Below are 72,089 nucleotides of genomic sequence, written 5' to 3' on the forward strand. Positions count from 1 at the left end.
TGTTGTTCAAGAGCAGCCCACAGCGATGGAGTGGAGTAATGGAACCAGCCTTTCAGCTGGGCTAAGATTAAGGCTGTATAATAGTCCTTGATATGGGTGTGGCCTATACCTCCAACCCTCCTATGCTTAATAATTTTGCTGAATGCACATCGCGCCCATCAACCTCCCCAGAGAAATTTGTTGAGAGTAGATTGTGCTGAGAGGAAGAGGGAGGTAGGGACCGGAATGGGCAAAGTTCTAAATATATATAGTAGTTGAAGGAGGATTTGCATTTTGAAGGCGGCCAGACGTCCTGACCAGGATAGTTCGAATTTTGCCAGAGCATCCAATTTGGTACGTAGCAATTGCAAAAATGGAGTGTAGTTCTCTTTCACCAACTCAGGGGTCATGGAGGTAAGAGATATACCTTTCTCATTCCATGTAAAGGGAAACCTTGTGCTGAGGGCATGTTTAATTTGGGCAGGAATTCCCAATCCCAAAATATGCGACTTGGTTTCATTGACTTTAAAGTATGATACTGTCGTAAAAAATTGCAACACCTGGTGAACCAAAGCCAGAGAGGACTCAACATTGGTGAGCATCAAGATCATGTCATCCGCAAAGAGGCTTATGGTATGCTGTACGCCTCCATCCATGAAGCCACTTATCTGGGGGTGAGATCGTATATAAGTTGCCAAGGGTTCCATAAGGAGATTAAATATAAGAGGGGACAATGGGCACCCCTGGCGGGTTCTATTGGAAATATTGAATGACTTGGAGAGCATCCCCAATATATAAACCTGGGCTGAGGGGGTCGTGTAAAGTGCCATAATAGCCGAATATATTCTGCCCTCAAACCCAAATTTGGAAAGCACTTTGGCCAAGTATTCCCAATGGATTCTGTCAAACGCCTTCTCTGCATCCAAAGCAAGGAGCAGAGAAGGCGTCTTTGTTTGATTGGCTAGATGTACGATGTTGATTAGGCGCCTGGTAGCATCGGCTGTCTGTCGGCCCCTTGTGAACCCCGATTGGTCCAGGTGTATCAGTGACGGCAAAAGGTCCACCAATCTGTTGGCAAGGAGCTTGGCATATAACTTCAAATCATTGTTATGAAATGGGCCTAAAATTTTGGGGTGACTCAGGGTCCTTCCCAGGCTTCGGCAACGCCACAGTCATAGCCCTGAGCATCTCCGATGGGAAAAAGGACAAGGAGGCAGCTTGATTAAAAATACTTGCTAAATAGGGGACTAGTTCCAGTTTGAATGCCTTATAATACTCTCCGGTGAAGCCATCAGGCCCGGGAGCTTTGTTATTAGGAAGGGAGTCTATGGCTTTAGCGATTTCAGCTTCTGAAAAGGGAGAATTTAAGTCCTCCAATTGAGTAGATGATATTTGGGGGAGTTCAATTTTGTCCAGAAAGTCTAAGATTATGCGTGGAATTCCTTATATTACAGCGTCGCGCACGTCGCGCCGCGTCATCATCGCGGCGACGGCGTGACACGTCACCGCGGAGGGAATTCCGCTGGGATTTTGATCTCATGGTTAGTACAACCATGAGATCAAAATCCGCCAGAGGATTTATCCACGGAAACGGTTCTCCGGACCGTTGCCGCGGATCGATCCTGTCGTGTGTACTAGGCCTTAGATTCGGGAATTCGCAAACAACACAGAGGTGCACTTGATATCCGTGGGAACCACCACCACATGGAGAGCAGCTTACCAGATAATGGATAAACAACAGCAGTGTATAGTAATCAACGGCAGGATGGAACCAAGGTGAATAAAACCACGAGAGGGTTTGAATCCTCAGGTTACAGAGACATCAGATCCGTGTTAGACAATCAATCCATGGGTCATGCATAACAAAGGAAACCGGACCATAGCGTGATATCGTTTGAACTCAGGTTTAATAAAACCCATATGTAAAAAAATATGTAAAAACAGATGCCGGCTGGCATACCAGGAGCCCTTCCACCTAGCGTAGAACAGTGACGTCACCGCGTTCTACGCTGGGAGGAAGGGCTCCTGTTATGCCAGCCGGCATCTGTTTTTACACGCCTAATTTACATGGATGTTTGTAAGTAGGATTTTACATTTTTTATTAAACATGAGTTCAAACGATATCACACTATGGTCCGGTTTCCTTTGTTATGCATGACCCATGGATTGATTGTCTAACACAGTCTCTGTAACCTGAGGATTCAAACCCCCTCGTGGTTTAAAAAAAAAAAAAGGTGATGAAGTAAAAGACTGTATTATCTCCCCCACCCCACCCCCCCTAATGACCTAGAGTGTTAATAAAGGTTTCTGTTTTCCTAAACTCTCTCCAGGTCTCCTCATATGTGCTCTACATTCATTCATCTCCCATCCTACCCACCTCCCTGATCCAATCCCCCACTGATGGGGCATTTTCTTCCTTCCAATTCTTTGGTATTACTGCCTTTGCTCCATTCAGTAAGTAAGAGACCAGGGACATTCTATATTTTTTCCTTGGGGTCATCATGCAGTGGAACAAACAGGCCCAAAGGTCGCTTTTCACCTCTATCCCACTAATCTTTTTTATCAGACCTAAGACCTCTTTCCAGAATATCTGTATCCGAGGACACTGCCACCAGATGTAGGTGTGAGTTCCCTCCTGCCCACATCCTCGCCAGCATAAGGATGACGTTTCTCCTTCTATTCTGTGAAGTCTCAGTGGGACAAAATACCATCTAGTCAAAAGCTTGTAGTTCATCTCTTTTGTTTTAGTATCTATAGAAGAAGAGTGAACGTAGTCCAGAACCTGTCTCTTCTTGTCCTCCGGTAGGTTTAGTTTTAGTTCTACTTCCCAAGCCCTTACAAACTTCGGCATCTCTGATCCTCTCGCCGAAAGCAGTATACTATATATTTTTGATATCCCTTGTCTACCCAAGCCCCTCCGTTCTATGAGCTTCTCCCATATGTTCGGCTCATCCGATGCCCGTAAGGGCTTTGGTAGAGATTGGACAAAGTGCTGGACTTGTCTGTACCTCCAGTCGTCGCCTTCCATGGCTCCAAACCTTTCTTGTAGATCCATCAGGGGGCTCAGAGTATCTCCTTTCATTACAACTTTTAATTTCAGTATGTCCGTCGTTGCCCATCTCAGAAACCGGCCACCCTCTCTCCCTGGCGGAAAGTAGTACGTTCCTGTGAGGGGCAAATGAGGGCTATTGTAGAGCCATCTTTTAATTTTACATATTCTGTCCCATATCCTAAAGGTTTCTTTAGTTATTAATGGAGTATCCCCTGAGAGACCTCTGTATTGTTTTGGTATCCATATTTTTATTTCCAGATTTTTCCTGCACAAGTTCTCCTCTATACCGACCCATTTTTTCCTTTGTCCCTCCTCCTGGAACCAATCAGTTATCCTTTTCAATACCGCTGCCTCGTAGTATCTATTAAAATCTGGTAGTTGTATTTCGCCCTCGCTTCTGGGTCTGGACAGAATCTCCGCAGAGATACAGGATTTCTTATTTTTCCATATGTATCCCCTTATTATTTTCCCTAGTATTTTGAAATACACTTCTGGGATTTTAATTGGGAGTACTTGGAATATGTACAGGACTTTAGGTAATATCATCATTTTGATATTTATTCTACCGAACCAAGATATTACATCTGTCCGATAGCTTTTGAGTTCCCCTTTGATTTTAATTAATAATGAGATATAGTTGTCAACATATAGGTCCCTTTCTGAATTTGACAGAAGTATCCCTAGGTATTTCATAACCTTCCGTTTCTATGTAAAGGGATAGAGGGTCCCAAGATCTCTGCGTTCTTTTGAGCCCATCGATATAATCAGAGTCTCCGTTTTATCCCTATTTATTTTTAGATTTGAGATTTCTCCATATTTTCCATATTCCTCCATAATTTTTGGTAGTGTCTGTATTGGATTTGATACATAGAGCATCATATCATCCGCAAACACAGAGATCTTGTGTTCCCTCCCATCTACCTTCACCCCCTTTATCTCCTCATTAGATCTAACTGTGGCCAATAAGGGTTCCAGTGAGAGGACAAATAATAGGGGAGAGAGCGGACAGCCCTGGTGGGTCCCATTAAAAAGTGGAAAACTCTCCGACATGGTACCATTCACTTGGAGCTGTGCCGAGGGTTTAGAATATAATGCTTCTATCAACCTGAGGATTCTGGGACCCATTCCTATATATCTAAGTGTTGCTGTCATAAATTTCCAATCAAGTCTGTCGAACGCTTTTTCGGCGTCAAGAGACATAAACATTACCAGTGTTTTACTCTTCCTGGCTTTTTGTATCAGGAAGAGTCCTCTCAGCACATTGTCCCGTGTTTCCCTCCCAGGAACAAAACCCGCCTGATCTTTGTCTATCAGCCCCACCATCAGTGGTCTTATTCTCTCGGCCAAGATCTTCGCGTATATCTTTATATCGACATTTATCAAAGAGGTGAGCCTATAACTTGTACAGATCGTAGGATCTTTCCCACCCTTTCCTATAAGGGTTATGTGGGCTCCCAGGGACTCCTCACGAATTGCCAGGCCTCTACCAATTGAGTTCATATAATCCTGAAAGTAAGGTATAAGGCCCCATACACACGGGAGGATTTATCCGCGGATACGGTCCAGCGGACCGTTTCCACGGATAAATCCTCTTGAGGATTTCCGCGGATTTCTATGCGATGGCGCGTACACACCATCGCATTGAAATCCGCGCCAAAATCCTCTGGCGATGACGTGTCGCGCCGTCGCCGCGATTATGACGCGGCGATGTGCGCGACGCTGTCATATAAGGAATTCCACGCATGCGTCGAATCATTACGACGCATGCGGGGGATCCCTTCGGACGGATGGATCCGGTGAGTCTATACAGACCAGCGGATCCATCCGTTGGGATGGATTCCAGCAGATGGATTTGTTTGGCATGTCAGCAAATATTCGATCTGCTGGAATCCATCCCAGGGGATAAATATCCGCGGAAACAGATCCGCTGGAGTGTACACACCATAGGATCTATCCGCTGAAACCCATTTGCTGGGATTTTTCAGCAGATGGATTCTATCGTGTGTACGGGGCCTTAGAGTCTCTCCATATCTCTTATAGTAAAGAGACGTATACCCATCAGGACCCGGACTCTTTCCCATTTTAATATTTTTGATTGTTTGACTTATTTCTTCTCTAGTTATATCTTTCTCTAGATTAATAGCATCTTCTACTGCCATTCGCAGAGTCTTAGAGCCCTCAAGATATTGTCCCATTTTCCTTTCCCTGTTCTGCATTTCTGTTATGTCTAGATCTTTATTAACTTTATACAGGTTTTGGAAATACTCTATTAGGGTTTCTGTTATATCTTTGGTCGAATGCTTCATATCTCCTTTCTTATCCTTGATTTTTAAGATGTAATGTTGTGCATTTTTAGGCTTAATTATCCTTGCTATGAGTTTCCCTGATTTATTACCCATAGCATAAAATCTCTTGCACGTATTATGAAATACCCACTTACGCTCCCTTCCCCCTGATGGGGGAGCAATCCTCCCATCACGGGTCTTGCTTGAATACTCACTTGGTATGCTGATGCTTAAAGATTTAACACCTAGTAATGTCTCATTTTCTTTTTAAGGTTTTTTTCTCTCAATCCTTCCCTAATCCTCCTCCCCATCTGTCTGCGTGGAGTGGGCCGGGAGAACGCTGCTCATGGAATTACGGTAAGAATTGCATGTTGGTTTGGCTGCCATGGCTCCGCTGAATATACTGTCACTTAACGTGCAAAGCCTAAACACACCACAAAAGCGCACAAAGGCATTCAGATACTTCCAGGCCAAGAAAGCGCACGTAATTTGCCTACAAGAAACTCACTTCACTCCTACTGCTACCCCTAAATATTATAACGCATCCTATCCACAAGTATACACAGCATCCGCCTCTGTTAAAAAGAGAGGTACCTTAATAGCATTCCACAAGACTACACCATTCACTTTGAAAACAGAAATCAAAGATCCAGAAGGCCGTTACATAATCCTAACTGGGTATATCATGGACACGGCAGTGACTATAATGTCTTATTACGCTCCTAACATTAACCATTTGTCATTCATGTCACATCTCTTCCAAACTATTGATGCACATAAAGTGGGATCCCTATTCGTATGCAGAGACTCAAACCAGGTCCTCCTCCCTTTCCTGGACAAAACGCCCTATTCCCCTCCGAAAAACCAAGCTAAATGGAATTTTGCTAATCTTCTAGCCAAATACAAATTAGTAGACACATGGAGAGAAACTAACCCAACGAAACGTAACTACACGTATTTCTCTAATCCTAATCAATCATCTAGTCGCATAGACCACATATTTTTAACAACTGGAATGCTGCTGGAGGTACTAGCCTCCAGCATTATTCCCATTCCCTGGTCAGATCACAATGCGGTACTCACCACAATAGCATCAGCGATCCCTAAAAATCACGACCCAACTTGGTATCTCCCTGAAATACTGCTCAAACATCCAACTTACTGCTTAGTAATTGAACAGAGCTTAAAAGAGTATCTAGAACTAAATGCGACCCCAGAAATCTCCCCGCTAACACTCTGGGAAGCTCACAAGCCAGTGTTGAGAGGGACCTTCCAACGGCAACTGGGAATCCTTAAGTGTGAACGTAAACAATTAGCAAAAAATCTAGAAACAGAACACAATTTAGCATTCTTGGCCTTCCAACAGAATCACACCCCCAATACTAAAGCGCGTCTCGATAAAGCATACGATCTATTCCTCACTGACTCAGCAGACAAAACAATACTTAGGTCCAAACACGCGTTTTATAAAAATGCCAACAAACCAGGAACATACTTAGCAAGAGCACTAAACTCTATCAATAAAACCTACAATCCAATAAGATTAAAAATTGCAAATAAAAATATCTCCAGCAATCCAATCAAGATAGTGCATAAATTCAGCTCCCACCTAAAGAAACTATACTCGGAAACAAACTCGTTCAACAAAACAGAGGCTAACTCATTTTATTCCTAAATCAAATTACCGCAATTAAATGAAGCCCAAAAATCACAGCTAGACGAGACAATAACTCAAGAGGATGTAGCAACAGCTATCAAAGATCTTAAATTAAACAAACGACCTGGACCAGATGGGTTCTCAGCTAGATATTACAAAACCTTTATAGATCTAGTCTCCCCAAGGTTGGCAGATGCTTTCAATGACCTGTTAAAACAAAAATCCTTCAGGCAAGAATCGCTAATGGCCACAATTAAACCGCTTACTGACACTGCTCTCAGCGAAAACTACCGCCCAATATCTATGCTGAACACAGACATTAAATTGCTAGGCAAAATACTAGCACAACGTCTAAACAAATTCATTGGATCCCTGATCCATCGAGATCAAGTGGGGTTTATGCCCAAGAGACAGGCGGGGGATAATATACGGAGGGCAAACTTAATAGCATACATCGCTAAAAAGAGAGGAATCCCTGCGTGTTTTGTCTCCTTAGATATAAAGCAAGCTTTCGATTCAGTTTCTTGGTCATATTTAGAATATAATCTGCAGAAATGGGGATTTGGTCCCAATTATATAAGGTGGGTCCTGGAGCTTTATAAAAACCCTAAAGCTTACGTAAAATACGCGGGGTACAAATCGGATACTTTCAACGTACAAAGAGGTACGAGACAGGGATGCCCATTATCTCCATTATTGTTTGCCCTCCTTGTAGAACCCCTCGCCCAAAAGATCAGATCCAATCCTACAGTCCTAGGCATAGATTTGGGTGGTATCAAACACAAGATATGTTTATACGCAGACGACATTCTTCTATTTCTCTCATCGCCCCAGGTTTCAGGCCCCAATCTAATCCCAATTCTGAACCACTTTGCGTCTTTTACGGGTCTCGCAATAAACCCCAAAAAATGCCGGGCCTTAAATATCTCGCTCTCATCCACAGAATTAAGTGCCGCAAAACCTTTTGAATGGCCAATAAAAAGCATTCCATATTTAGGAATTTACCTGACGGCAGATATATCTGACTTATTCTCACATAATTATCCTTCTCTCCTAAAACAAATAACAAGCCTCTTGAAATCTTGGATCCAACTCCCGCTGTCCTGGTTTGGGAAAATAAATGCCATCAAAATGACAATCCTTCCAAAATTTCTTTATCTCTTCAGAGTTTTTCCCATCCCAATACCGGCTTACTATCTTAGAATAGTTCAAAGAAGAATTTCTTCCTTCATCTGGGGCGCCTCTAAACCTAGAATTAAACCCCACACCCTTCACCTTCCCAAAGTCAATGGAGGACTTGGGTATCCCAACTTTTTGCTTTATTATCAAGCTGCACAATTAGCAAATCTAACAAAATACCTCAGCTCTTTGGGTAGCTATAGAAGCGCTAGAAAGTGACCCCATACCAATATCTAACATACTTTGGATCACTCCAAAACTACGTAAACATATAAGCAATCCCATCATTAAACACTCGCTATCCTTATGGGACAAAGTCAAAAATAAAAACCGCCTGCAATCCCCACTAACACCATTACTTTCATTCTTCAAGAATCCGGCATTTTACCCAGCATGGGTCTATCCAGGCACATTCAAAGAATGGGTGAAAAAAGACTGCATTCAAAAATACAAATTTCTAGATTCTTCATCCATCATTCCCTTTCCAACTTTATGCAAAACATACGGTATCCCACAAAGTAAGCTATTTAGGTACCTGCAAATAAAATAAAAATTCCAACCCCCGGCAGATGCTTCTACTTCATCTACTCAATTATCGGTCTTTGAATCCATATGTAAAAAAGATCCACATGCAAGAAGCTTGATATCTACCCTCTATTCCCAACTAGTAACACAACCCAACACTGGGAAACTTTTATATGTCCGCAGATGGGAGGAGGACTTGGGAGCGGAATTGAGTGACTTGGATTGGAGCCAAATATGGTATAGCACCAAAACTGCATCCCCAAACGTGTTAGCGTCAGAAACAAACTACAAGGTGCTTTCTAGATGGTACTTTGTGCCAGCTAGAGTGGCTAAATATACTCAGAATTACTCAGAACTATGCTTTAGGGGATGCTCTAACACAGGCACATACTATCACACCTGGTGGTCGTGTCCGAAAGCGCAAAAATTTTGGTCAGAAATGTTTCAATTGGCAAACATACTGACAAACAAGAATATCTCTTTAGACCCCAAATCGGCTTTACTCAACTTAAAACCTGCCAATTTAACGCATACACAATTTAAACTCATAAGGCAGCTCTTTACAGCTGCCAAGCAAACTCTTGCAAAGGCTTGGAAATCCCCAAACCTGTCAGTAAATGAAGTCTTATCCAGAACAAATAAAGCAATGACACATGCCAAAATGTCGGCCATGGACTCGGATACAATCACCAAGTTTGAAAAAGAGTGGATGCCTTGGATTACTTATACTACATCTAATACTTTTAATAATGATGTGTTGTTGCCATGGTAGCCCAGCCATCGTGGCAGTAGCTACATTTCTTGCTCAAGTGGAGGCGTCTCCCGGCCTAGTCCTGCAGACTCCCTTACCTTATCCTCCCCCTCCTCCCCCCCCCCTTTTTATTTTTTGTTCTGACGTTTTGATGTTTGCTGTACATATTCCACTTAAGTTATCTTAGGTCAGTAATATAAGATTGAAGCTTCAACTGTTTATATAATAAGTAGACTTACTTAACGGATATATAAGTATGGTATTTTAGGCTTCAAATTTTGTTTCAAGTTTTTCTACCTCTTGATTAATCGGTATAAGATTGTTGCAAATTATCCACCAAGGTTATAACGTGCTCATTATACGAAATTTTCAAGATGACGTACTTACGAAAGAACTTATTCCTTAATTGTAATGTATCTGTGTTATACTGTTTGTTCAATTCTTTGACATTTACAAATAAAGATATTTGACAAGGAAATACCCACTTAGTTTCCTATTCCAGTAGTTCCCGTAAACTTTCTCTCTTCCTAGTTAATATGGTCAGGGTTTGCTCTTCCAGATTGTTTTTATGTTTCTGCTCCAGAGCCTGTATTTCTTCTAACAAGGTTCTTTTCTGAGCCTGCCAAATTGTATTCTTCTTAACCTTTTCTGATATCATCTTCCCTCTCATATATACTTTATGGTTTCCCATAGAACCGATCTATCTATATTATCCTTATCATTTTCTTTAAAGAATAGACACATGTCCTTCTCCATCTCGTCAGCTATACTGGTGTCTCTCAAGAGAGATTCGTCCATTCTCCAAACTCTCTGTCCCGGAGGGCGCCCCCCATGTCTAAGGACATCTCCACTGGAGCGTGGTCCGAGAGTGTTATTGACTTGATTTCAATCTCTCTCAGGCCCTCCAGCAGCTGGTGGTCAAGAAGAACATGGTCTATTCTAGAGTAGGACCCATGTACGGAAGAGTAAAATGAGAAGTCTTTATCTCTTGGATGAAATATTCTCCAGGCCTCCACCAAGTGCATTTGATGTAGTTTGTGTTTAATTGCCTGTAGATGTTTGCCCTCTGATCTTAAAGATACCGGTTGAGTGTCTAGAGCCGGGTCAAAGACAAAGTTCAGGTCACCTGCCAGAACCAACCTACCCTCTCTGAACCCCTCAAATTTGTTCAGAATCTTCCTCAGGTACCTGACTGGACGGGAATTGGGACAGTAAACATTAACAAAAGTAAACCTCATATTAAATAGGGAACCCTTAATAAATATATAACTTCCGTCCGGGTCAATTTCCATGGCATCCAGAGTAAACTGTGTGTTTTTATCAAAGCCTATCGTGGTTCCCTCTGATCTGTTGTTAGAAGAATAGCTATGAAACCACAAAGGAAAGTCCTTTGAATTCAGTCTTGACCTTGCTGTCTCCTTAAAATGGGTTTCCTGGAGGAATACCATATTGGCTGACATACTCTTCATCTCCTGCAACACCTGGTATCGCTTATTGGGGCTATTGAGTCCCCGTACATTATAAGTTATTTTTAATCTAGATCTTTTCTTTTGAAATTTTTGATTGTCCGGCCTATACCATACAATTTCCTTAGACAACTAGGGGAGGTAATCCCCATTTTACTTCTTCCCCCCAATTGACATTCCCTTTCTACTAGCTTCAGGGCTTCCCCTAAGACATTTTTTATTACCAGTTGGAATAATGACCTCCGATTTTACCCACGGCCCGAGTACCTCTAAAACTGCTTACAGAAACCTTTATACAGAACACATTGAGACCCCCCCCCACCCCAAACATATTGTACATCAATATTTGAGCTCTCTCGGTCCGCGCTCATCCTGGCGACCTGCCGAGCTGGCCCTCCCATGGAGAGCCCAGCCTGTCCTCCCCTTCCCCGAGGCCAAATTCCTCAATCTGGGAATGGTCTCGGGAGGATAGGCTAGTACCTACTCCATATCGCCCCCCCCCCCCCCCAGGTGATCAATTCCTTGTTATTCAAGTCTCAAAGAAAAAAAAATGGATGACTAAAGAGTCCTAATTGACATTCTTGGTTTGAGACTCATCAGCTACGCTCTTTCCCAGTCCTGTTCTTTCCATCTTTTCCATGCTGCCGGTCTTTTTTCCCAGTTTTCTACTTGAACCATTTGTAAGTTCAGTCTATTACAGAATTCCCTTACATCTTCTGGAAATCGGACATAAGCAGATGTTCCCTGATACTTTACAGACAGGCAGGCTGGGAATCCCCACCTGTATGGGATCTCCTTTGTTTACAGAAGACTTGTCAGGGGTTTAAAAGCCCTTTTATGGGCCAGTGTCTCTGGTGACAGATCAGAAAAAAATTAAGATTTTACTTCCCTTATATTCCATAGGGATGGAGTTTCTGGTACTTTGGGAAACTTGATCCTTTAGGCCATAGTCCTGAAATCTTGCAACTATGTCCCTTGGGACATCCCTATGGACAGTATAGGACCTCTGAATCCTATGGACTCTTTCAAACTGCATAGGCATAGACAAGTCCCGTTTCAAAGCAACTTTAAACAGTTCACAAAGTACGTCACCCAATTCTTCATCTTTAACTTCCTCAGGGAGCCCTTTTATCTGGAGGTTTCTCCTCCTGCTGCGATTTTCTTGGTCCTCGAGTTTATAACGGGCATTTCTTATCTCTATCCAGTCCATATCAGCTCTCTCTCTTAGTTCTGATATTGCATTTTTATGTTCTTCTAGTTGTTCTTCTATCCCTTCAACTCTTTGTAGGACATTGTGTATATCTTTCCTTGTTGCTCCCATCTCACCTTTAATAGTCCGCTTCAGTCAGCAGATCATATCAATCATATCAGCCATATCTTGCTCGTGGGGGGAGTTGTAGATCTTCAGGGGGTGTTTTCCTTTGTTGTTGTCTCTCGGGGGTACTCATTATTTTTTCTTTACTTCTTGCGTTTTATCTTTTGGGATTTTGCTTTTATCTTTCCCCGGCGTCAGTTTTCCAGGGGACACTTCAGCTATCATTCCCCCCCCCCCTTCCCCCCCCTATCCTTCTAGGGGGAAGGCTTCTCCTTCATCGGGGTCGGTGGGGCAGAAGTTATCCCTGTTGCACTGGAGGACCCCAGTTGAGCCTCCCCTTCAGCTATAAGGTAAGCTTTAATTGTTTTTTACTGAGTACTTCCCCCTGCTTTTTAGGAGCTTTCTTTACCATATTTCCTTATTTTTTTAAAGACAGTTTAAAGCGGTCATTTCCCTTTCAGAAAAAAAAATGGTGTGTCAGGGCGGAGCTAACAACATGGCAGCATAGTGCTGTGTCGGCTCCGAGCTTTATGAACCCCTCCAGGTGACTACTATAAGGCTATAAGCAGAAGGATGTTCATTACCTGAAAGGAAAAGGAAAAAATACGGCTGATTTCTTTGATGGAGTATGCTGGTGATTGTCGGTGTATGTCCCGGCGTGAGAGGCTGGTGTCTGCAGATCCTGTGCGAAGAGGACGGAGTGGCGGCCAGCCCTCAGCATTTAACTGTCTGACATGTGAGCGGTGATCAGATCAGTGTACAGCGTACGGAGCCGCCGAGTAGAGTCGAAGGAATCCGAAGCGCTCGCAGATTGTGAGCCGGAAGAGTGGTGGAGCGGAGCGGCTTGGAGCAGAGGTCTGAGGACGAGAGGAGCGGCTACATTTGCAGGCTCCCGTGAAAAGGTGTGGAGCACCCACTCTGCAGCCCCCCCCCTGGAAAGGTCGGAGGGACTGGCTGCCACCACCATTTTTTTTTTTTTTTACCTGCTGGCTGGGGACGAATTTCGTGGACTGTAGGACCAGGCTGAGAGGACGGGTCTGGAGGAGCCTTTGGTGGACAGCAGGCTGCAGGAAGCAGGTGGGTCAGACTTTCTTCTTACAAACTGTAACCGCTCCTATGAAACTAAATGAAGGACTAAAGTGGGCTGCTTTTCTTTGTGGACTCTGTACCTCAACATACTGGAGAGACTGTTTATTCTTGTCCACTAGAGGGCCCAGAAGGCCTTAGTCAATTGGCTTCTAAAGGCAGGAATGAATACAACAAAGGTACTGCGACCTAATAACTATTGACCTGAGCCATCTGTGCTGCCCAGCCTAGCCTAGCCGGTAGTCTTTGAATACAAACAGAAAAAGGGGAGGAAAGAGAAAGGATTTTTTTTTTTTTTTTTTTTTTAAATTGGCTCATAACTGGCTTCCTAAGGACTGTAGGAGCAAGCTAAGCGGTTGGGTCTAGAGGAACCTTAAGTAGGCAGCAGGTGGGGTAGACTGTTTTTTTTTTCTTGGTCCCTTTCTTTTTTTTCTTTCTAAAAAGTGAAAGAACTTCCAGAAATGAAGGACTAATGAGATTTGCCCAAAGACCCAGTATTTAAATAAATGTCGCAAGAACTGTATATGAAGAATAAAAGTGTTTTGGAATTATAATATACCCACTTTTCTTAAAACTTACTGCACCCTGCTGTATTACATAAATACATTATTATAACGGATAGACTGTACCTCTTTTTTTTTGCTCCACTAGAGGGCAAGGAAGGCCTTAGTCAACGGGCCTCTAAGCACAGGAAGGAGTATAATGAAAGCATTGTTGCCCAATAATTAATGACTTGACCCTCCAGGGTTGCCCAGCCAGGCACTTGCCGTTGAAATAACCAGAAAACTCTTTCTTTGGAAATTGCCTTAATAATTTATAATTTAATTTGCTACAACGGACAGACTGTACCTCCTTTTGTTTAATAACTAATGACTAGACCCTCTAATAACTCATATCCAGCCTCCAGCCACCAATACCACCAATACCAACAGAATATTTTCCAGAAATTGCCTTAGGGCATAAAGCAAGCCAAAACCTGAAGAGAAGTCTCTCCCCTTTTTCCCCCGTCCACAAGGCTGTTAATCGTGGTGGCAAATTCCCCCATCCTATTCTCAACATGATCTACCCGTGATGCCACAGCCTGCAGCTCACTCCCAAATTTATGGACACATGCCATCATGTCACTGTGAAGGAAACTTCTCAGAGAGACCAGCATATCTTTAAGCGTGGTATCCAACACTGTTTGATTACTCGTGGGGAAATGGTCGATGGAGTCCGGGAGTTCCCTGATGTCGTCACCAGATTCAAGGTTCGCACTCGTGGGAAGAATCTGTGCCATCTAACTTAAATCTGGCTTTCTCAGGGCTTCCAGATGCAGAGGAGGAGGCGGGAGAGTGTCTGTTGCCAGCAGGAGACGATCGTTTAGAGGGTTTATATTTTCTCTGCGGAAGATGAGGGGTGCTGGCCGCCATCCTGCCTCTGTTCCAGGACAAAATATTCTGTCAGTTTCTGTGGCTTCTGAAGCCCTTTCTGTTTCTTGGTCATATTTGTTGGAGTCAGCGCAGGGTATTTATGGAGGCAGGTTGTCTCAATCACTGCTATGTGGGCTGCCGATTATTCCCTGTGGGGCCTGGAGCACCGTTTTTATGCGGCCATTTCGGAACAAGGCAAGCTTCGCCTCGGATGGGTCACTTCAATTGTAGTATAAAGAGCAACTATCTCCACTTACTCCATTAATATAAAGGTCTGGCTCAGTTTGCAGGAGGACTGTAGGCCTCGGGTGTACCAAGATAGCCACCGTAAGTCTGCTATATAGCAGCTTCCCAGTTAGGCTGGTAGCCTCTGATATCGGGCGTAGCAGGATGGGTGGTAGGACGGATGCCAGTGGGGGTCCGTACCGCCGAGGATGGATCGGCCGAGGCACGCTTCCGCGGGGCACAGCGACAGGAAAGTTCAGGGATTCTCTGGCCCAACTAGGCCGCACCAGGCTGCGGCTATTGCGAACGACCTCGGGACTCGGCACGGCCTCCGGGCAGTACCAGGTAGGTGGGGAGGAGGAGGGTGAAGGTTGGAAGCGGTCCCTTACCTCCAGGAGTGGCTAGTTCTGGCTCCTTCGGTAGGCATCAAGCAGGCAATATGGCGGCGGCCTCGAGAGCTGTGGCGGTGTATTCCCAAAATGCCAGTACCGGGTTCCGCGGGAGTTCGGGCTAAAGATGCCTTTGTGTTCTGGAAGTAGATGGGTAGTTAAATAGCCCGATGGCTGCGGATGGCACTTGTGGGATACGGAGCTCCTCTCTGAGACATCCGCCGCCGTCGAACGCCTGGCCACGCCCCCCCACCTTTTTTCCCCCCTGTGTGTATATCAAAAGCATGTAACAGGTCATAGGCTCTTTACCTCCTTTGGCGGACCAAAGGCTCTTTGGTGGGAGGAGTGTGTAGCGGGGGCTGCTCTGTCACCCATGGTCCCGCACCTACCGCCATCTCCACCAGCAAGCATCGGACTGAATAGACACTGACACAGGCACTAACTGAGGGAGATCACGCCCCTCAGTCCCTGTGGGGGATCGGATGAACACGGACCGTCTGTCCGTGTTCACCCGATCCGATCCGCCAGATGGATGGAAAAATAGGATTTTTGTGCTCACCGTAAAATCCATTTCTCTGAGTTCATGGACGGACACAGCATTAATTGACCTTAGGGTTATCTACCTTCCTTTCAGGAGATGACTAGGCAGAAAAAACAGCACTTCAAGTGTTAAAACACTTCTCAGTATAGCACCTCCCAAGGGGTGGGTCCCTGGGTACATCCCTCTCTCTTCATCATGCAGCCCCAGTTCGTAACAAGCAGTACAAATTTAGAGAAATGGATTTTATGGTGAGTACAAAAATCCTATTTTCTCTTCCGTTCGTGGATGGACACAGCAGCAATTGACCTTAGGGACGTCCCCAAGCAGTGTCAAAAAATGGGGTGGGAAAAACACAGCAAACCAAACTTCACCCCAAACAAACCAGAGTTCCTCAACGGAGGAACTCCAACCTTAAACAGCCGCCTGTAAAACCTTGCGGCCAAAGGAGGCATCTGAAGATGCACTCACATCCACCTTGTAAAACTTTGAGAAGGTGTGGACTGACGACCAGGTCGCTGCCTTACACACCTGTAAAACAGACGCTTGATGGCGGAAAGCCCAAGAGGCACCAATCGCCCTGGTCGAATGCGCCATAACCTGAAAGGGAGGCGCCCGCCCCTTTAGGGCATAGGCCTGGAGCACGACCTGTCTGATCCACCTAGAAATGGTGGCCGACGAGACTGCCAGACCTTTCTTAGGACCAGTCACCGACACGAACAGTGAATCCGACCTCCGAAACGGAGCCGTAGCAGACAAGTACACCCGTAGGGCCCGAACCACGTCCAAGGAATGCAACGTGGCCTCCTTCGGGTTCTTCGGCCGAGGACATAAGGATGACAAAACAATGTCCTCATTAATGTGAAAAGCCGAAACAACCTTTGGAAGGAATGACGGCTGCGGCCGCAGCACCACCTTGTCCTTGTGGATGACCAAGAAAGGAGCCTTGCAAGACAAGGCTGCCAGTTCAGAAACCCGTCTGACCGAAGTAATTGCCACCAGAAAAAACACCTTCTGGGACAGAGTCAACAAGGAAATCTTACGAATGTCCTCAAACGGAGACTCTTGAAGCACCGAGAGGACTAAGTTCAAGTCCCATGGAGGCAGTGGAGGACGCACAGGAGGGGCCACAAGCCGAACCCCCTGCACAAACGTATGCACCAGGGAGTGCGCCGCCAATGGTCGCTGGAAGTAAACCGCCAAGGATCTGACCCTTAATTGTACTTAAAGGATCACTAAAGGAAAAAAAATTTTAAGCTAAATAGCTTCCTTTACCTTACTGCAGTACTGGTTTCATGTCCTCATTGTTCGTTTTTGCTTTGAAGTTGCTGTAATTCTGCTGTGATCTCCACACTTCCTGCTTGTCTGGCTCCTTATGAAAAATCTCATGGCAGCTTTTCACTGTGGTCCAAGCTGTGTGTCTAAAACTCCTCAGAACCATTCAGATTCATTTTAAAAACAAAACACTGCCCTGGATTTGTTTGTTTTTGTTCTGTGGGTCTCTTTACTTCACATAAACATGAAACCAGTTTAAAAACGAAAGTGAAACTACAGGCACATTATATGATTGAATTGAATCTATTTTTAATCATTTTTAAAAGGAATCAGTTAACTTTTATGTCTATACCCTGTAAACAGTCATTTCAGCAAAACATTTTTTTTCCTTTAGTGCTCCTTTAAGGCTAGAGCCTGATCCACTCCACGCTGTAAGAACAGCACAATCCAGGACATCACGTATGTATGGGGGTGCCAACTCATCTCCTCACACATGGAGATGTAGGCCTTCCACGTACGATGGTAAATCTTTTGTGAAGTAGACTTCCGTGCACGTAGCATGGTAGAAATCACTGAGTCCGACAGATCTCGATCCTTCAGCACCTGGCTCTCAACAGCCTCGCCGTTAAAGCCAGCGACTGTAAAGCAGGGTGAAAAATAGGACCCTGCGACAGAAGATCTTCTCTCAGGGGTAGACGCCAAGGGACGTCTGCCACCAGACGCACCAGGTCCGCGTACCAGGGACGGCGTGGCCAATCCGGGGCGATCAGGATTGTTGGTATCCCCTCGGCTTCCACTCTGCGCAGCAGGCGGGGAAGAAGCTTCAGAGGAGGGAAGGCGTAGATTAGGCGATAGGGACCCCACGCCGCCACCAACGCGTCTGACGCTTCCGCCCATGGGTCTCTTGACCTGGCCACGAACCGTGACACCTTCTGATTTAAGACAGGACGCCAGAAGATCCACGTCTGGAGTGCCCCATTTTTGGCACAGACTCTGAAACACTTCCGGGTGTAGCAACCATTCTCCTTGGTCTAGCGTCTGGCGACTTAGGTAGTCGGCCTGCCAGTTCTGCAACCCCGGAATGCACACGGCTTTCAGAGCCGGAATGTATCTTTCGGCCCACCGGAGAATGTGCGCGACTTCCGTCGCTGCGGCCGAGCTACGTGTGCCCCCCTGATGATTGACGTACGCCACGGCCGTGGTGTTGTCAGACTGGATCCTGACCGGTCGGTCCTGCAGATCCCGAGACCACTTAGAGAGGCACAGCCGGATCGCTCGGAGCTCCAGGACATTGCTTCGGCAGGCGGGACTCCTCCTGAGTCCAGCGCCCCTGGGCTGACTGGACCTGACACCCCAGACACCCCCTCAGCCAGAGAGGCTGGCATCCGTCGTGACCACTGTCCAATGGCACGGCAGAAACGATTTTCCGGTCCGAAGTACCGGGGACGTCAGCCACCACACTAGAGAGGACCTGACCAGGCGACTCACCCGAATCTGGTAATCCAGAGACGAGGGGAGCTTGTCCCAACGTGACAGAATCTCTTTCTGTAACACTCGAGTGTGGAATTGAGCATACAGAACTGCCTCGAACGAGGCCACCATCAGACCCAGAACTCGCATGCAAAAGCGAAGCGACGACCACTCCTGGGTCGCCAACCGCTGCACAGCAGATTGCAGCGTCTGTAATTTCTCGCCTCTAAGGAATCCAGGACCAACCCCAGGTATTCCAATTGCTGTGCCCCCAAAGGGGTGTGTTTCCTCGGTGGGATTTTAAGCGTGGGAGATTGGTTATAAAGTAAAATCAACAAAAGTATATCAAAAATATCAAATTTTATTTCGGTAGTGTTGTTCATAGACAACGTATCAAATAATGTATCAACAACATGAACAGCAAAATATCTAACTGACCAAACATAAAAGGAAGGCACGACCTAGGGCAGGGATATGCAATTAGCGGACCTCCAGCTGTTGCAAAACTACAAGTCCCATCATGCCTCTGACTGGGTGTCATGCTTGTGGCTGTCAGAGTCTTGCTATGCCTCATGGGAATCGTAGTTCTGCAACATCTGGAGGTCCGCAAATTGCAAATCTCCGACCTAGGGTAAGTGACCATAAACGGCACTATACATTACTCAAGATAAGACATAGACTCGAAATTGTATGTTATTTTGAGGAGCGACAAAAAAGTGCAGTAAAGAACCCTTCCAATACTGTCTCGTGGGTGCAGACAGTGGTGCCAACGTTTCGAGGCTCATAGGGAATACCGCCTCTTCATCAGGGCTAGGGTAATGCAGAAATGTCGCAATATATTCTAAGGAATAGAGAAAAATAAAAATAAAATAAATATTTTCAATAGACAATAAAAAATGCAAATTTAAAATGTTACATTGTTGGTTACAGAGAACAATATATACAAATCACTGGCAAATCCTAATCATGACTCTGATCGTGTATGAGGTGGTGCTCCAAACCCAGAGTAAGGGCAGGAAATCCCCAATGTCCCTCCCAAGATATCAACCATACCTGCAGTCCCAAAATTTCAAATTAATTACAATGAAACAAAGCATATATAGGAATGAGTACTAACCGGTCAGTAGATGGTCGGTCTGTCTCCAAGAGACGTCGCAAAAATATTGCTGGGTCGGTTTGGAGGGAAAATATCCTGGATCATTTAAAAAGGGATGGATGCACAAAAAGTCTCCATGCGATGCGACCTAGGGTCTACAGGGTATATGAGACCAGAAGGGGCAAAAAGGGGAGGAAGAAAAAAGGGAGTGAAAAGTCAGAAAAATGCCATACATAGAGATGGAGTATCAAACTTAACGTTGACGGCTAGGGAAAAATAATATACTGGCACGCCAGTGTCAGTGTGGACTGGCAATGTGCATGAATACTAAATGCTTTTAGGGATTTGCGGTGTAAAACAGACATATTGGCAACAGGGTGTGGCTCTGAGAAACCGGGGGAAGAGACGCGCTCAAATAAAGTACACAGTATACAGGGGAATGGTCCCCCAATCAAACAATATATAGTGCAAGCTAGGATTAAAAAAGTGCAGACATAGGTATACGGATACTCACCCAATAAAAAGGGGGAATATTGATCAGGCAAAGGAGAACTGGGATGGTATGAAATTCTCCCGCCCCAGGGCAGTATGAAAGGTAGTGGCTGTATGAAATGCCTTATAGCAAAGTCCACATCCAAAAAGGAATCTGGTGGAAAAAAAAAACAGTATTGTAATACCTGGACCAAGTTGCTGACAGGTGATGCTAAGATCACCCTTTAAAAAAGGTAGGAAAAATAATAATTGGCAAAGCCTTGTAGGCTATATCAATAAGGAAAGCAAAAAGGTTGGTATGTCAGTACCTGGTCTTGCAAACTGTCCGTCCTGCTGCCCGGGGGAGACTGAACTTCTAGCTGCTGTCAGGCAATTATATATGTGTGGCTGCTAGTGGCTATAGCCGACAGCTGGGTGTCGGTAAAAGCCAGGGGAGTGTGTGGAGGCGCGTCACCGCATCAGGGAGCCGCCCTCCGGGTGCAGTGACGCGCGAAGTCCCCGCCCACCTCCATACGACCGCCCATAGGGGGAAACCCCAGCTAGCTCTGGAGGTGGGCGTGACCAGAAACATCACCAGGACTATCTCCAACGGAGGGCGAAGGAAGGAGGGAAGGAGAAGGCGCCGCGCATCAGAGTCCCGCGGCGCGGAGAAACGAGGGAGAGCGGTGCCCAACCATGCAAGGGCATGGGAGGACCACCAGGACTCCCCCAATAGAAGGAAGGAAATCCTTGAATCTTCTCCGCGCCGAGTGCCAAAAACGATCCGAACACCGGATCCCAGGTGCACAATCATGCATCAAGAAGGGAAAACAAACAGTGTAAAATCCCATATCCACCATCACTGATCCAAGAAAGTGTATGTTTACAATCCCATATGGCAGTATAATACTAAAGGACCGAACAAAGGGGAAATGAGCACCCTAGGGAAATCCATCCCATACACGGGGAGAGCCAGGCTTACAATCTGATTTTATATCCATTATCAAATGGTTACTAGAAAGAAGTCAACAGTTCAGTGAAAATCCAAGTATGCACCGCAACAAGATCCACAACAAAGAAGGGGGGGAATTGTTATGACAGCTTATTACATACAGTGATAGTAGGTACAAGGCATATTCAGCATCACAAGAATAGATACATAGTATGATGAATGTATGTTTTCTTTGTGGACCTATCAGTCAGAAGGCACTAGATAGAAATGGTAGCCCATTAAGGGGGGTCCCATTCGGAGCCTCCCGACGAGAAGCCCTCGAGAAAGGGTCTGAAGGAAATGCATCCATTCAAGCCCGGCGGGGAGGTAGCATTTAAAGTGCTTCTGTTCAATTTGTAACAGTAATTTGTTGGTATCGCCACCTCTAGGGCTTGTATGTACACGATCCAAGATAACAAAAGATACCCTGGGGGGCACTCCACTGTGAATATTGGTTACGTGTCTCCCTAGTGGGAGGTCCGGGTTGCACGCTTTCATCGAAAGGATGTGCCTGTAGGCCCGTTTCCAAAACGGTTGGATGGTTTTACCTACATAGTAGGAAGAGCACTGGCATAATAAAAGGTATACTACTCCCTTGGTTTGACAGTTGGCATAGTGTTTTGGATGATAGCCCTCACCATTGGGTAAACGTAAATTTTTGGTGGTGTTCATGAACTGGCAGTATTTGCAACCACCGCAGGTGAAGGTGCCTGGAAGTTTACAGGAACATCTTTTTCGCGACAACCTGAATTCACTCGAAGTCAGATGGTCGCGTAGGGAGCAGGCCCTTCTAAAAGTGAAAGAAGGAGCTTTGGTCACGTATGGGCCAATTATTGTATCCATTGATAACAAATGCCAGTATCTCTTGGCAATTTGTTCGATGGCACTGTGCTGATTAGAAAACCTTGTGATGATGGATATCGGATTCTTCTTGTTTTTTTTTTTTTAAGTGGGATTAAACAATAAATCTCTGCGTGATTTTTTAATGGCTCTATTGTAGGCCCTTTTCAGTAGCCGATGGGAATAGCTGCGGCTAAGAAGTCGATTCCTTAGGAGATCGGCTTCTTGTTGAAATTTGGTGTTGTCAGTACAGTTCCTTTTTATTCTCAAATATTGGCTGTATGGGATAGTAGCGATAAGGCTTTTTGGATGAAAACTACTCGCATGCAGTATTGTGTTACCTGCGTGTTTTTTTGCGGTATAAGCTACTACTGAGGATTCCTGTAGAATCCCTGTAGAATTCCTGTTAGATCAAGGAAATCGATCGAGGCCTCATTCCAACTCATAGTGAATCGTAAATTAAAATCATTTTGATTTAGTGTGCTAAGAAAATCTACCAATTGTTCTTTTGGCCCCTCCCATATGACGAAAATGTCGTCTATATAACGGTACCATAATTTAACAAATTGCATAAAAGGAGCTAGTACAGGTGATTGCCTGATCATGGTCTCCCACTCCCCCAGGTACAGGTTTGCATAAGAGGGGGCACACAAGGTCCCCATTGCAACACCCTGTACCTGGAGGTAGTGGGAGCCATTGAAGAGGAAATGGTTGTGGTGCAAGATGAAATCTAAAGCACTCAAAAGAAATTTGTTGGTCTGTGGTTCGAAAAGGTTGTTCTGGGATAGAATATGATCCATACAGGCCAAGCCCTTGTCGTGGGGGATGGAGCTATATAATGCTTCCACATCTATGGCCACTAGCATCGATGCGGGTGCAACACTCAGACCATCTACTATTTGTAGCAAATGTAGAGTGTCCCGAATGTAACTTGGTATTTGTGTTACATACGGGCGTAAGTGAGCATCAATAAAGGTGCTAAGATTTTCGGTGAGACAACCGTTACCAGAGACTATGGGTCTACCTGTAGGATTTTCTAAGCTCTTGTGCAATTTGGGAAGGGAATAAAAAGTAGGGATTTTGGGGATTTTTGTTCTAATAAAATCCCAGTCAGGTTTTCCCAAGACGTTTTGGGTATAGGCTAAATCCACCATTTCGTAGAAATGCTGATTAAAGGTTGTTATTTTTGACGTACTGATTTTTTGATACCAACTTTTATTGGAGAGGATCTTTTCGCACATATTGATGTAGAAGATGTTATCCATAACCACAATGTTTTCCCCCTTATCCGAGGGTTTTATTGTGATATTGGGGTTTTGTTTGAGCAGTTTGAGAGCCTGTTTTTCTTGAAACGATAGATTATCATTGGTCGAATTGGTATCTCGTAGTTTACATATATCTCCTACCACCAGTTTACCAAAAGCCAAAACATTCGAATTTGTGGAAAGAGTAGGAAATTTGTCTGACTTTTTTTTGAATGAGGGAGGAGGGGGGGGGTTCAAGCTGATCATATCTACCCAGAAGTTGGTTTAAATCTAATTGATCAATGAGATCAGGTGTCTCGTTTTCCTCCAACAGGCTGACCAGGGCGTCAAGAGCTTGCAACTCCAAAGATTCAAAGACAGGTTTAGGGGGAGGGTGTGACGGTAGTAGAATTATATCCCCGTCAAGCCGTCCCTTCTTCCCATAAAAGAAAACCACAGAACCATCCACACATGAGCCAAGGCTTAATGCTGGAACAAGAGAGACTTTAATGGTATAACACACAGCTTATATGTAATTTCCAAAACTGTTACAATGACAAATCTCCACCCCCTCACACTTGGTCTTCCATACAGATCATAGGCAGACATTTCGGAGCCGACCCTGAAAACACATTTTCTTTAGATAATGACATCAGTGAAGGTAATTACTAGTTGTACAGAATACATTATCTAGACAGCTTGGCCCCGCATATAGAAGAGATAATTACCACAATGAAGCAATCAGAATAATTAACATGAGCCACTTCTAATCACAGTAAACAGTAACCACAGGGCTCCTTCACACACACAATTATCCTTTGAACTAGGACTGGCTGAGGAAGGGTCATTAACATTTCAAAAGCCTGTTAGCAGAGGAGTGAGTCACACCTGAAATCACCTGTTACACTTAACACACACACAATATTACTTGGCAGGGAGAATTTAAACTGAAGCATCCTTCACAGAGGGTCTTTGGAATAAATCTGTTTTAATATCAATTTACGGGCAAAAAGTTGCACGTCTTTGATAGTGTCAAACTTATTTAAATCCTGATTGGGACAGAAACTTAGACCTTTAGATAGTAATGCGTATTCACATTCTGATAGTTTATAAGAAGATAGATTAACAACATTTAATTCACTGTTGGTAACGGTCACATTGGATGCATATTCCCCGATGTCTCTTACCCCATCTTGATCATGATTTCACGAAGCGTCGACATTCGAACTTCTATGGGTTGACTCCTTGTCTTGCTTAGTATTGCTGGAACCATCTGTTGTTGGAAGTCTGGGAAAAAAGGAAGTATTTGTATCTTGGTTAAAGGGGGTTCCCAGTTGATTTTTAACTGTGGCGGGATACCCTCCTTTGCTGCCAGTTCTGGGGTTAGCAATGTGAGGTTCGGTGATATGTTTCTTGTTAGAATTTTCCTGGGGTCCATCACCCGATCTTCTTTTGGTCTTGCCGAATTTCTTCGGCCTCATCCGCCCCATAGAGGAGACGGAGGAAGAAGAAGAGGCATCGGAAACGTTTTTGTATTGGGGGTTGGCTCTAGTTTGTGGGTGCTTCCAATTATAGGCTCTATTTTCAGCAAAAGCACTGTGGTCCCTCAGAAGTTTTTTCTCTTTTTTTACCAAAATGTCCTTATTAAACTGCTGTAAATATACATTAAGGTCTTCGTCCAGTTTTTTATATGAGTCATGGTCCGCATATAATTTGGCTTGTGCAAATAAGGGTTTGGATTCCTTATCTATTTTGAAAATGCTCTTCTTATATTCTTCTATCAGTAATGTCATCATCCCTGCTGAGCATTTTAGAAGGTTTTCTTCCCATGCTTCCTTGAAGCCGGTATCTGTAGTGTCCATAGTTGGAAAAATCTGGACTCTGAGTCCATAGGGGTGAATTTTCTTTTGTAGATAATGATTAAAGGAATGAATATGCCAATGATTAAGTGATTTTTTCCTCTAATAATTTCCTTAAAGAAAAGAAAATTGAGTGGAGTTCTGTGTCCTTTTGTTCTTTTTCACTAAAGTTCTGATAGGCACCAGACATTGCACTACTCCAGTTCGTGCCCTCATAATTGGTCATTGTTGGAATGCTGTAACAGAGTTAATTTGATTGATCATAAATTAGTATAACCCCAGGTATTCCAACCGCTGAGACGGTACCAGAACCGACTTCTGGACATTCAATAGCCAACGGAACTCTCGGAGGGCCTGACAGGTGATAGACACATCCTCTTCTAACTCTGAGCTTGAGGAAGCTCTCAGAAGAAGGTTGCCCAGGTATCCCACGATAGCGATCCCGCTCTGCCTCAGCAGGGCCAGAATCGGAGCGAGCACCTTGGTGAAAACCCGTGGTGCCGAGGCCAGGCCGAACGGGAGGGCCACAAATTGAAAGTGGTCCTCTCCAACTGCAAAACGCAAAAATCTCTGGTGTTTTGCGCATATGGGGATATGCAGGTACGCGTCCTTGATATTCAAGGACGCCAGAAAATCTCCCTGATGGAGCGCCGCCACTACCGAGCGAATCGGCTCCATCCTGAACTTTTGCACTTTGACAAAACAATTGAGGGCCTTGAGGTCCAGGATTGGACGGACCCCTTCCTTCTTGGGGACTACAAACAGATTGGAGTAAAACCCCTGGAACCGTTCCGCTGAGGGAACCGGTACAATCACTCCCCTGACCAGCATGTCCTGAACAGCCCCTGACAGGGCCACCCGGCGTTCCGGAGGAAGCTGGAGGTTGGAAGGAAAAAATCTGTTTGGTGGACAAGAGAGAAACTCTATCTTGTACCCCGAGGAAACTACTTCGCAAACCCATCGGTCGGAAAGAGAAGACCTCCACCGAGCCGCAAATTTGCGAAGTCGGCCCCCCACCCGAGATACGGGCGGGGACAGACCTTCATGCAGAAGCAAGCTTATCCGCAGGCTTGTTGGGCTTTTTGTCCTTCAGCGGGCGCCTTGGCACCCTGAAAACGTTTTCCTGCCGCACCTGGGGGCGAAAAAAACGCTTGGGGGTAGTAAAAGAGGGCCCTTGCTTACGGCGAGGCTCCTTACCCTTTCCAGATTGCGGGAGAGTGCTCTTACATCCAGTGGCATCCTTTATGATGTCACCCAGAGATGCCCCAAAAAGCTGTTCACCCTTAAAGGGTTAATCCACAAAGGCCTTTTTAGAAGACTGGTCCGCAGACCAACACTTCAGCCACACAAGGCGGCATAGCACCACCGCGTAGGTGGAGGCCCTGGAGAGCAAGGGAAGCGTATCCAGGGCCGGCTCACAGACCAACTTTAGGCCCTGCACCAACTGGTCGGCCAGTTCCACAAAGAGCTCAGGAGCATTCTGCGCCTCCAGCTCCTGCAGCAAGGACTTAGCCCGTTCAGTAGGTGTCTGCGACACTAGAGCCCCGGCCAAAACCGGTCTCACCGCCGACCCCACCACTGTGAACATGGAGCGGGCTACAGACTCAGCTCTCCTATCTGCAGAGTCCTTAAAAGCGGGAGCCCACTCCACAGGCAACATGGTAGCCTTGTTCAGTCTGGACACAGGGGGTCCACTGACGCAGGAGATACCCACTTTTTTAGGAAATCCTCCTCAAATGGGTAACGGACCCCAAAGTATTTTGGAACAGCAAAAACTTTCTGCGGCCGATCCCATTCCTTGTACAACAATTTGTCCAGATATGGAACACAAGGAAACACTTTTGCGGTGCGGGGCGGCTTGCGGAACCCAAAAGGTACCAGCATCTCTGATGTCTCCGCCGAATCCTCAAGTTTTTGAGTATCCCGCACCGCAGTGATAAGAGCTCCAACAAACGCCTTATCATGCGCTGACCCTGAGGCAGAGTCATCCTCACTGTCTGTGTGGGCTAGGCCTGCATCTTCTGACATAACGGAACCAGGGCCAGATGCAGTAGCAGGGCCTGATTCCATGTCAGAGACATCCCCAGAAGAAGGCAGAGGGAGGGGGCGCATTTTGCCCCCCTTCTGGCCACTCAACCACTTCAATCCTGGCAACAAACGCCTCAAGGACTGCCGTCATAGCAACCACTGAGGCCGCAGGAACAGGGGCACTAAGGGTTAACTCTGGAATGCTTGGGGTAGAAGCCTCCGTTTCGGACGCCATGCTGACCCACTGTAATACCACCCTTGTACTGCAAGGCAAGACCCACAGGCCACCCTCCCGGCCGCAACAGAGAGCAGGGGACCCCCCAGAGGACTCACCACCTGACCAGACTGTAGTGCTGCTGAGAAGCTAGAAACGCTGCCCGTGCTGTGCCGTCCCTCAGAAAGTGTGCTGGGAGCTTTTGCGCCGTTATTCTGGTCACTAGAGGCCGAAAAACCTTCCAAGATGGCCGTTGACATGCAAAAAAACAGCATGCAGGCTACAAGAAAATGGCAGCCGATCGTCGATAAGAGCGCCCGTCACCGGCAAAATGGCGGCCAAACACGTTTTTAAAACACACAGTGACATACAGCAGCAAAAACACGGCAAACGTACCAGACCCTGCAGGTCCCCCCCCCCCCCCCCCCGCACACACGGCATCACAAAAGGCATACAGCACCCCACAGCAGCCGCAGCCCCAGGTAGGACGGAGCCCCCCAGGCGGACCCCCCACCTCACGGCCGCCACCCAGAATGCGGGGAAGGAGGAAGAGAAAGGGAGAGAGGAAAGCAGGGCGGAAACTCGATCGACCTCCCCGGGAATGCACCAGCCGAACCACCATGCCAAGGCAAGGGGAAACTACTTACCCATCCTGCGACCACCGGCTGGAGGCATTCCAGACAGACCCAATGTCCGCAGTAGTTACGGCATGGCTGTCGGCCCGGCACACTGTGACACGGCCATAGAGACCGGTCATATGTGTGCCCTGGAGCGTATAGCTCACCGGCCACCCCTGGAGCAACGGGGCATGTCGTGGACAGCCCAGCGCGTAGCTAAAGGCCGGCACACGCTGGATTGCCGAACATGGGGGGACTACAAGGATCGAGGATCTAGCCTGTCACCCAGTCGGCAGTTGATTAAAGATCCCAGGATCCAAAAATGCAGGAAAAAATTTAATAAAAGCGAAAAAAAACTCCAGAGCACATGGGCCCAGAGGAGCCATGTCATCTCCTTTCACTAGGCAGAAAAAAACTGGGGCTGCATGATGCAGAGAGAGGGATGTACCCGGGGGACCCACCCCCTGGGAGGTGCTATACTGAGATATGTTTTAACACTTGAAGTGCTGTTTTTTCTGCCTAGTCATCTCCTGAAAGGAAGGTAGATAACCCTAAGGTCAATTGCTGCTGTGTCCGTCCATGAACGGAAGAGAAAGTAGGTTTTTCCTCCATCACACTTTGGTGGGTCGGATGTCAGCAGGCATGTCACCGCTGACATCCGTGGCTCCATAGAGGCGCACGGAGCGCCCGTTCAAAAACCGGCTGTAAAAAACTGGCAGGCGGACCTGAACGGTCCACCCATGTGAAAGAGCCCTTAAAGCGGAGGTTCACCCAAAAATCCACTTTTTGACATTAGCTCCAGCATACTGCTAACATCTGCAGTATGCAGTTTTTTTTGTACTTATCGTTATATGAGCCCTTGTTATCCGGCTCCGAGCAGGGAATCCTGCGGGGAATGGGCGTTTCTAAGCGAAGAGGAGTTGATTGACGGCTGCTAAGGCGCGTCACGCCTTCCGAAAATACCCTAAGTGACAGTCGGGGCGTTTACGGCGCCTGCGCCTGCCGTGTAGAGCTGACTGCGCAGGCGCCGTAAACACCCGAGTGTGACTTTGGGTATTTTCGGAAGGCGTGACGCGCTTTAGCAGCCCGTCAATCAACTCCTCTTCGCTTAGGAACGCCTATACCCGGAAGTAATCCCCCGCTCGGAGCCGGATAACAAGGGCTCGTATAACGATAAGTACAAAAAAAAAAACAGCATACTGCAGATGTTAGCAGTATGCTGGAGGGATGTAGCTAATGTCAGAAAGTTTATTTTTGGGTGAACCCCCGCTTTAAGCTTGTTGGTCTGAGGAGAGATCACCATGAGGCAGGGAGATGAACAGAGGTATGAGGAGAGACTACAGGCATTCGCTGACAAACCATCCAGACGGTTCCAGAGACCCTCCAGAGACACTTGTAGATGGATGTACCTTCTGTACCACCTAATATCCCTATTTTTATGTGGAATATCTCGGAAATGATGTGAGATCTAACGTTAAAACCACTTGATCTTACCGGATCTAACGAATATCTATTAACCAGAATGATTTTTGGCCAGAAACATTGATATGGGGGGCCAACCCGTCCTTATGTACACCCAATATCTGTATTTGTATGTGGAATATCTCTGAAATTATGTGAGATCTAACGTTAAAACCACTTGATCTTACCGGATCTAACAAATGGCTTCCAAAATAGCTAACTGTTTGGTCAATTTTTTGATAAGGTGGGGCTGATGAAGGGTTAGCCCCCCTGCAAATAACTGTTAATATTGCTTCTTCTGTGTGAGATCTAACGCAAACAACGGTTGATCCTACCTGAACAAACTGCATAAAAAAAAAATTCAAGATTTTTTATATGGGGGGGGGGGGGCTAACCCGTCAAAGGTGTTTCCCACACATCGTACTGAACGCTATCTCGACAGCGTAGCTGAAGCAAAGTAAACTTTTAAAAACGCAGCAAATATAAAGTGGAATCTAACGCTGAATCAGGCCCACTTGCTCAATGGATTGTGTCAGTGGGGCTCCAGCATTTCACAGTATTGGTAAATCTCAGAGATCGTACAATCAGATTGTAATGTGTATAGCAGCTTTATACACAGTTCTAATATAAAGTGAATTACAGTATAAAGATGGGATCTGTCTTATCATTGTGGACAGCTCCACTTCATAAGAGAAAGCAATCTTCTACTATTGTACACGTGACCCCCATCAATGCCATTTATAAATCTGACGGTTGGGTTTGTGTTACAATCGCTTGACCCGCCTGCAATGACAGCCCGGCTCCCGTAAACCAATCGCAATTCGAAAAACTTTATGTAGACAGCCAGGCCAGCCAATCACCACTACAAAACTCTTTATCCAATCAGCTATTGCTAGGCGGTGGCCACAGAGTACCAGTAGTAAGGCGTGGTCCAAACCAGCCAATGACGACCTTGGAACGTAAATTCGTAGCCCGCCTCCACGTCTGAATGACGTCGGCTTTGGCCAATCGCAGCTCCGCAAGCTTCTACGGTCGCCCGCAAGGCAAGAAGCAAGGTCAGCGGTAGCTGTCAGGTGAGCACGGGCATTTCTCTGAGAGGACTGCTTGTTAAACCGAGTGGGAGATATGGGAGAAGCGGGAATCGCAGTGCCGATCAATGCGGCTTTGCATCTTGTCCGCTTGTTACTTCCTTAGCCGGCTGGAAGGGTAACCACGAAAGATCTACCCTGTGGAACGCACAGACAGTGACGTTTGCGCATGCTCCGTCGGTCACATGATCCTACTGAGCATGCGTGGTAGGTTTTCCTAACCCATCGCGCATGCGCAAAAGCTTGGTTTATGTCCTACTTCGCCCTATTCAAATACTTGGAAGTCATGTCCGTGTGTGCTCAGAGAGCCCTATTTGTGTGTCAGCTCATTACTGACCATGTAATGTGGGCTCCTTGTAATATCCTTACACATATCCATCTCAATAGACTGACTGACCCCAGCTGGCATTGCTTGGCTTTCCATGTTGTTGGCTGAATTTGTCCACCAATCAGCCATAACTTTATGACCACAGACAGGTAAAGTGAAGAATAACATGGATTATCAGGTTACAGTGGCACATAGAAATGAGTGGGGTATATTAGGAAGCAAGTGAACATGTTTGTCCCTGAAGTTGTGTTAAAATCAGAAAGAATGGGCAAAGCTGCTTTGATAAAGGCCAAATTGTAATGGGTAGAAGACTGGGTCAGAACTGCAACTGTTGTGAGATGTTCCCGGGTCTGCAGTGGTCAGGATTGACAAAGAGCGGGCCAAGTAAGAGAAACTGGCAAACCAGAGACAGGGTGATAGGCGACCAAGGCTCATTGAGGGGTGTGGAGGGGTGTAGTCCAATACAATAGAAGAGCTACTGTAGCTCCAATTACAGCAAGTGAACGCTGGTTCTGATAGAAAGGTGTCGGAACACACAGAGCATCACTGTTTGTGTATCCACAGACTGGTCAGGGTGCCCATGCTGACCCGTGTTCACAGCCAAAAGTGCCTACAATGGGCACATGATCATCAGAACTGGAGCAATGGAAGAAGATGAGCTGGTCTGAATTAAGTTTTTTTTTTTTTTTCTTTTACATGATATGAATGGCTGGGTGGGTGTACATTGCTTACCCAGGGAAGAGATGGCACCAGGATGCAGTATAGGAAGAAGACAAGCCAGGGGAGGCATTGTGATGCTTTGGGCAATGTTCTGCTGGGCAAAGTTGGCTCCTGCTGATCATGTGGAAGTTCCTTCACACGTACCACCTACCTACACATTGTTGCTGGCCAAGTACACCCCTTCATGCAAACTAAAGCCTCGTACACACGATCAGACTTTTCTGTGGATTTCCGAAGGGCATTGCCCATGAACTTGGTATGCATACACACAGTAGGACTTTTTCAGCCAACTTTCACCAAATCACTTAGGTTTTTTCAGCTCTTTACCGCCACCCTGTGGGCAACTTCTGCTATTGTTGTCTGATCTTTAGCATTGGTTCTGAGCATTCGTGTTAGTACTTTGGACTTTAGTCCGATGGACTTTTGTACACACGATCAGATTAGTCTCCATGGGACATTTGTTGCCGGAAAGTTTGTCAGCGAACATTTGTCTGATGGAGCGTACAAGGGTTGTCCCGATACCACTTTTTTAGGACCGAGTACAAGTACCGATACTTTTTTTTTGTGTACTCGCCGATACCGAATACCGATACTTTTTTTTTTTTTTAAATGCAGCCACGTGTCCCCAAATGCAGCCTTGTCCCCAAATGCAGCCTTGTCCCCAAATGCAGCCTTGTCCCCCAAATGCAGCCTTGTCCCCCTAATGCAGCCATGTCCCTAAATTCAGCCATGTCCCTAAATTCAGCCATGTCCCTAAATTCAGCCATGTCCCTAAATTCAGCCTTGTGTCCCTAATGCAGCCTTGTGTCCCTAAATTCAGCCATGTCCCTAATGCAGCCTTGTGTCCCCTAAGACAAAGCCAAGTCAATTCCCCTCCGCTGCCGACATCTAGTTACTATGCGCTGGGGTTACACAACAGCTGTCATTTGAATAGCTGTGTGTTTCCCCGCCGCGCCATCATGTATAGCCCCTCCCCCTTGCCCAGAAACTTTGATAGACAGGTCACCCGTCGTATCAAACATGTTTTGCCTTTTAAAAATTCCACCAAATGAGGATATGCTTTAAAACAATGTAATTGGGATGATGGCACTTGCCCTCACAATCACTTGAAATTATTCAAGTAGGGAAGGGTTAAAATTGTTGTTTTAGGTTTTGATTTTGCTTTCTGTGTCCCACTGGAGATATTTCTCTTCACTTCCTGCCCCAGTGCACAATAGGAAGTGAGTGTGTTGGGAAGAGTTCACCTATTGAACAGGTGTCCGTATTAGGTTTCCCCCGCACGTCTTGTTCTGATGACAACTGTAAAATGTTGGCTTTTCCCGTCACTTTCTGCGCCAATGACAGTGGTTACCAGGACATATGGAACATCACAATGAAAGACCAGCAACGGATTGGATCACATACAACAAATAAAAGGCTTTGGCTCCACATCCATTTGAATAGATAAGGCTGGGCTTAACAACATTTTGTTTTTTAAGCTGATCATGTAGTCTGTGGAGCAGTTGGTTCATTCTGAAGTTTATTTTTACCCACTATAATCTAAACTTTATTTTCCTACTTGTGTTGCATCAAATGATCATTTTGCAATCCAGTTGATAACGATTATATTGAAAAGTTGAAAAATCGATGCTTGGTCACTGTAAGAATGAAGCAAACCGAGCTGATTTAGAGAGAGTCTGTCACAGGCTGGGGGGGTAGTGGTTCTGGATATTTCGCCCCCCCAGCCTGGTATACTCATTCATCCATAATCCTTCACTCCCATCGCAAAGCATGCAGTGGTGGATAATGTCATATACCTCCCCGATATGACAATGTTCAGGCCAGGTGATTGGCTGATTGGGCTCAAACGCTGTCACCTGAGAAAGGATGAATACTCCCCCATACCCAGAAGCCCCACATTGTTAACACAACAAGTGCACTGTTGGGTCCTAAAAGTGGAAGAAAACCCAAACTATAATTATTCTGAAAAATGTTCCTCTACCTAACCTGTAGGAAACAGATCTACGTATTTAGCCCCTTTCAATCTGCTCTAGTCACATGACCCTGCAGCTTCGGGTAAGAGGGTGCTCGATGATGGCTGTGAATTCTGCCCACTAGCTGTGATGTCACCTGTTGATGGAAGAACTCGCTTAGGCTGCATTCAAACCTCCGCGACAAGATACGCCGCGTACTTTTAACAAAGTCTTCCCATTGCTTTGTATGGCCGAACGCCAATGCCGCCTGAAAAAAAGGGTCCGGGACTTTTTTTCAGGCGTACGGCGTCTGAGATGTGAACCATCTCATAGACAGCAATGGGGAATTCTCCCCTCCAGCGGCACGAGCGTCCGGCGTTTTGTCGCGGAGGTGTGAATGGGGTCTTAAAGCGGAGTTCCACCCAAAAGTGGAAGTTCCGCTTTAAGCACCCCTCGCCCCCTGACATGCCACATTTGGCATGTCGTCTTTTTTCGGGGGGGAGGAGTGTGTACCCTCTTTTTAGTGGGACTTCCTGTCCTGCTTTCTTTCTTCAACCGTTTAGGCAACTCCTCCTCTCGTCCTAGATGGCCCCTCCCTGCCAACGATTTTCTGGGACACAACTCAGGTCCCAGAAGATCGGCTGACCAATAGGAGAGCGCAGTGTGCGCCCAAGAGTGAAGCTGTAAGCTGTCACAGCCGGGTGCCCACAGTTAATATGACAGCGCCGAGGAGAGAGCCTTTGGGCGGCCGCATCGCTGGACCATGGGGCAGGTAAATGTCTGTTTATTAAAAGTCAGCAGCTATGCTTTTTGTAGCTGCTGACTTTTAATAAACTAAAAAATGGGTGGAACTCCGCAGCACGCTCCAGCTCACAGCAGGAGTCCAGTGTGTCTGCATCCACATTTTTAGGTCAAATTTTCAGCTAATTTCAGACCTGAAACAAACCAAAAGACACACAGGGCTTCTGTGCAATTCGCCCTGGAGCTGCTGCAGAGATGTGTGAACCGGCTCTGTAGAGAATCGGTCACAATATCCTGCTATGCGAATTGGATGCGGGGAAATTCACATAGGTGTGAACCCAGCCTAAAGTGTCTCTAAAGCCTTCCATATACCTAGTGAAGTGACTGGCTTTAGGTGATGCACAGAGATTAAACAAATAGTAAGGATGCATTAAAGCGGAGGTTCACCCTCAATAACAACTTCAGCTTATTCACACCAGCTCCGTATTTACATACACATTCCGGTATCCATAATTTTTTTAAATGGTTCCAATACCTGTATTCAGTAGACAATAGCAGCCACTTCCTGGTATCCCTCCCGCGGGAGTGGGCGTTGCTCTTTGTTTCTCGATGCCCCAGTGTTTGCTGGGACAGGATTGCAATGTCTCCTGGGAGCACAGTGTCATGCTTCCCAGGAGACGATTCCTAACACAGAATGCTGAGATATCGCAAGATTTTGCTCGCCGGCCGTTGTGATGGCAACCCTGTAGTGTTGACGGCGCCGCTTGCCATCAACACTACCTATGCGTGGGATAGAGCATTCACAGAATCCAGGAAGTATTTGCTTGTGGGCTTCACAGTGCCCACAAGCAAGATGGAACCTCACAGGACAAATTTTTATAAATACTTATTTACGGCCAAATTCGCATGCGAATGTCTAGAAAATTCACAGATGTGAGTACACTGTTAATAAGAGTAGATGCACAGTTTAAAAAAAGAAATTCCCGCGGAACCCCCGCTTTTAAGGTGAAAAAACTTTTACCTTTACAACCCCTTTAACCACTTCCCGCCCGGCCTATGGCCGATTTACGTCCGGGAACTGGTTTTGAAATCCTGACTGGACGTCCTGCAGGATTTCATGCCACGCGCGCCCGTGGGGGCGCGCGGCGATCGGTGATGCGGGGCGTCAGTCTGACACCCTGCATCTCCGATCTCGGTAAAGAGCCTCCGGCGGATACTCTTTACCACATGATCAGCCGTGTCCAATCACGGCTGATCACGATGTAAACAGGAAGAGCCGTTGATGTCTGACAGACGCGAGTATAGGAGAGCCGATCGGCGGCTCTCTTGACAGGGGCGGTTCGCGCTGATTGTTTATCAGCGCAGCCCCCCCTCGGATCGCCACACTGGACCACCAGGGAAGCCCACCCTGGACCACCAGGGTGGGCCAAAAAAAAAAAGCCTGGAAAAAAATGCCAATCAGTGCCCACAAATGGGCACTGACTGGCAACCTGGGAAAATCAGCGCCACCCCAGTGTCCATCAGTGCCACCCCACAGTGCCCATCCATGCCCAGTGCCCATCTGTGCCGCCTATGTGTGCCCATCTGTGCCGCCTATGTGTGCCCATCTGTGCCGCCTATGTGTGCCCATCTGTGCCGCCTATGTGTGCCCATCTGTGCCGCCTATGTGTGCCCATCTGTGCCGCCTATGTGTGCCCATCTGTGCCGCCTATGTGTGCCCATCTGTGCCGCCTATGTGTGCCCATCTGTGCCGCCTATGTGTGCCCATCAGTGCCACCTCATCTGTGCCCGTCAGTACTACCTCATCGATGTCCATCAGTGCCGCCATATCAGTGCCCGTAATTGAAAGAGAAAAACTTATTTACAAAAAAATTAACAGAAAAAAATAAAAACATAATTTTTTTTCAAAATTTTCAGTCTTTTTTTTTTAAAATCGCAGAGGTGATCAAATACCACCGAAAGAAAGCTCTATTTGTGGGGGAAAAAGGACGCCAATTTTGTTTGGGTACAGTGTAGCATGACCGCGCAGTTGCCATTCAAAGTGCGACAGTGCTGAAAGCTGAAAATTGGCTTGGGCGGGAAGGTGCGTAAGTGTCTGGTATGGAAGTGGTTAATGTCTGACAATAAGAGGTTGAATGCTTATCTTCTCTGCTATTTGTGCTACTAAAAGGTGCTCTGTGTAGTAGAAATGATTTTGTAAAAGTCCACTGGCTAACCAATACCAATACTCTCCAGCAGCCCTCACTGGTTCTTCCTGGTGACATGTAATTCAGCGGGAGGAACCCATGAGAGAACTGTGTGGGACCCAGGAGATCAACAGTCCCAGAAGTGTTGGTTTCTCTGTAGAATTTCGGAGACGTTTCTACTGAATGGAGTGACGTTTGATGGCACATGGAGAGGTGTCTGTTCTATAGAGATTGCTGCTTTATTTCATTCATTAGACCATTTAAATCCGTGTTTCTCAAACTTTTTTTGTCTTGTGGCGCACCAAAAAGATCAAAACATGTTTTAACAATGTTTGTGGTGAAGAACTTATTTTTACATGTATCTTTAATTTCACATTTAATGTGATGGATGTGCCTGCTTTCAAGAGCAAATCAAATTGAAGCCCCAAAGTCAACAAACCAAGTGCGTTTCATGGTTGATTTTATAATTGGAGCAATCGTGTTCTCCCGAGATCTCGCACAAGTCTTGCATTATGAAAGGAACCAATGAATGGCAGATTGCATTTTTTTTATATATGTTACTTTTTTTAACTTTTGAAACATTGATTTACCATTTAGATTTTTGATATGGTCAAGGTTTCAAAACGCTAGCAATTTGAATTTTTTTCTATTTCTTTTTCGAAAACTCCCAACTCCTACAAATCTCAGCCGCAGCACACAGTTTGAGAATCGCTGCTTTAAATTCAGGCGCTGCATTGTATAGCCACCCAGTTCATTCCATTCTTTATTTATACAGAGAATTGTTTTGTTCTTTGCTGGTTTATTAAATGTGCACCCCTTTTTTTTTCTTCTTCCCCTGTTGCAGACACCGTGAGCATGCTGGGCGCTCGTCTTATATACAACGCTGCAAGGCGAGCAGGTAAACTGTTTTTCTGTCTCATTGGTTTAATCGGGGTCATGTGGATCCACAGACGGGGCAAGTTCCTGCCCATCTAATTATGTTGAAGTTTTATCTGTGTGTTTTTTTTTTTTTTTTTTTGTTCCCCCACTTTCTCCACTGTCTTACAAATGCACGAGGCACCGTGATATTTTCAAAGAACCCCACAGAGTTCTTGGCTCGCTGTTTGGACAGAACCCTTGCAGACTGAAGTCAGAAGTGTCCCCAATCTTCCACTTAACGCTGGAACACCGGGCTGTGGAGTGGGTGGTTCAGTCTCCCAGCAGCTTGTGGAGGGGTTGAGCCGACGGCCAGGCATCTAAATGGATCCGGACATTAAAGTCGGGCTTGATCCAGAGCCTGGACAAGTTGAGGGACATCAGCCAACAAAGACTTTGCCTCGCTGTCAGCTGAAAATGGGTCACAGGAGTGCAGAACGAAGTGCACTCCTGTGATCCCTAAGAGACCTAAGGCCAAAAGAGCTTTGTCCCTACTTCTTTTTTAACTGTTCGGTGTTCCTCATTTACTGAAGATCTTAGCCCAGGGCTGTTCTGAGAATTTCTGGGTTCAACCAATGCAGAAAAGATTGGTGAATGAGAGCTCATTGATCTCCCACACTCCATTCTGAGAAAGCCCAGCAGTGGTCCTGGGCTCAGAGCTTTTCAGACACATGAAACGACTTCTACTGCGCTTGGGAAAGGTATCTGATTAGCTCTAAAACAAGCTTGTTTTAACTCTTTGATTGCCCAGGTGTATATACTACACAACCCTAAAAATCAAAGGGTTAAAATGAAAGCAGTAAGGTTCTTTCTCTCTCCAATTTGCCATATGGCTTGCTGCTGATGGGCTGGGTATCTGTTCATACACAGCCACTGATTGGCCTGCTCTGCCTGAACTTCAGTGCCCCAGGATCATCCAGAAAACATAATTTGTGATCGGTTTGCAGTTTTACATTAAATGGAAAGTTTTCATCATCCTAAATATACCAGTCATAAATGGATCAAATCTCAGCCAGTTCAGCAGGGACCATCAACTGACTTCAGTACAACCAACCTCTCAGATATTTTTCATGCGATCACTGCCTGCAGCTATGGCCGCCAGCAGTGATCGTTGCCTTCTATCGGCAAGGAAAGCTCTCTGCCAGCAGCACACAATAGCACTATGAGAGGGATTCCTCCATTAACATTGATTCTGGCCTGCCCAAGGCTATAAAAAAGTTGTCTTGTTTCAGATTAGGTCTGCTCTATTCACTGATAGTTGAAGTATGTAGGTACAAGGCTAAGCCCAGCAAACATAGAATGTTCTACTTTTCCATCAGGCTGAGCAGAGGTGTTTACAGCATGGGTCCTGAGTGTGTCCAACTGTATATTTTGCATTTCTTTTTACAAGTAATTTTTTTTTCTCTCGTTCTCTTTGCAGGTCCGCCATGTTCTCAGACTCTGGTCCGACCTTTTAGTCTGGCTCCTCAGATGCACTCATTTAGTAAGTGAAAGATAAGCGGATTAAAGTGCCACACTGATCTGAAAGGGTTAGCTTATTCTTAGATGGAGACTACTGGATTGATTGGTTTGCATTACTCCACACTTCATTGGAGGGATTTCTGCACTAGAGTTAGATTTCTTGATATTTTTATAATCTGATGGATGCAGGAGGCACCGTGACACTCCAGGGCTTCCAGGAACCTCCGGATCTCATTTTTATGCCCAACAAATAGTACCCATGCGTTTTGAATAGTATCCCACCTCCTAAATGATGGATGGCTATAGACTGATACATTGGTTTCTAAAGCCCTGTAAGCACGGGCTGAATATCAGTCAAAGTCGGCCGGTACTTTAGATACCAACCGACATTCACCCCGTGTGTACCGGTCCTTGTTTGACAGAAGCCGATCTCACGGGTGGCTTCTGTGGAACGAGCTTGCTGGAAAACCAGCATCCGATCAGCGCTCTCCCCCCCCTATAGTGCTACATTTGGCACCTTTCGGGGTGGAGCAGGTGCCTGTTTTTTACAGGTACCCCGTCTCCACTTCCGGGAGACCGGGCCACGGCGAATTGCGTCAGCAGCTCGGCCCCCTCCTCCCTTTCCTTCTGCCGGGCCATGAGAGCGCGCAGTGCGCTATGCGCATTAGGGACCTGGCTGTGAAGCCGAATAGCTACACTGCCGGTTTCCCGTACCCGCAATGACGGCGGTAGCCGAGGTAAACATCGGCTGTGATGCTGGACTCCAGGACAGGTAGGTGTCCTAATGTAAGTCAGAATCTACAGTATGTGTAGCTGATGACTTTTTACATTTTCAAAGGGTCGGGCAGAACTTAAAGCGGGGGTTCACCCTAAAAAAAAATTTTTTTTGTCTACCATGCCATCCAGCATACTAGCGTCAGCATGCCTTTATTTTTTTATTTTTTTCGCTGTAGTCAGTTTAATCCATTAGTTTGGTTTCAGACTCCCGCGGGGAGTAGGCGTTCCTATGAAGACTGGAACATGATTGACGGCCGGCTATGGCGCGTCACGCGTTCCGAAATAGGACTCGGCTCTTCACTGCACCTGCGCAGTCAGCTCCTAGTCTGTGCGCAGGCGCCGTGAAGGGCCGAGTCCTACTCCGGCTATTTTCAGAACGCGTGACGCGCCATAGCCGGCCGTCAATCATGTTCCCCTCTTCATATGAACGCCTTTCCCCGCGGGAGTCTGAAACGAAACGAATGGATTAAACTGTGAGTACAGCGCAAAAAAAATAAAGGCATACTGTAGCTGACGCTAGTATGCTGGATGGCATGGTAGAAAGTTGTTTTTCAGGGTGAACCTCCGCTTTTAAGTAAAAGACTTACTGTGTGTACCAGGCTTTAGTCACTTCTTCTCCTCCAGCCTACTGATTGGATATAAAAGGAGCAGCTGCACATTGATCACAGCTGTTTCCCATTCTGTACGCATGTCTAACCAGGATTAGCTAACAGTACCGTACAAACCAATATATTCCTACCCCTATTTCATTCTGAGCTCTGCTGTACAGGGGGTTACAGGAACTTTACAGAAGGACTGTTGTAGGTACTTATACTAGTATTTGAACCCATAACTGGAATAAATGTTTTGTTTTACGTATTTACCCTAAAGCATGTTTCAAAGTTGAACTCCAAAGAACACAATTTAATGCAGTTTATTTTGCATACAAGTATCTAACCCTATTTTGAACCCGGTTCAGACTCCTGAATTCCCCTGCACAGCAGTACTTAGACTTGAAGGAGCAGCACTGGGCGCCAAGTGTGCTGAGAGAATGAGAAAGCAGCTAGAGCAGTCCCTGCAATGTCTGCACTCCCATGCTCTACCAGAACTAGAGTCTTGACGTCATTGAGACTAGAGCCAGGGTCCATAGCCCTGCTCTGGATGTGAGGACATCAAGGCACAGTCCACTGCTGGATCGTAGGGGAGCGCTGCCTGCTGGGGGAGATGGAGGATCATTTGCCAGCCAATATATTCTCATAGGGCATAAGCCATTTCCACCAGCCACAGACTTGTGCAAATTATGTTTTTTACAAACTCCCTGAAAATACGGAGGGTTGGCATCTCTGCTGGGGCTCATGAGATTGGTATTCCAGAAGGGCATCCAGCAGAGGAAAATTATGTAAAGTTGCAAAACTGTATATAGTCAGGCTTGATGCCAAACAAACAAAGATTAGGTTTATAACTCACTATATATAAAAAAAAAAAAATATATATATATATATATATATATATATATATATATATATATATATATATATATATATATATATATATATATATATATAATTATTATTATATATTTTATTTTTTTGTATTTTTTTTATTTAGAGCTCGTAAATGCCAAGGAGGAGCTAACTGATATGAAGTCTGTCACCGACAAAGCCGCTCAAACCTTGCTGTGGACAGAGCTTTTCAGAGGTGAGATGCTACTGCTGAACCTAAAGTCTTTCAATCGAGGCCTAAAAGAGAAACTCATGTACTTCTACCTGGCGGTGGCAAGTACTGAGACACTATAAGAATGACTTTTCTGCCATGCAAGGGGCCATATTGGGGGTTTGTGTGTTTTTTTTTTTTTATTTATTTTTTAACATTGTTATGTTTAGACACTGCAATCTAAAAGGGATATCTTGCATTTTATTTCCTGTCTTTGTATTGTGCTTGCATGTTACTCAGTGCTTTTGCAGAGCCTATAGAGCCATTCAAATCAGTTATTTTCCTCCAATGAAATTTGCACTTTAAATATTTCTTCCAAACTTGTTCATACCCTTGGGCTACTTTAGTGAGAAATGGGCTAATCACTACCGGGCACTTTTACACCCCCTCCTGCCCTGGCCAGTTTTCCTCCTCCTTCTTCTTTTTTTTTTTTTTTTTGCGCTTTCGCACTTTGACAATTCCGCAGTCATGCAAAACTGTACCCATATGGAATTTTTAGCATTTTGTTCACACAACTAGATCTCTTCTGTGGTGGTATTTAATCACCACTTTTTATCTATCTATCTATCTATCTATATCTCTCTTTTATCCCTTAAATTTTGAGAGAAAAAAAACACTTAGGCCTAGATTCTCAAAGGGCTTACGACGGCGCAACGCAATGTGCGCCATCGCAAGTCCTAATCTGGGCCGTCGTAACTATGCGACTGATTCTTAGAATCAGTTACGCATAGATAACCATTAGATCCGACAGGCGTAAGGCTCTTACGCTGTCGGATCTTAAATGCAATTTTTTCTTTCGCCGCTAGGTGTCGCCTCCGTCGTTTTCCGGGTCGAGTATGCAAATTGGCAAAATACACGAATTCCCGAACGTACGCGCGGTCGACGCAGTGAAGTTACGACGTTTACGTTAGATTTGCGTCGCGTAAAGTTGCCCCTGCTATATGAGGGGCAACCAATGTTAAGTATGGCCGTTGTTCATAGTGGTTTTAAGCCTTATTTTTGTTTTTTACAGGCTTGGGAATGACCCTCAGTTACTTGTTCCGGGAGCCCGCAACTATAAACTACCCATTTGAGAAGGGTCCATTGAGTCCACGGTTCCGTGGGGAGCATGCACTTCGCAGATATCCATCAGGAGAGGAGCGCTGTATTGCTTGCAAGCTTTGTGAAGCCGTTTGCCCTGCTCAGGTATGTAGAGTTGCATCAATTATTATACAAGTCGATGACCTAAATTATTGTCTAATGTATACCTCTATAGACTTGCCCACCCAGCTCAGAGGATTTCTCTCCCTTTTTATACAGGTCTCTGCGGTATAGTTAACTTAAAAGAATGCCGGTTCCCTAATCCACCGAAACCATGTTTTCATTTTTAACCATGCTATACCTGAAAGCTGTCGGGTGGACGTCCTCCCATGCCTGAACAGGTGGCTCGCTCCTGTGATCACGAGTCCTTGGGACTCGGCGTAAAAGGCCAATCTTGGCTCTTTACCACGTGATCAGCTGTCAGCCAATGACAGCCGATCACATGTTATAAACAGATACCGGCAATCTGCTTTTCTATTTATTTTTTTCCTCTCTTCTCACGCTGACAGTGTGAGGAGAACAAAACAAGCAGATTACCGCCTTTTGTCAAAGGGACATCGGTCCGACAAAGTGACTGCCAGTGCAACCCCATCGGTGCAAGAGAAAAAATTGCGGTGTTTTTGTTTAGCAAAAGAATCCAGTGGTGATTAAATACCACCAAAAGAAAGCTGTGTGGGGGGGAAAATAATGATAACAATTTGTATATGGGTACAGTGTAGCATGACCACGCAACTTGTCATGCAAAGTGACAGCTGAAAATTGGCCTGGTCAGGAAGGGGTATATGTGTCCAGTAAGCAAGTGGTTAAACCACAAATGTGCATGGATGTAAAAAGTGCTCTGGATTGCAGTTTGCACTACACCTTTACACTAGGTTTGTACAATGTGCACATTTCAAATTTAACTTGTTTTACCTTTCCACAGCACAAAATCTCGTGCAGAGGAGACTTTTTAGGTATTACTAAAAACAACCTTTTAAAAAAAAAATCTATAAGAATAATTCTAATTACCTGCTCTGTGCAATGATATTGCACAGAGTGGCCCTGATCCTCCTCTTCTGGGGTTCCTTTGTTGGCGATCTTGGCTCCTCCTCTTCTCTCTGTGCCCTCATAGCAAGTGGCTTGCTATGGGGGCACACAGTGTGCGCCAGCTCCCAGGATGCGTGTCTCTATGGAGCCTCTACCCATAGACACGCACAGCGGAGCTTGATCCCACCCCTCACTTCCTTCTCGCAGCATTTATTAGCCATTGGCTCTTGCTGCAACTCTGCTTTCTAATCATGTAAGCAGCTTATAATAAAAAATAAAAAAAAACATAAGCGGGGGCATCAAGTCTCCTTTCACACTGGAACTGGCTGCGGATCACACCGAAACGATGTGCGTCCCCATTCTCTGGTTCAAGGACGAAACGGGGACGAATCTTTGTTTGAATTTGGCCCTGAAACGGAGTTTAAGACGTGCAGTGCGCTCCGCAGCCTCCCTGGAGATGTGTGAACCGAGTCCATAGAGATCCGGTCACATTCTCCTGCTATGCAAATTGGGTGTGGGGAAACCCTGCCTAAACAATGTACCAAATGTAATCTATGTCCTTTAACCCTGTAAAAATCAATTGGGTAGACCGATTAGTTGTAAAGTTATACATCTCAGCTAAATTGGTCAGGGCTTCTAGGTTTTAAAGACCTCTGGTTACAAGGGGGTTAAACAATCCATATTTGTCCTACAAGAAGTAAAAACTGAATGTATACAAAAATTTAATGACAAGGAGCAAAAAATGTGTATTACTGCAGTAACAAGGCACACCTGGTCAGATGTTTTCAGCTTTACGAATTCCATTACATCATTTATTTTTTATTTTTATTTTTTTCCCCAGGCCATCACAATTGAGGCGGAGCCTCGTGCAGATGGTAGCCGCAGGACCACAAGATATGACATCGACATGACTAAATGTATCTACTGTGGGTTTTGCCAGGAAGCCTGTCCCGTGGATGCCATTGTGGAGGTAAAACATACCATGGTGGCCCTGAGCAGTAAAGAGGGTTACTGCTGATCAACTTTTATTGGCAAGAGGAATAGACACTGGCTGTCAGAGGAGGGCACAGCCTGTGTTGAGGGTGGCTGCTGTGCAGAGCTGTTGGAACAGATGGGGGGGGGGGGGGGGGTCACAATTTAAAAGTAAACATCTTCTTTAAAGTGGGTAAGATAAGGTGTGTGTGTGTGTGTGTGTGTGTTTTTTTTTTATTATTTATTTATATATACATATAGCGTATTTGCCGGCGTATTAGTGCCCATTCACACCTGAACGTTTTATCGCCTGAAGTGCGCCATTCCAAAACGCTAGAGGGGGGAAAAAATACATTATTCTCAATGGAGATGGTTCACATCTCCACTCCAAAACACCTGACGCCGAACGCCTGAAGCTCAAACAAGTTCCAGACCCTTTTTTGTCGCACGAATGGGGCGGTTTGGGAGTTTTTGAGCGTTTGTATTTCCCATAGAAAGTAATGGAAACGGTCGATTCAAGCGACTAGCGCGACAACGAGCGTTTGTTACGGGCGTTTTGTCGCTTTAATCAATAGAACATTTCACCCAGGCAGAAGATAAAAAAAAAATCTACCAACATAGCAACAAGTGATGAAAAGATAATTTTTCCTATTGGCTAAAATAAAAAAAACGCTGAAGTACAAAAACGTCGGACGACGCTGTATGCAAACGCACAAATACGCATGAATACGCGTGACAAAACGCCGGAAAAAATGACCAAATAAGCTACGTTTAGGTGTGAATGCAGCATAAGACGACTGGGCGTATAAGACGACCCCCTAATTTTCCAGGAAGAATGTTGGTTTTGGGATATACTCGCCATATAAGACTACCCCCTTCTTACTAGTCTTTCTGGAAGCTGGGGGGGTAGCCGGAACCACTGACAGAAACGGGCTTTTTCAAATCTCACTGTGCCGTTACATCACTTGCCCCCACTGTGCCATCACTTTGCCCCCACTGTGCCAACAGTGCCATCACTCACGTTTTGCTGATTCTGACTTCCAGGCCGATGACCGTCTCTGTCTGCTGCGGGCGTTCATGATTTAAAAGCCGCGCCTTCTCCTCAGACTGTCCTGTGATTTTCCCTGCAGCGCCTCTGTTCTGTGTTCCGCCTATCACGGACGTCCTCTCGTCCGAGGATGAGAAGGCATCTGATAGGAGGAACACAGAACAGAGGCGCTGCTGGGAAAATTTGTGTGTGTGTACCTTAGTGCATTCTCTGAAGCTTCCCACACAGCCTTGCATAGTTAAATAGGTTAAAAAAAAAAAAAAAGACACCAGTTCAACCTGTGGGGTGAGTGTGCTTGTGTTTGTCAGTAGTACATTGTATATCACTGTATGTTGTAAACATTAAGTTGCCCATCTAATTTTTTTTTTTTTTTTACCAACACTCCATGCTGATACCACTGCTTGTGGAAGATAATTCCACATCCTGCTGGGACAGCAAAGAACCCTCTACTCACAGTTTAAGGTTAAAGTGGTTGTAAAGTTATTTTTTATAACTTTTACCTACAGGTAAGCCTATAATAAGGATTACCTGTAGGTAAAAAAATAACTCCTAAACCTTTATGGTTTAGGAGATATTCCCCTCGCAATGAGCTGCTGAATGCAGAGGCACAGGGGATTTCGGCTTAAGGCCCCGCAGTCGCCGGACCTTGCCGAAAAGAAGTCTCCCGTGCGGGAATGACGACATCGCGGTGCATACTAGCTCATTATGCCTTTTCCCTTACAGGTGTAAAGAAAAAAAAGTCAGCGGGTTTACTACCGCTTTAAACTGATTCTCTTCCAATTTCAGGGAATGGTCACATTTTTTTATTATTCCCTTTCCCTGAATAGTTTTTTCCCTATGCTGGGGTCACCAGTAAGGTATTTGTACATGGCTATCAAATCCCCTTTCAAGCATCTCCTCTCCAGAGAGAATAAGTTCAATGCTTGCAGTCTTTCCTCTTCGCTGAGATCCTCCAGTCCCTTCATTAGCTTTGTTGCCATTCTCTGACCTCTCTCCAGTTTCAGTACATCCTTCCTGAGGACTGGAGCCCAGAACTGGACAGCATACTCCAGGTGCGGCCGTACCAGAGTCTTGTAGCATGGGAGAATTATCGTTTTATCTCTGGAGTTGATCACTTCTTAATGCATGACAATACTCTGTTGGCTTTGCTTGCAGCAGTTTGGCATTGCATGCCATTGCTGAGTCTGTCATCTACTAGGACCCCCAGGTCCTTTTTCCATCCCAGATTTCCCCTAGAGGTTCACCCCCCCTAGTGAGTAACTTGCATTTTTTTATTTTTTATATTATTATTATTTTTTTAGCACCCAAATGCATCACTTTACATTTTTTTATTTTACATTAAACCTCATCTGCCATGTAGCTGGTCATCCTGTTATATTATTAGGGTCTTCTTGTAAGGTTTCCCCTGCTTAACCTTGTTTCATCCGCAAATTTTGAGAATGAACTGTTTATCCAATCCTCTTTTTATCATTTATGAAAAGATTAAACAGAATTGGTCAGAGGACAGATACTCACCTGAGCCTGACCTTGGTCCAGTGTTGTGCACGTCTGCAGCAGCTCATCTTCCCACTCATAGGCTTAGAAGGACCAATATGCGCATTTGCCTTCGTGCGGGGGACAGGGGCCCTTTATTTTTATTTTATTTAAGTTATTCATTTTATTTGTTATTTTTACACTGTTGCTTTTTAAATTTTTATTACTGTCACAAGGAATGTAGACATCCTTGCAACAGCTACTCTTTATGGAGAGATCTGGGCTCTAAAAGACCCACATTTCTCCTCTCCCCTTAAAAAAAGCATTGAATACACCAAGATCAGTGTTTTTGAATGGTTTAGATTATTTATTTTAAATGGGGTCGTTGACATCCAGGTAAACTGGAAGTGACATCAGGTCATCTTGCCGGTTACCATAGCGGAGAGCCGATCAAAACCGGTCCCGGCTTAGTTTGGCTTTCTGACCAGCTGACTGACACGCTGGCTGGTTGCTCAGGTCTCCCAGTGGGACGGGGGAGCCTGAGCAAGCGGTGGAAGGTGGTGGTGGGGGGGGAATGTTCCCTCCTGCTGCTTGTATAGGCAGTCCTGCGGCTAGTTAGCCGCTAGGATTAATTTGACGCAAAAACAACTGTTGTCTCTTTAAAAAAAAATTGTACTCGGGCGATGCTTGCAGCTGCAGGCATCATTCCTGTATAACCACTGGTAATCCAGCAACGTGTGGGTTTGTCGCTGGTCCGAAAGTGGATAACATGCTTTTTTGTTAAAAGGTTATTTTTATTTTTTAATCTCTTCAAGGCTGGGCTGATTCTAGGTACTGTGACCTTGAGATCATTGGCCATGCATGTTGGTAAGAGTAGTTGGTCTTCCTTCACACAAAGTAGCTTCTTTCAGCCTAAAGAAAAAAAAAATAGTCCATACACTTGTGGCTCAATGTAAAGAGATGGCTCACCGCCTGCATCAACCTTGTCCCATGCAGAGTTATGCTGCATTCTCACCTGAGGGTTTTCGGCATGTAAAATGACAGAAAAAACACCCAACAAGCAAAATCTCATTCATTTCAATGGCACCTGTTCACATCTCAGCGTTTTGACGCCTTAAGCTCCAAAAAGTACATGAGCTTCTTTTTAGGCAGATTACAGGTGTTTTTCTGCTTTTTACATTTGGTGACCTTTTTGACCTGTACAAAATCGTACATTTTTCTGCCCAAAAAAAATACACTCGGGTGTGAATGCAGCCCTAAAGTCCCCGACTGCCCCAGGGGTCCCAAAGGAAAGGGTCATCAGTAGCGTGGCCGCCTCAGTCACGAGCAGTCCACCACTCTGTCCCTGTAATCAGGATTTGGAGTTTTTTTTTTTTTTTACCCTAATCGTCTTTCCGGACAGCCACATGAGACCTTAGCTCCTCCCCTCTGTAGGAAACACCACGCCAGCCTTCTATAAATTGCCTCCTCACCTGCTGGCTCCTCAGTTATTTGTGTTTCCTCCAGAGGGGAGACACCACCAGGAATCTTGCTAGGAGAGCCAGGGAGGCTCAGTCAAACAGTCCGGAAAGGGAGCAGCGGCATCCTAGGACAACCAGGTTACTAACCTGACAAAATCTGGCCACCCTCACATCCCTGAGTGCAGGAGTAGGTCGGGGGGCTCCGGTTTCAACACGGAGTGTGGTAAAAGGAGGTGCACAGCCAGCCGTCCCATACCGCAGCAGCGTGTGTGGCAGCACAGGAAGGAGATTCCAAAAGCGCAGCCACGCCGGGTATCGGGGAGGGAGCTGCACATGCTGTAGAGACAGCAGAAGCACCGCTGGTGACACGGAAAATGTCGGAGGCAGAGGGAAGAGAGACTGCTCCAGCAGAGACCAGCTCCAGCCATTCCAAGGTAAGGGGAACCTAGGGTGGATCTCCCCTAACCTAAACCCACCACCCCTCTCCCGCCCCAGGAAAAAAAGGGAGGGGGGGTAGCCAAAGTCCCTCAGTGTCAGAGGGTGGTGCAAGGGGCCCCTAGTGAGGTAAGCCCACATGTAGGCACTGCGCACCTGCCATGGGCAGGAGAAGATACTGTTACTAATAGTGTTTGTTTTTTTTGTTTTTTTCTTCTGATGTCTTTTCAGAAAACAGACAAAAATAGGCCTCCTCACAGCTCAAAGAGGAAGTGCCCATCTTGCAAAGTTACACTTAGAGATTCATGGAGGAAAGCAATATGTAGTGATTGTATTAGCAAACTAGTACAGGAACACACTACAGAACAGAGTGAGCTAGCATCATCTGTTAAAGAGTTATCCAATACCTTTGAATCCTTTAAAACCTTCTTTGAAGGATTTCAGATCCGCAGCTTCAGTCGGCTTCTCCTCCAGTGCAGACAGAGGTTAAAGTACCAGAAGTAATACCTTCCACCAGTGCAGGCCCTTCAGGCGGAAGAGGAACCTGACAGCGCAGTGTCCGGTTCCCAAGAGTCAGAGTAGGAGGCTCAGAAAGGAGATTCCAGGAAGCCGTCTCGATATAAGCTCTCATTAGAGGATGTCAATCATCTCTTGGGAGCCATCTATACCACACTAAGTATACAGACAGAGAATGCATGACCAGATGTATGAGGTATTAGTGGAACAGGAAAAGAGGAATTTTCCAGTTCACGACGTGTTAGTCGAAGCAATTAAAAAAGAATGGCAAGAACCAGAAAGAAAAACATTTTTTTTTTCTAATGCCTTAAAAAGACGGTTCCCATTCTCAGATGACCCATCATCCAATATGGAATAAAGTCCCAAAGATAGATGCCGCCTTCTCACAAGTATCAAGGCATGCGGATTTAGCATTTGAGGATATGGGCATTTTATCCGAAGCAATGGATAAAAGAATGGACTCCTTATTAAAAAATCACTCCACACTGGGAAGTTTAAAGCCAGCAATGGCAGTCACGGTGGTGGCCAGAAATATGGAGTTCTGGTTAAACCAGATCCAGGCACACATTGAGGAAGGTACAGCAAAAGAGAAAATCTTATACTCCTTTCCCACACTGCTGCGAGGCATAGCCTATATCGCAGATGCCTCCGCAGAACTAGTGCGGATGGCAGCCAGCTCATCCGCACTAGCCAACTCCACAAGACGGGCCCTATGGTTAAAGACATGGCAGGGGGACTGCGCGTCTAAAACCAAATTATGTGGCATCCTATTTACAGGGGACTTGCTATTTGGGCCAGGGTTGGAGAAGGTGCAAGATCGTACAGCGGATAAAAAGAAAGCATTTCCACTGAAACGCAAAGCGCCCTGGAGTCAGCCGCAACAGAACAAAAGGAGGCAAAAAAGTGCAACTTGGGTCCCAAAAGGTCCCCGTTATACAACACCCAAGGCAGATAACCAGAAAAAACCTTGGGTCCCGAAGGGGAAAGGCAAAGGAGGGGTGATTTTTCGTCCTCCTGAGCAAACCTATGACACGAAATGACAAATTGGTCACAGTAGGAAGAAGACTGGGGGGCCTTCCTCCCGCAATGGGAAAAGATAACCTCCAATCAATTTATTTTGAGAGCAATAAGGGACGGATATCACCTGGAGTTCTCAAAACCACCCCCAAACAGATTGTACTTAACCAAAATTCCAAATAACAAAGGAAAAGCCGAATGGTTAATGAGAGCCATAGAGCATCTCAGAAAACAGGAAGTAATCACAGACGTGCCAAAGGAAGAGAGGACAAGGGTTTTACTCCCACATATTCGGAGTACAAATACCCACGGGAAAGGTCAGACCAATCCTAAACCTCAAACCCCTGAATGTGTCCATAACCTACAAAAGATTCAGGATGGACTCTATATATTCAGTCAAGGCCTTACTACCCCCAAACTGTTTTCTAGTTTCCCTAGACTTAAAGGACGCATACCTACACATGCCAATACACAAAAATGTTCAAAAATGTCTAAGGTTAGCAATAGAAACAAAAAACAAAACCATGCACCTACAATTCCGAGCCTTACCCTTCGGCCTTTTCCTCTTCACCCAGAATCTTCACAAAGATTCTGCCGGAAGCCCTGGCACCCTTGCGAGTCCAAGGCATATCCATCATTGCCTATTTAGACGATTTGCTTCTTTTTGCAGAATCTCCAGAAAGGTTACAAAAAAACCTCAAGATCACGCAGAAATTTCTAAAAAATCTGGGTTGGCTAATAAATATAGAAAAATCCAACCTACAACCTACTCAACAGATAACATACTTGGGATATGTAATAGATTCGGTCCAACAAAAAATATTCCTGCCCAAGGAGAAAATAGAAAAAATCCAAAAATAAGTAAGTGCAATACAGGCAAACTTGCCATGCACCATCAGAAAGGTGATGTCAAAGCTGGGGTTACTAACGTCTGCAATCCCAGCAGTACAATGGGCAGCCCTACGTTTTCGGCCACTGCAAATGTTCCTATTAAAAATATGGGATCACAAGCAGGAGTCCTTGGACACTCAGGTTATAATACCAGCAAAGGTAAAAAGAACCCTATGGTGGTGGAGGACTTTAGAGAATGTAACCAAAGGTCGGCTGTGGACACTTCCCATTTCCGAGACCCTCACCACAGACGCAAGTTGCGTAGGAGGATGGGGAGCGCATATAGGCTCCCAGATAACACAAGGGACGTGGGAAAAGGAAGAGAGGATGAGATCATGCAACTGGAAGGAATTGAAAGCACTAGGGCTTGCACTCCAATCCTTCCAGAAAGAGTTAAAAGGATATCACTTACAAATCAGCGTAAAAAGAGAAGGTCTGGTGTCCCCAGTGACACACTTCCATCCCTATTGCATATAGTCAAAAGGATTCGCCCCGGGACTTTAACCACTTCCCAACCGGCTCATTGTAAAATGTTGCCGGCAGGGACCCTCTCTCGATCCGGGTGGACGTCATATGACGTCCTGTGTTCCCGGCGATCTGGGGGTGTGCGCGCGTGACCCGGCGGCTGCGATTGCCGCCGGGCACCAGCGTTTGCCGGTAATCACGGCAGGAGTGTGGATCTGTGTGTGTAAACACACAGATCCACCTCCTATCAGCGGTGAGAAGACCAATGTGTGTTTCCAGTACAGAGGAACACACATCGGTCTCCTCCCCTTGTGAGTCCCCTCCCCCCTACAGTTAGAACACACCTTAGGGAACATATTAACCCCTTCAGCCCCCCTAGTGGTTAACCCCTTCCCTGCCAGTCACATTTACACAGTAATCCATGCATATTTATAGCATTAATCGCTGTATAAATGTGAATGGTCCCAAAAAGGTGTCCGATGTGTTCGCGCAATGTTACGGTCACAGTAAAAAATCGCAGCGAATACTAGTAAAAAAAATAAAAATAAAAATGCCATAAATCTATCACCTATTTTGTAGACGCTATAACTTTTGTGCAAACCAATCAATATACGAAAATAAAAACCGCAGAGATGATCAAATACCACCAAAAGAAAGCTCTATTTGTGGGGGGAAAAAACATAAAGATTTAGTTTGGGTACAGTATTGCATGACCACGCAATTGTCATTCAAATTGCAACAGCGCTGAAAACTGAAAATTGGTCTGGGCAGGAATGTGGTGAAAATACCCTGTATGGAAGGGGTTAAATGAAGTGGGTAACGTTTCCGCCAGTAAAGATAACAGTAATTGTATAATATATAATTTATTCAAGTAAATTTGTTACATACATGGATAACACCAACAATTGTCAATTGAAACGATACATAAACAATTCATTTTAGTACACAAGTATAATAGTGGACCGGGTACACGGGCATCGTACTACTGTACCTAGGATGAAAAAGTATATATGTTTGGCAATCTGGCATAGTGTTAGTTGCAAAGGCACATGGCAGGAGGGGTTGTGGGTCCCCATACTCACCACTGAGCTTGACCATGGCTACAAGTGTGCGGCCCCAAGATGGCAGCAGCCTTAAAAAAAGGAACCCTTCCAGGGACCAAACGGAGAGCAGGCATGGCATAGGTATAGTGATGTATCCCTTTTTGACTCCGCCCCCTCAGCTCCTGGTTGAGGCACCTGCTGCTGCCGTCTTGGGGCTGCACACTTGTAGCCATGGTCAAGCTCAGTGGTGAGTATGGGGACCCACAACCCCTCCTGCCCTGTGCATTTGCAACTAATGCTATGCCAGATTGCCAAACATATATACTTTTTCATCCTAGGTACAGTGTTGCACACCCCTGAAGAACGAGCTGGATCTTGCAAAACTAGGCTAGTCGGGTAGTACGATGCCCGTGTACCCTGTCCACTATTATACTTGTATACTAATATTCATTGTTTATGTATCGTTTCGATTGGCAATTGTTGGTGTTATGTAACAATTTTACTTTACGCATTTAAACCATTTTACTTGAATAAATTATATATTATACAATTACTGTTATCTTTACTGGTGGAAACGTTACCCACTTAATTTAAAGTCCCGGGGCGAATCCTTTTTGATCACTTACGAATCAGGTCCGACAACACATCAGTCATCACCTACATAAAACAAACAGGGAGGAACAAGAATTGGAACCCTGTGGGCACTAGCAGAGAAAATCCTGAAATGGGGAGAGAAAAACATACTCTCTCTCTATCAGCAGTCCACCTAAAAGGGAATTTAAACAGAGAGGCAGATTTTCTCAGCAGGAAGCAAGTGAAAGAAGGCGACTGGGCGTTAAACCAAGAGGTGTTCATACAAATTACACAAAGATGGGGAATGCCTCAGGTGGACTTATTTGCCTCAAGAGAAAACAAAAAAGTCAGAGCGTTCTTTTCTCTGAAAAGAGAGGACGGGGCGCTAGGGGTGGATGCGTTGGCACAGAGGTGGACATTCAAAATATGTTATGCCTTTTCTCCACCAGTACCGATACCAGCGGTAATAAGATAACACATAGATAACACAACTTTGATTCTCATAGCACCTCACTGGCCCAAGAGACCGTGGTTCTCTATGCTGAAAGAACTTGCTATAGAGCCCCCCCCTGGTTACTTCCAGTCCAGGAAGATCTACTCTCCCAGGGCCCAATATACTGCCCCCAAGTAAAAGGGTGGAAATTGGCCGCCTGGTATCTGAGGAGCAGCTGCTGAAAGCAAAAGTGTTCTCAAGCCGCTTAATAGCGAATCTGCAAAAAATCGGGAAAGTGGAGACACGCAATATCTATCAGAGTGTGGAAGTGCTTTAATAACTGGTGCACAGAAAACACCTTCAACACACAGAGCTCAGTGGCAGTCTTAGAATTTCTACAGAGTGGTGTAGAGAAAGGACTAAGCCTTGGTACCTTAAAGAGTCAAGTGTCAGCACTTTCGGTTTTTCAGGAAAAGAGATTAGCATCCGATCCATGGATAATCGGACTCTTCAGATCCCTGCGCAGACAAAAACCCATACAGAGTACAGTCTTTCCAAAGTGGGACCTGTCACTAGTGCTGCAAACAGCAGACCCATTTAAACCACTAGAGAATTGCAACCTAAAGACGCAGACACTTAAAGCAATCTTCCTGGTAGCAATTACCACAGCCAAAAGGGTCTGTGAGATAGAGGCCTTATCAATCAGAACCCCCTTTTGCCAGATTTTTGCAGACCGCATCATTTTTAAAATGGATCCAGGATTCCTGCCGAAAGTAGTCTTGAGATTCCATAGGGAACAAGAAGTTGTGTTTTACCTTCATTTTGTCCAAACCCTTTTAAAGAACAAGAAGTAAAGTTTAATAATTTTGACGTCAGGAGATGCGTCTTGCATTATTTAGAGGTAACAAGAACACTGAGGAAGGCGGATTCCTTATTTATTTTACATTCTGGAGCCAAGAAAGGGCACAGAGCCACTAGACGCACCATAGCGAGATGGCTAAGGGAAGCCATTGAACAGGCTTACAAGTTAGGAGGCATACAGATCCCAGAGGGTATCCGAGCGCACTTCACGAGATCAATGGCAGCCTCGCAGGCAGAAAGAGCTGGAGCAACGCCGGAGCAGATTTGTAAAGCGGCGACATGGTCCAGCTTTGCCACCTTCGTAAGACACTATAGGGTGGATCTTTGGTCAGCTAAAGATCAGACCTTTGGACGCAAGGTCTTACAAGCTGTGGTCCTGCCCTAAGGGTAAGTGCTCGTTATCCTCTCGGGTGGCTGTCCTGAAAGACGATTAGGGGGAAAAACGAAGTTACTTACTGGTAAAGTTTTTTCCCGGAGACTTTCAGGACAGCCGGGTACTCACCCAAAGGTATGTTAAAAACATAACATTTCCTTGCAGGAGGTGCTCTTTAAACAACTGAGGAGCCAGCAGGGCAGGAGGAAATTTTATAGAGGGGAGGAGCCAAGGTCTCTCAGGTGGCTGTCCTGAAAGATTTCGGGAAAGAAAGTTACCAGTAAGTAACTTTGTTTTTTTTTCACCCAAAGGTCTCTGAGTTCCAGGACCTTAATGAGAACCTACTAGTCCAGAGAGTACTGAAAAATCATTCCTCCCCTCCAACCAGACTACCCCAGAACCCCCCTCACCCTGCACGGGTAAAAACCCCTGAGTACTAAAAAAAAAAACTTAAAGCGGTGGTTCACCCTGCTGAACAACATTTCAGCATAAAATCCGGCATAGTAGCGCGAGCTACACTATGCCGGTCTTAATTTTTTTATCCCCGTACTTACGGTTATATCGTACATAGACGATTCCATCTGCCGCGGGGAATGGGTGTTCCTAGCAAGAGGGAGGGTGATTGACGGCCGGCTCTGGCACGTCACGTTCCCCGAAGACAGCCGGAGTAGGTCTCTGCTCTTCACGGCGCCTGCGCACAGGCTATGCGCAGGCGCCGTGAAGAGCCAAGCCTATTTCGGCTATTTCCGGAGAAGCGTGACGTGCCACGGCCGGCCGTCAATCACCTTCCCTGTCCATAGGAACGCCCATTCCCCGGAATCTTCTATGTAGGATATAACGGTGAGTACGGGGGGAAAAAAATACAGACAGGCATACTGTAGCTCGCGCTACTATGCCGAATTTAATGCTAGAGGGAAAAAAAAAAAAAAAAAATTTTTTATATAGGGTGAACCCCCGCTTTAAAGCGGAGTTCCATCCAAAAGTGGAACTTCCGCTTTTCGGCTGTCCTTCCTGATTCCCTTACTGAAGATGGCAGCGCCTCCACCCAAAAGCCAAGGGACCGATCGGCTTAGGGTGCCAACATCGCAGGCGCCCTGGACAGGTAAGGTAAGTATATTAAAAGTCAGCAGCTGCAGCATTTGTAGCTGCTGATATTTAATATTTTTTTTCTTTTAGGCGGAACTCTGCTTTTAAAGGGACCACAACCCAAATAGTGGGGAAACATACCTGCTGTCCAGGACAATGAGATGCATTTTATTTTTGAAAGTATAAATGGCTCTGCTGGCAACATTTTGAGCTCCGCATCAGTGATCTAACCCAGTGTTTCTCAACTCCAGTCCTCGGGGCGCACCAACAGGTCTTATTTTCAGGCTTTCCATTATTGTGCACAGGTGATTTTATCAGTTTCACTGCCTTAGTAATTACCACAGCAGTTTGATCTGAGGGAAATCCTGAAAACATGACCTGTTGGTGCGCCCCGAGGACTGGAGTTGAGAAACACTGATCTAACCTGTAAAAAAAAATATGAAATATAACATCATCAGATACCTTTCTGTGTGTGTGGTGTGTGTTTTTTTTTTTGTTTTTTTTTTTTATTTTTTTACAAATCTGTGCCCCAGTTTACGCTGGAATTCTACGTTAAACAAAACTAGTCCCCTCACCCCTCCTAACATCTGAGCTCACTAACCTGTGTAAGAAAAATGCATACTTCCTTTTTTTAGGCCTGCTTTGGTCCAGTCACATGTGACAGCTGCAGGGGAGAGTAGGAAGTGCTGATAATGGTTGGGATATGATCATCTATGGGTGACATCACCACTGTAAGGCATTCCCAGCTGCTGTCAAGCTCTCTCTCCTGCAGCCACCAAAGCGTGACTCGGGGGGGGGGGGGTCACATGAGCAGACCCAAGTGGGCTGAGAATGGTCAAGTATGTAATGTTGTGTGTGTTTGTTTGTTTTTTGTTTTTTTAAGGGAAAAAAAAAGTTAGGCAGCATAGATGTTAGGGGAGGGGGATATTTTGAAAAATAGTTGGGATGAGGCTGGAATTCTACTTTTAAGGTGGTATAAGACCCAAAACCAAATATGTTGTATATTGCAGCTTACCAATTGTTAGATGTGATGACTTAAAAAAAAATATTCTTTGGCACAGCAGTCAGCAGCATTGTCAGTCTGTGGGAGGGAAGTGTTAAATGTATTCATGGATTTTAATTAAACCAAATTGAAACCCCCATCTACCATTTTTAGAATAAGTTACAGCAAACTTTATTTTTTTTTTATTTTTTTGTGTGCTCCTTTTTGGGATAAAGGTTTTGCATCAGTAAATAAAAGCTGATAATTTTAATCATCCATGCCCGTGTTAAATGGTTTGTAAACTGATGCATTCTGCTGGAGAGCTTGTGCTTTTGGAAAAAAGGACTTGCTGGCCAGATCTCCAGATGAATATAGAAGAAAGACTAAAAAAGGAAACTTATTGCAGCCAACACATCTAACAATTGGTAAACTGCAATATAATAAATGTTTGCTTTTGGCTTTAATACTGCTTTTAAGATGCTTAGTAACTAAGGAAGTGTTTTCTGTTTGGCCACTAGATGGCACCTCAATGGAGCATTGAGGGCAGGGAAGGAGAGTGTAAACGTTAAACCTTTTCTATTGAGCGAATGTTTTTTTTTTTCTTTTGGTCAAGCAGAGTTACTTGCTACTCTTGGTGGCTAAAACTGTAGAACAGTTTAGAGCAAGGTGCTAGTTTACCAGCCTATCCATGGTAGTTTCCTGCAAAACTGGAGCGAGTTTTAATGATGTGTGTACATTATCTTCTATGGTAAACCTGTTTTGGGAAAAACGCGAAGGCTTGTCGGTGCTGCCCTTACTTGACAACTGCAGCGTGTGCCATAATGTGATAATATGCACCACATACTAGTACTTTATGACAAACTTACGTTTTTAAATGGAGAGTTATCCTTCTAACAGCTTGATCAAGAACACACTCCTGGCTTTCTGATTGGTCAGCAGTATGCTTCATTGTCAGAACAAGTGATTGCAGCAGAGCATGATTGGCTACTAGCATTGCGGTCTCCCTGCTTGAGTGTAGGGCCGAAACAACTAATCGATTACAATTTTCATTATCAATTAATTTCATAATCGACTAATCGGCCAGTAACATAATGGGGTTAAAAAAACTAAAATTAGCCCTTTATAGTACAAAAAAGAACATCGCTACTGTTAATTCACTGTCCCACAGCAAAAAAAATGAACCCCTTACAGTAGCGATTTGTTTTGTTTTTTTTAACCCCATTATGTTACTAAACATCTCAGGCCTGGGTTCACACCTCTGTGTTTTTTTGGTGCTTTTTGCAGAAACACACTACAGTTTATTTACATGTTTTCCTATGGGACACGTTCACATCCATGATTTTTTTTCAGCTGCTGCGTATTTGGAAAGGGCAAGGACTTTTTAACGCAAAGCGGTGCTATTTTTTATTTTTTTGGTTCAATATACTTCAATGGAGAAGCTGCAGAAAAGCATGTAATGTGTTTTTGCGGCAATTTTGTGTTTTGTAATCTGCCCAACACCAATTTTTTTTTAAGGCTATTATCCGATTAATCGAAACAATAATCGGCCAACTAATCGATTATGAAAATAATCGTTAGTTGCAGCCCTACTTGAGTGTTGCTGGGCTAGTGATTATAGGAGGCTGATAAATTCAAGTTCTTACTAGTGATATTTAAAAAATAAATAATTAATTATTTGTATTAATTAGTGTTTTTTATTTGGATATATGTCTGCATTTCAACTTCTATCACAGTGATATTATCTTGATGTCTAAATTGAATCATAATTGTAAAAGACAGCCAGCAGTGGGACGAAATTCACGTTTGTCTGTTTCTTGCAGGGTCCCAACTTTGAGTTCAGCACAGAGACGCACGAGGAACTCTTGTACAACAAAGAGAAGCTCCTAAACAACGGGGACAAGTGGGAAGCTGAGATTGGCGCAAACATCCAGGCCGACTTTCTGTACCGCTGAGTCTTAACCGACTCTCTCGAACGTTCAAAATCAACTTTTATGCACACAGAATACAAACCAATAAAAATCCGCCCTACAGTTTGGTCATCATGCAGAGCACTTATTTAACATGTCCACTCCGTGCCAGGAGATGCCCAGGCTAATGACTGGTGCCCTGCAGTGAAACTGTCCTATCTATAGCCTTGAGGTGTACAGAGTCCTGTTCATTAGTTCTTCCTCTTTATCCAAGGGGAGTCCGATGTGAGGAACCACCAATCCTAATGCCACTTAAGGAAGGTTCATGCTTCTTTTTTCTCATCTGTACGGTGTGTATGATTGCTGTGCAGGGAGCTGTAGCACTGTTAAAACCTGTGGATTCATCTAAAGAGGCCCTGTCAGTTTTGAAATGGTCATCATTTAGCTAGAGACAATTTATGAAAATTCTTAGTATATGTTGTAATTAATAGATCTTTTCAGAGCTACCTCCTTTTGTTAGATGATGGTACCTACCCCTATGCTCTAAACCTTTCAATGAGGCAACACCTCTTCAATCCTTTTATTAGATATGGTTGGTAGTGAATTAATTCACATACGTTTTTTATAGCGTCATGCCACCTAATTATACGTTGTAGAATGAGGCAACAAAATGGTTAACTTTGTAAACCGTATAGCTCATTTTGTGTTTATAAAAGCATGTGACGATTCAGATTTTCATACATTGATTTTTAAATCCTGGGCTAAATACAGCGTTTAGAAGAATAAACTTGTTTCCCTGCCAAAAGATTTGTAATTTTGCTCAGCCCTTTGTGTAATCCACATACATTTGAACACACTGCACAACCTGCCCAACTCCAAGCTACATCTTATTTATCAAAAATGTCCCCCAGCCTGTGCTTAAAGCGGAGGTACACACAAAAAGGGAACCTCCCGCTTTTTGGATCCCCCCCCCCTCCGGTGTCACATTTGACACCTTTCGGGGGGGAGGGGGGTGCAGGTATTTGCACCACTTCCGGGTTCGGATCCCTGCGGTGGAATCCAGCCTGGCACGTCACCCCCCCTGCTGTCTTCTGGGAAACACTGTTCCCAGAAGAGAACGGTGACCAGTGACGGTGCGCCGCGATCCTCGCGCATGTGCAGTAGCGAACCGGGCAGTGAAGCCGCAAGGCTTCACTTCCTGATTCCCTCACAGAGGATGGTGGCGGAAGCAGCCGAGCGATTGCTCAGCCTCGGCTGCTGACATCGCAGGAACGCTGGACAGGTAAGTGTCCATTTTTTTTAAAAGTCAGCAGCTGCCGTATTTGTAGCCGCTGGCTTTTTAAAAAAAAAAAATTTGGCCGAACCTCCGCTTTAAAAAAATGAAAGGAGAAAAAAAAAAAGCATCTTTTGGCTTAGATCAATCCAGAGTTGTTTCTCGCAGTACCTTTTTTACACCACAAGGTATCCTCAGTCTTCTAGGTTGAATGACACCCACTGTAGTGCAATGTGGAAGACTTGAGGATGCAGGACATTGAGGGACTGAGGCGATCACCTCTGCACCAATTACTGTATTAATAAGGATGGAAGATGACTTAGCCTGGTGAAGAGGAGGACCATATGGTGTCACAAGACTGGAATGAAGACCTAGGAAAATGCAAGTGTGTGTGTGTGTGTGTGTATATATATATATATATATATATATATATATATATATATATATATATATATATATTAGATATGGTTGGTAGTGAATTAATTTAGTAACAAAAGCTACTGAGTGACTATATGGAAAGAAAAGGCAGCCCAGGTGCCAAACGGGAAGCTCGGAGTTGGGCTTTTAATTTTACAGTTTTCTAAGCTTTTTCTGTGTCCAATGTTACCTAGTTGCTGATTGGACTGTAAGTGAGCAGTACAATACTGCGGACTCCTTGTCTAATAGGCAGATTAAACAGGAAGCGGCAACATTTTAAATGGGGAAATAGCGGTGAGACCTGCCATACAGTGTGCCAATAATGTGTTGATCACAGGGCTGGCTGAACATAATTATATTTATTTAAACCGTGTAATTAGCTGTTTCCTGGAGAATAAAAAATGAAATTCATACCTAGTTGCCTATGCTTGCATAGACACCGCATTGTGTGTTGTCAGTTTCCTATCACAGGAAATAATGTATGCTTCAGGAACCCCGAACAAGATATGCAGGATTATATATTTATAAAGTTGGTTATTTTGATGCATCAAATCTACTAGAACAGTGGTTTGGGCTTTCAGCGTGTTCTCATTTTCTGATTGGTGTTCTCCGGCCTCTAGGATTCTGGAAGGAAAGCTTTGGCAGCTCCAGCAATAGCACTGCATATCTGTGCCTCTGCTGTAATATTATATTTCATAATAAAAATCTGATTTTGTTTGAATGTAAACTGTATATTGTGTGCATTTTGGCCTTATACCTGTACAACACGGGTGACGGTACCATGCTGGAATCCACTCTCTTCATAACCATTAAAAGCACGCCATTTACTTTTATTTGTCTTTATTAAAGTCAGTCTTTGGCCCAATGTGGGTCCCCCCCCCCCCCCCGTATATTCTTTTATTTAATCAGATCTGACAATTTATTTGCCTTGATTGTCTACTGTCATTTCTGCAACTAAACATTTTTTGATAGGGTAGCCGAGTGCAACGCTGGCCATACATAGATTGTGTGTTTTTGTTTCATTTATTTATTTCTTTAGTTATTTTTTTTGATAAAAAAGCAAGGGTGAATGGGTTTTCCCATCCATACATTTGAGGTGGATGAAGGACTCCCCTCCCCGCTTCACTATTTTATTCTGAGTGAGACACTAGGTTGACACCTCTCGAACTGGACCGGCCACCTGAGCCCCATTTGGAAGATTTACCTTCCCATGTTCACTGTGCGTTTCCTGCACTGCGTTCAAAACACACTACAGTTGCAAAATGCAGCAAGTGTCCATGTTCAAGCGGAGTTTCACCAAATTTTTTATTTATTTTTAAAGTCAGCAGCTACAAATACTGCAGCTGCTGACTTTTAAAATAAGGACACTTGCCTGTCCAGGGCGCCCGCGATGTCGGCACCCAAAGCCGATATAACCCTCGGCTCTCGGGTGCTGCTGCCACCATCTTCGGTAAGGGAATCGGGAAGTGAAGCCTTCGCGGCTTCACTTCCTGGTTCCCTACTGCGCATGCGTGACTCCACTGGTCCCTGCTGTCTTCTGGGACCTGCGTATTTCCCAGCAGACAGCCGCGGGGGGAGGCGCTGGAAGTAGTGTAGATACCTGCAGGTGGCTCGGGTATCTATGCCCGGAAGTAGGAGCAAAATACCTGTATTGGGCTCCATTCACACTAATTCGTTTTTTGATGCATTTTGCAGAAATGCAGGGAAATTTTTTAACATGGTTTCCTATGGAACATGTTCACATCAATGCTTTTTTGTGCCTCTGCGTTTTTGGAAAGGGTCAGGGACTTTTTTTCCCGCAAAAAGCAGCGTTTTGCATGTAATAGAATTCAATGGACCCGCATCCAAAACTCAAGTACTGCGTTTTTCTACCTTGGTTTGCGTTGTTTTTTTTAGCTGGTTGTTTAAAGGAAATGTAAAAAAAAAAAGCAGCAAGCACTGCAAAAACGCTCAAAAGCAACATGCATAGGTGTGAATCGAGCCTTAGACGGGAATCTGCTCCCCCCCCTGAAAGATACCAAATGTGACACCAGAGGGGGAGGAATCCAAAACGTGGAAGTTCCATTTTTGGGTGGAACTCCGCTTTAAGTTAACAACACCCCATATGCAGGTTGCATATGTAGTGCGTTTGCCTGAACCAAATCGTATGGTACAGATGTACAATATGCTGCGTTTGCAGTGCGTTTCCAAAAGGTATTGCATGCACTATTTTTTGTGCAGTGTGATTTGAGCTCATTCATTTTAAATGGACTCAAATCACACCGAAACACAAGTCAACACGTTCCTGTGCGATTCCTAGTGTGAACCCTTTAAGCAGACTTTTTCTCCTCTAAATGACTTTACCCCCTTGCACTCCGAAACCTTCGGGAAAGTTATGTTTTGTTTTTTTTTGTCACTGTCCCCTGCCCTATTCCTGCTACATCATATAACCCACTCACTCCCAATGACTTCAGAGAAAAGATGGTGGCGTGAGACATTGCATATGGCAACTGCGCATTGGATTGTGCACTAAGACAACCCTAAATTTGCTGGGCAGGTAAGCATGTGAATTGGGGACAACCCATCATAACAGGTTACAGGAATTTTCCAGTTCCTCTTTAACATTCCATAGAAGGGAGGGGCTAAATATTATGTTTCAGCAGGTAAAAAAGATAGTTTTTTATATTTTTGGTGCTATTCCATTTGAATAGGAGCAAATACAGTAGGTGTTATCTAAGTTTGGCTGCGAAAGTGGAAATCACTTTAATAGGACGTGCATTCCCTCATCAGGGTGTGGGACTAAGCTGGCTCCCTTTATCTATATTACATAAGCACGTGTACCTTCACTATAGCGGATGTCTGTGGGAGTGCACCCCCTGGAGCATGTACTCGGCATCCACGTTGCAGAGAGCCGTGGTCACCGTGCAGGTACTGGAAGTCAAATACCAACTCCCTGTTAATGACATGATTTACCATCCTAAAAAAACTCCCTCCCTTCTCCTTAGGTAGAGGACTGACAGCGTTCACAAGATTTCAGCAGATAGCTGAGGGTATTTGTACCTGTCTGTGGAGGTTCCGATTTATCCATATCATGCTATAGCTAGTATACACAGGTATACTGTGGTATCTGGCATCAAGCCATCAGTAGTAGATCCTTTAAAGCTTTGTTCCCATTTAAGTGATTAGCAATCGTAGACAAAATTGTCCTTAATGGCACCCAAATGGCGTGCTATTTTATCTTGATCGCCTCGCATCAAAACGTGTGTGTAAATAATGCAGCTGTCAAAGGGCCAAAAGTTAGTCCTTAAGCTTCTTTGTCCCAACACGCATGCATAGGGCAGCCCATTCAAGTGAATGGACTGACCTATGCATGGCACACGGAAGTGAAAATCACCCACACAAAATGTTGAGCGCGAGCACGAGTTTCTGCTTTGTGAAGTGTGAAAGGGCCCAAGTTGTGAGGTGGGGCCTCCATGAATTGGACTTGCTTGTCCAGAACATCTTAGGCCTCGTACACACGGACGGACTGTCCGCTTAAAACGGTCCGCCGGACCGTTTTCAGCGGACATGTCCGCCCGGAGATTTCTGTCTGATGGTTGTACACACCATCGGACAGAAATCCGCGCGTACACGATACGCGGTGACGTGCGCGGCCCTGGAAGTTCAATGCTTCCACGCATGCGTCAAATCACTTCGACGCATGCGAGGGATGGCGGCCGATCGAGACGACCGAACATGTCCGACGGACAGGCTTCCAGAGGACATGTTTCTTAGCATGCTAAGAAACATTTGTCCGCTGGAAACCGGTCCGATCCGCCAGAAAATTGTCCGGTCGGACGTACAGACGACCGAACATGTCCGCTGAAACTGGTCAGCGGACCAGTTTCAGCGGACATGTTCGGTCGTGTGTACGGGGCCTTACAGATGCTCGATTGGACTGAGATCTGGAGAATTTAAACTTGCTGTTGTGCCATTTTAGAGTGTGGAAGGGCGCATTATCCTGCTGAATAGTGATAGTGACAGGAGGAGCTGTGTATGAGAAAGGGCTGGCAGTGATTTATTCTTAACTTTAGAGTATGCTGACAGTGCTGTCACAGGAGACTGGGGGTCTCCTGGGAATGCAGGGCTGTGCTCTGTATTGTGGGTGGCTTTGTATTGTGCAGAGGGTGCTGTGTATTGTGGGGGGCTTTGTATTGTGCAGAGGGTGGGGGCTGTGCTGTGTACTGTAGGGGGCTTTGTATTGTGCAGAGGGTGGGGGCTGTGCTGTGTACTGTTGGGGGCTTTGTATTGTGCAGAGGGTGGGGGCTGTGCTGTGTACTGTTGGGGGCTTTGTATTGTGCAGAGGGTGGGGGCTGTGCTGTGTACTGTGGGGGGCTTTGTATTGTGCAGAGGGTGGGGGGCTGTGCTGTGTACTGTAGGGGGCTTTGTATTGTGTAGAGGGTGGAGGGCTGTGCTGTGTACTGTAGGGGGCTTTGTATTGTGTAGAGGGTGGGGGGCTGTGCTGTGTACTGTAGTGGGCTTTGTATTGTGCAGAGGGGTGGGGGTTGTGCTGTGTACTGTTGGGGGCTTTGTATTGTGCAGAGGGTGGGGGTTGTGCTGTGTACTGTGGGGGGCTTTGTATTTTGCAGAGGGTGGGGGGCTGTGCTGTGTACTGTAGGGGGCTTTGTATTGTGCAGAGGGTGGGGGGGTTGTGTTGTGTACTGTAGGGGGCTTTGTATTGTGCAGAGGATGGGGGGGTTGTGCTGGGTACTGTGGGGGGCGTTGTATTGTGTAGAGGGTGGGGGCTGTGCTGTGTATTGTGGGGGGCTTTGTATTGTGCAGAGGGTGGGGGGCTGTGCTGTGTATTGCGGGGGGCTGTGCTGTGTACTGTAGGGGGCTTTGTATTGTGCAGAGGGTGGGGGCTGTGCTGTGTACTGTAGGGGGCTTTGTATTGTACAAAGGGTGGGGGGGTTGTGCTGTGTACTGTGGGGGGCTTTGTATTGTGCAGAGGGTGGGGGCTGTGCTGTGTACTGAGGGGGGCTTTGTATTGTGCAGAGGGTGGGGGCTGTGCTGTGCTGTGTACTGAGGGGGGCTTTGTATTGTGCAGAGGGTGGGGGGCTGTGCTGTGTACTGTGGGGGGCTGTGCTGTGTACTGTGGGGGGCTTTGTATTGTGCAGAGGGTGGGGTTGTGCTGTGGAGGGCTTTGTATTGTGCAGAGGGTGGGGAGCTGTGCTGTGTACTGTGGGGGGCTTTGTATTGTGCAGAGGGTGGGGGGCTGTGCTGTGTACTGTGGGGGGCTTTGTATTGTGCAGAGGGTGGGGAGCTGTGCTGTGTACTGTGGGGGGTTTTGTATTGTGAAGAGGGTGGGTGCTGTGTACTGTGGGGGGCTTTGTATTGTGCAGAGGGTGGGGACTGTGCTATGTACTGTGGGGGGTTGTGCATTGTGAAGAGGGTGGGAGCTGTGCTGTGTACTGTGCACATTCAATTTTAGTTGACTAAAATTATTATATTAGACTAAAATGTACTGGAGATTTTACTCGACTAAAATGGGACTAAAACTAAAATGGTATTTTAGTCAAAGACTGATGCCGCGTACACCCGACCATTTTTCAGGTTCTAAAAAATGACGTTTTTTTTTTGTCATTAAAGACGATCTTGTGTGGGCTTCAGAGAATTTTTCGGGTTCTGAAAAATGGCCAATTTTTTTTTCGAACATGCTCTTCTTTTTTTTTAAGACGTTTTTAACGTTGTAAAAAATTGTCGTGTGTGGGCTTTAATGATGTGAAAAATCCGTGCATGCTCAGAAGCAAGTTATGAGACGGGAGCACTCGTTCTGGTAAAACTACCATTCGTAATGGAGTAAGCACATTCATTCATTTAAATATAAGCCTCTTAATGTAAACAGTAGACACAGAAAGTTATAGTACCATCATCCTGGAGATCGATTTAGTATAGAGTAAGGGCTGAAGGGACCCCAAAGGCCCAAAAGACCAAAAAACAAAGGGGCAGGGGGACTATATTGGTACTAGAAAAAGTAGAATGGAGAAGTAGTAGAGATAAAAGATATATATCTGTTTATTTAACATAGTATCAAAAAACAAGGGACACACATAATCATAAAATACATCAAAAAACAGCAATGTAAAGCGATGGACATATTGCACGACCAACCATACAGGTCACCGAGATGGAATGAACCCTGAACACAGGGTGGCGGTGAAAAGAAGGGGGTCATACAAGGCAGGATCTCAACTAGTTTTGCAACAAAGTTGCTTGTTTTAAGGTTCAGATATGCCATCGACATTAGATTTTACTGGTAAGTATTAAATATGAAGGGGCATGGGGAAGGGGGATACGCAAGATGCCACTAATGTATAGGTAATGGGTGTCAAAACCTATAATAGATCATATGCCCTGTTGGGTACTGTTGCTGTAACCAAATACAGGGAGTGCAGAATTATTAGGCAAGTTGTATTTTTGAGGATTAATTTTATTATTGAACAACAACCATGTTCTCAATGAACCCAAAAAACTCATTAATATCAAAGCTGAATATTTTTGGAAGTAGTTTTTAGTTTGTTTTTAGTTTTAGCTATTTTAGGGGGATATCTGTGTGTGCAGGTGACTATTACTGTGCATAATTAGGCAACTTAACAAAAAAAATATATATACCCATTTCAATTATTTATTTTTACCAGTGAAACCAATATAACATCTCAACATTCACAAATATACATTTCTGACATTCAAAAACAAAACAAAAACAAATCAGTGACCAATATAGCCACCTTTCTTTGCAAGGACACTCAAAAGCCTGCCATCCATGGATTCTGTCAGTGTTTTGATCTGTTCACCATCAACATTGCGTGCAGCAGCAACCACAGCCTCCCAGACACTGTTCAGAGAGGTGTACTGTTTTCCCTCCTTGTAAATCTCACATTTGATGATGGACCACAGGTTCTAAATGGGGTTCAGATCAGGTGAACAAGGAGGCCATGTCATTAGTTTTTCTTCTTTTATACCCTTTCTTGCCAGACACGCTGTGGAGTACTTGGACGCCTGTGATGGAGCATTGTCCTGCATGAAAATCATGTTTTTCTTGAAGGATGCAGACTTCTTCCTGTACCACTGCTTGAAGAAGGTGTCTTCCAGAAACTGGCAGTAGGACTGGGAGTTGAGCTTGACTCCATCCTCAACCCGAAAAGGCCCCACAAGCTCATCTTTGATGATACCAGCCCAAACCAGTACTCCACCTCCACCTTGCTGGCGTCTGAGTCGGACTGGAGCTCTCTGCCCTTTACCAATCCAGCCACTGGCCCATCAAGACTCACTCTCATTTCAGCAGTCCATAAAACCTTAGAAAAATCAGTCTTGAGATATTTCTTGGCCCAGTCTTGACGTTTCAGCTTGTGTGTCTTGTTCAGTGGTGGTCGTCTTTCAGCCTTTCTTACCTTGGCCATGTCTCTGAGTATTGCACACCTTGTGCTTTTGGGCACTCCAGTGATGTTGCAGCTCTGAAATATGGCCAAACTGGTGGCAAGTGGCATCTTGGCAGCTGCACGCTTGACTTTTCTCAGTTCATGGGCAGTTATTTTGCGCCTTGGTTTTTCCACACGCTTCTTGCGACCCTGTTGACTATTTTGAATGAAACGCTTGATTGTTCGATGATCACGCTTCAGAAGCTTTGCAATTTTAAGAGTGCTGCATCCCTCTGCAAGATATCTCACTATTTTTGACTTTTCTGAGCCTGTCAAGTCCTTCTTTTGACCCATTTTGCCAAAAGAAAGGAAGTTGCCTAATAATTATGCACACCTGATATAGGGTGTTGATGTCATTAGACCACACACCTTCTCATTACAGAGATGTACATCACCTAATATGCTTAATTGGTAGTAGGCTTTCGAGCCTATACAGCTTGGAGTAAGACAACATGCATAAAGAGGATGATGTGGTCAAAATACTCATTTGCCTAATAATTCTGCACTCCCTGTATATGACTAAAAAAGAGGGGGGGGAAGGGGGGAATTCGGCCAACAGGGGGGCCTAAAGGGGTTACTATAAGCAACAATTAATGATCAGAAGTTACCATGATACAAAAGTATTTATTAATAGTATCAAAAGTAAGGTATAAAAAAGTACAGCAGTTGATATATATAAAGACTAAGGTAATCTTAAGTGAGCAAGTGATTACCATGTACAAAATCACAGACAGGACTAACAAAAAAACAGACATAAAATGACGGCACGGTCCGGATGTGTGTGTGTTCAGCCAATAAGTTTGTCAACACGAATATAATTAGTTAATTGGTTGCAGTTAAATTGGGGTGATCAAAGCATCTTGGAGAAGGTTCTATCCCTGATGGTCCCCTCTACATAAAACCAATGGGTGTTGACTGATGAACTGTCTGGACACAGTGCAAGTGGGGGGGGAAAGGAAGGGAGGGGGGAGGGAGGGAGGGAGGTAGAGCGAGCAGTGGTAAGCTTTCTGCAGGACCAGTATGATGTTTTGAACTTGTTCAAAAAATAGAGAACAAGGAAGAAGGATCATATAAGTACTCAAAAAAGGTCCATGAAGATGGCAATGGTCCTGATATGCAGATGCTTGAATAATTATTCAATCAAGGTGCAATCATGCGGCAAAGCAAGTTAGTAGTGTTAGTCAAGCCAATAAGACAAAGTTCAAGTGAATCCATTAATGAATATTAGGATATAGGATTTAGTCAGCTTGAAAATCAGTAGCCATGCATAAGCAGATCAATTGATTAATATTAGGAAACAGCCTTCGCAGTTGCCAAGCCCCCCCACCCCCCCGGTCGCCGTGAGAGAGTGCTCTCCGCGGTTGGCTTCTGGCTTCCTAGCGAGTGGTTGTTCTCTGTATAGAATTCTCCTGACGAAGCAACTTTGTTGCGAAACTAGTTGACATCCTGCCTTGTATGGCCCCCTTCTTTTCACCGCCACCCTGTGTTCAGGGTTCATTCCATCTCGGTGACCTGTATGGTTGGTCGTGCAATATGTCCATCGCTTTACATTGCTGTTTTTTTATGTATTTTATGATTATGTGTGTCTCTTGTTTTTTGAAACTATGTTAAATAAACAGATATATATCTTTTATCTTTACTACTTCTCCATTCTACTTTTTTCTTATCTAGTACCGATATAGTCCCCTTGCCCCTTTGTTTTTTGGTGTTTTGGGCCTTTGGGGTCCCTTCAGCCCTTACTCTATACACATTCATCACGCTGTAACAGACATAAAAGCGCAAATCGTCTTTTACTAACACGAAATCAGCTAAAACAGCCCAAAGGGTGGCGTCATCCGAATGGAACTTCCCCTTTATAGTGCCGTTGTACGTGTTGTACGTCACCGCGCTTTGCTAGAGCATTTTTTTTTTTTCACGATCGTGTGTAGGCAAGGCCGTTTTAATGATTGGGTTGAAAAAAACGTTTTTTTCTAGACCCTTAAAAACTTTGTTTTTAGAACCCGAAAAACGGCCGTGTGTACTAAAGACATGAGACTAAAATGAAAACACTTTCAGAAGACTAAAATGGGACTTAAGACTTAAACAAATCTAAATTTGCTGCCAAAATTAACACTGCAACACACACCGTCATCCATGTAAAATAAAAATGTGATTCATCAGAGCTGGCTACCGTCTTCCATTGCTCTGTGGTCTAGTTCTGATGCTCACATGCCCATTGTCTGCATTTTCGGCTGTGGACATGGGTCAGCATGGGTCTAGTCATTATAATCTGGCCCATGTCATGTCCTTACACTTGCAAATTTTTTCCTGCTTTCAACACATCAAGGCCAGGGACAACAGGTTCACTTGCAACCTAATATATCCCACTCACTTTCAGATGCCATTGTAACGAGAAAATCCATGTTATTCATGTAGCGCTCACCCCCGAAGGAGCTGCTGGTTATAGATTGGGTGGCATGTTACCTCTGTGACTCCACCGTCTAGGGTAGTTGATGAGAGCCAAAGCAATTAGGCATGTGCATTGTGAATCCAAATTCGGAAAAAAATTTCATTATTCGGACATTCGGATGCATAAGAATTCCCGAATTGTAATATTAACTAATTTAACCGAATCCGAACGAACATTTTCGAATCAAAAACCCGCGGACGAAAATCGAATTCGAAAACAAATTCTATTCTAATCGAATTAGAAAACAATTCGATTCGAAAACAAATTCGAATGAAAATTGAAAGCAAATTTGAATCAAAATCGAAAAAATATAAATCGATTTCTAAAAAAGAATACAATAACATAGAATATAAAATAATAAAACAATAGAATGAAAATCAAAGAATAGTAAAGAACAGAATGTAATTTAATAGAATGTAATCAAATACAATAGAATATGACCTGGCTTCTTCTATCTATCTTCCATTTTCTGAAATTCGAAATTCATATAGAATGAACTCAAATTCGAATAGAAAAATATAAGAAGAGTAGAATAATAAAATATATACATATAAATATATTTTATTCTACTCTATTCTAATATTTTTCTATTCGAATTTTAATTCATTCTATTTGAATTTCAGAAGATGGTTATATATATAAATGTAATTTTATATATATATGCGTGTGTGTGTGTGTGTGTGTATGTGTATATATATATATATATGTGTGTATGTGTGTATATATATATATATATATATATAAATAGAGCTGAGTCTCTCTCCTCTCCCTCACACAAAATGGCTGGCACAGGTGCATCCTGGTCCAACTACTGGACCTAGACCTGAAGTCTGACTCTGAAGGTGGACCTGTTAGTGGTGCAAAAAAGTGCTTCTCAAATATGATAAATTAAGCACATTTATTATTTAAAGTCATTTTTAAATTGTCAGACTGTATAATTCAATTATTTTATTTGAAAAATTTGGCAGACAGACACATTTAACAGGAAAAATAGCTGATGCCTGATGGTTGAAATATTATCAAATTCGGTTGAAATAATTTCAAATTTGGTTGAAATAATTTCAAATTTGGTTGAAATAATTTCAAATTTGGTTGAAATAATTTCAAATTTGGTTGAAATAATTTCAAATTTGGTTGAAATAATTTCAAATTTGGTTGAAATAATTTCCAATCCGGTTGAAAAAATTTCCAATCCGGTTGAAATAATTTCCAATCCGGTTGAAAAAATTTCCAATCCGGTTGAAATATCATCGTATTTGGTTGAAATATTAACGATAGCGGATGAAATATTATTGAATTCTGTTGAAATATTTTAGAATCCGATTGAAATATTATCGAATCCGGTCGAAATATTTTCAAATTCAACCGGGTTTTTCGAATTCGGTCGAAAACGAACAAATTCCGAAAACGAATTTAACACATGTAACGAATCTAACTTAACGAAATGAATTAAATAACGAATCAAAACGAAACGAAACACATTTTTCCCTTTTGCACATGCCTAAAAGCACTGGCCCGGATTCAGGTACGACTTGCGCGGGCGCAATCGCGATATGCGCCGCGCAAGTACTGATTTGCGCCCAGGCAA

At 44.8% G+C, this 72,089-nt stretch overlaps 1 protein-coding gene across 1 annotated transcript; it reads left to right on the forward strand.

The window, feature by feature from the left end:
- The first annotated feature begins 30,401 nt into the window (after positions 1-30,401).
- NDUFS8 (NADH:ubiquinone oxidoreductase core subunit S8) lies at positions 30,402-59,658 on the forward strand. The gene is made up of 7 exons (XM_040321003.1): positions 30,402-30,498; positions 37,285-37,338; positions 38,776-38,838; positions 41,181-41,270; positions 42,298-42,470; positions 44,233-44,361; positions 58,840-59,658. Exons 2-7 carry the CDS (start codon positions 37,296-37,298, stop codon positions 58,969-58,971), a joined length of 630 nt encoding a protein of 209 aa, XP_040176937.1. The 5' UTR covers positions 30,402-30,498; positions 37,285-37,295; the 3' UTR covers positions 58,972-59,658.
- Positions 59,659-72,089: the final 12,431 nt, after the last annotated feature.

Source organism: Rana temporaria, chromosome 8, assembly GCF_905171775.1.
Source record: "Rana temporaria chromosome 8, aRanTem1.1, whole genome shotgun sequence".
Classification (NCBI taxonomy): Eukaryota; Metazoa; Chordata; class Amphibia; order Anura; family Ranidae; genus Rana; species Rana temporaria.

What these genes read in the sequence shown, in the direction of transcription:
- NDUFS8 (XM_040321003.1), top strand. Translation starts at nt 37,296, where the DNA reads ATGCTGGGCGCTCGTCTTATATACAACGCTGCAAGGCGAGCAG. An exon ending in GTGGACAGAGCTTTTCAGAG is followed by an intron (nt 41,271 to 42,297) that starts GTGAGATGCTAC and finishes TGTTTTTTACAG; the next exon opens with GCTTGGGAATGACCCTCAGT. An exon ending in CCGTGGATGCCATTGTGGAG is followed by an intron (nt 44,362 to 58,839) that starts GTAAAACATACC and finishes TGTTTCTTGCAG; the next exon opens with GGTCCCAACTTTGAGTTCAG.